General features: G+C 40.8%; 1 long non-coding RNA gene and 10 gene segments (V, D, J or C); all 11 read right to left on the bottom strand.

Annotated features, from left to right (window-relative positions):
* Window positions 1-10205: 10205 nt before the first annotated feature.
* On the bottom strand, window positions 10206-10958 carry LOC117496352. The segment is given in 2 exon segments: window positions 10206-10756; window positions 10874-10958. Coding segments are annotated over 2 exon segments (594 nt in total).
* Window positions 10959-13190: 2232 nt separating this feature from the next.
* On the bottom strand, window positions 13191-14271 carry LOC117496314. The segment is given in 2 exon segments: window positions 13191-13905; window positions 14023-14271. Coding segments are annotated over 2 exon segments (453 nt in total).
* On the bottom strand, window positions 14165-14847 carry LOC117496317. The segment is given in 2 exon segments: window positions 14165-14621; window positions 14712-14847. Coding segments are annotated over 2 exon segments (396 nt in total).
* Window positions 14848-15617: 770 nt separating this feature from the next.
* Window positions 15618-16452, bottom strand: LOC117496354. The segment is given in 2 exon segments: window positions 15618-16018; window positions 16250-16452. Coding segments are annotated over 2 exon segments (441 nt in total).
* Window positions 16453-20124: 3672 nt separating this feature from the next.
* On the bottom strand, window positions 20125-21058 carry LOC117496355. The segment is given in 3 exon segments: window positions 20125-20138; window positions 20566-20895; window positions 20980-21058. Coding segments are annotated over 3 exon segments (399 nt in total).
* Window positions 21059-21871: 813 nt separating this feature from the next.
* LOC117496312 lies at window positions 21872-22719 on the bottom strand. The segment is given in 2 exon segments: window positions 21872-22320; window positions 22491-22719. Coding segments are annotated over 2 exon segments (456 nt in total).
* Window positions 22720-24479: 1760 nt separating this feature from the next.
* On the bottom strand, window positions 24480-29602 carry LOC117496322. Its single transcript, XR_004557275.1, has 2 exons — window positions 29570-29602; window positions 24480-24767 (listed from the first exon to the last, which is right to left on the bottom strand). It is a non-coding gene; the product is annotated as an uncharacterized LOC117496322 (long non-coding RNA).
* Window positions 29603-42310: 12708 nt separating this feature from the next.
* LOC117496319 lies at window positions 42311-43039 on the bottom strand (the record flags this gene model as incomplete). The annotated part of the segment is given in 2 exon segments: window positions 42311-42621; window positions 42739-43039. Coding segments are annotated over 2 exon segments (354 nt in total), but the record flags the coding sequence as incomplete, so codon positions are not given.
* Window positions 43040-56101: 13062 nt separating this feature from the next.
* On the bottom strand, window positions 56102-56770 carry LOC117496318 (the record flags this gene model as incomplete). The annotated part of the segment is given in 2 exon segments: window positions 56102-56421; window positions 56592-56770. Coding segments are annotated over 2 exon segments (363 nt in total), but the record flags the coding sequence as incomplete, so codon positions are not given.
* LOC117496308 lies at window positions 56754-57439 on the bottom strand. The segment is given in 2 exon segments: window positions 56754-57251; window positions 57342-57439. Coding segments are annotated over 2 exon segments (546 nt in total).
* A 51-nt stretch (window positions 57440-57490) lies between these two features.
* Window positions 57491-58866, bottom strand: LOC117496315. The segment is given in 3 exon segments: window positions 57491-57572; window positions 58106-58509; window positions 58741-58866. Coding segments are annotated over 2 exon segments (441 nt in total).
* Between the last annotated feature and the right edge of the window lie 13223 nt (window positions 58867-72089).

Consider the following 72089-nt stretch of genomic DNA (forward strand, 5'->3'; position numbering starts at 1 on the left):
GTAAATGTTGTTCATGAAGCTTTAACCAAGTTAGATCCTAAGAAACCGGCCGGCCCGGACAACATAGAACCTTTCTTTTTAAAGATAGCTGCAGATTTTATTGCTCCACCTCTCACTACTCTTTTTAACCTCTCCCTCAGCACAAACACAATTCCAAAATTGTGGAAGTCAGCGTATGTCCTGCCTTTGCTGAAAGGAGGGGAGGCAACTGTTTTAAATAATTTTAGGCCCATCTCGAAATTATCAGTTCTGGCGAAGGTTCTTGAACGCCTAGTGAGTGAACAGGTAAAGGTGTTTTTATGTACAAATGACATCCTGTCTAAACATCAGTCAGGCTTCAGAAAGCAACATAGCACCATCACTGCCACAATGAAAGTGGTGAATGACATTACGAGTATTTTAGATAATAAGCAGAGCTGTGCAGCTCTATTTATTGACCTTTCCAAAGCGTTTGATACCGTCGATCATCGCATCTTAAAGCAGAGGCTACTCAGTATTGGCATATCCAGCCATGCAGTGGGGTGGTTTGTGAACTACCTCTCTGAAAGGTCCCAATGTGTTCATTTTGATGGGCTGTCTTCTGAGTGGTTAAACATTACTAATGGTGTTCCTCAAGGTTCTGTTTTAGGTCCACTTTTATTCTCCATCTACATCAATAGTTTAGGTGAAAATGTCGATGGAGCAACCTTACATTTTTATGCGGACGATACCGTTATGTACTGTGCACGTCCCTCCATTAACGAGGCTGTTGTTGAATTGCAAGCTGCTTTTAACATTATTCAGACTCAGCTCTCAGCGCTTAAGCTTCTTTTAAATGTTGATAAAACCAAGGTAATGCTCTTTTCAAAAGCTAAAAAGACACCAGAGCCTGTTTTAGATATTTTAACTACGCAAGGAATAAAACTTGAAGTGGTTGCCTGTTACAAATACCTTGGTATCTGGCTTGATGATTGTCTCACTTTTAAATGTCATGTCAATAACCTGCTTAAAAAACTGAGGGTTAGGCTAGGTTTCTTCTACAGGAACAAGTCCTGTTTCTCGCTCGAGGCCAGAAAAAGGCTAGTCACTGTGACCTTTTTACCTGTGCTGGACTATGGGGATTTGATTTATATGAATGCACCTGCCAATTGCCTGGTCAAGTTAGATGCTGCGTATCACAGTGCACTGAGATTTGTGACAAACTGTAAAGCATTAACCCATCACTGTACCCTGTATGCAAGGGCTGGTCTGCCTTCACTAACTGCACGGAGGCTCAGTCACTGGTACATTTTTATATATAAAGCCATGTTAGGGAAACTTCCATCCTACATCTGCTCCCTGATCTCACGGCGAACTGTAAGTGGCTACTGCCTGAGATCGCATGCTGTGGTTTTATTAAATGTGCCAACTGCTAGGACTGTCTTAGGGAAAATAGCATTTAGATGCGCAGCTCCACTGTCCTGGAACAGTCTGCAATTAAAATGGAAACTGAGCAATCTGGTGCCACTAAATGTTTTTAAAGCTCGGTTGGATGCTACTCAATCGGAAGCTGTTGGTACCTGTGCATGTGGATAGTTATGTAAATTGTAATCCCTGTAATGCTAATGTATGATGTCCTTTTGTTGTTCTGTTTATGTTTTTAATGTTTCATGTGGAACCTACTTGAGCAGGTCTCCCTTGAAAAAGAGGTCAATGATCTCAATGGGATACAACCTGGATAAATAAAGGTTTGAAATTAAATGAAACCTTACCATCATCAAAGGGTAGTTTTCACTATAAGTAAAAAATAATTTTTGGACGGACACTATAATTTACAGTTTTTTACTCTGTAAAATCTGAATTTTCTTTAAAATAAAAAACATCTATATTGATTTTGACTTTTCAACATCCAACTCATAGGTTTATCAATACTTTGAGAAACAAGATTATTAATTTAACCCTTTTAGAAGGGAAGATATGGTCATTTGTTCTGGGAATGTCCTTTTCGAGCCTGAGACCTGAAAAACAGGCTCAGGGCTTAACAGGTTAACTGGACATTAGCTGAGAAAGAAGTTCCCTGACTTCTATGATGATCATGATGCATGAAGTGAACTCCTATTCGCTTGTATTGTCTGACGACACTGACAGGGGAGACATTGAAAGAAAGAGTTCTCTGATTCTATAATCAGAGAACTTAGTTCGTTAGTGTAAACCATATGTATTGCCGTGTGCACAAGGGGAAATATATATGTTGGAGATTAGGCCCCATCATGCTGATGATTTAGGGGAGGAGAAGCCTATTAGGAAGAAAAAAATGAATCATTACGATAATATCCGTGAGGTGTTTACAATAGTAGAGCTGCACTGAACGTGATATACCTTACCTTGTATGATGCGGCGAGTCTATGGAAAACATGACGAGGGTTAGACGGGAATTATGCAGTGAGAGAGAAGGGAAACCGTTCGAATGAAAGTGAGCTGCGGCCAGTATCCCTTATGAAACAAAAATATATTGTAATATATTGGTAAATATAATACAATATACTGGATCATACATTTCCATATATGGGAAAGTAGTCCTTATATTTTTAAATATATTCCAATATATGCATGGACCATGTATGGCTATATATTGATACATATAAAAAAAATATATTGCAATGAAAACAAAAACTGCACTTTACATTTATATGTAATAGTTTTATTGAAACACTCATTTATCTTTCATGAGTTACACAAGTTTACATAAAATTGAACAGATATTCATAAACAGTTATCTCACTTCGTTTTGTATAGTTACCCACTTTATATATGAACATATGTTTGATGGTATATATTAAAAAAGTACAAATTGTCCATTGAATGATGGAAAATAATATACAGTTTATAAATATATACAGACACACACATATATGCACGCATATATATATGCATATATGCACGCATATATATATATATATATATATATGCATATATGCACGCATATATATATATGCATATATATATAAATATGCATATATACACATATATATAAATATGCATATATATATATACATATATATATATATATATGCATATATGCACGCATATATATATGCATATATGCACGCATATATATATGCATATATGCACGCATATATATATGCATATATGCACGCATATATATGCATATATTACGGCCGACCGGCTATTTGGAGTGGAATGCAGCCCTCCACGGCTGACAGTGGCTGACCTCCGTCTTCGCTAAACATAACTCTCTAAAACGTGTTAACGTTCTCATTGGACACATTACGTGCCAGTGATCATCACCAATCAATCTCACAGATTTCGGGGAGGCCCCCCCCCCTCTCCAGCAATAGATTGATCTGATTGGCAGATTCAAATCTGCGTTCAAATCTCTGTCTGTTGATTCTGTCGCTGAGTGTCAAAGAGAAAGCATTCATCAGGTGCTTCGAAACGGAAAATTAAAAAGAAACGAGAGGAAAATACAGCACGAGAGTCAGGTATGTGTGTGAGCATTTAAAACTATTTTAAATTGAAATAATTCTGCATGTACACTACAAGTCGTCTAGTTGCTTAATCCGTATGTCCCGTCTCTCGGCACTACAACAGCTACATTAGCTAATGTTAGTTAAATTAGCTATGTTAGTTCCCTCGTGTATAAGTGTATAACCGGTCCGCAGCTTTGTGAACATTCAATTTCGAAGATTTTCGATGTTACAGTCAACTGAAGTCGACCCAAAACAGCCAAAAATAGCGGACCTTTAGATCGCTAACATTTTAGCATAAGTCGATGGAGTTTAACATAGCGGAAACTAGCCCCGCGGCTAACGGACATTTTCTGACTGGTGAAGATGATGAGCTAGTTAAGTAATGTAACCACAGTTAGTCTATGTGTTCTGATGTTAGTAACTATGTAGGCTAACATTAGTTAGGCTATGTGTTGTGGACTAATGCATTCAAGTTAGTTCACATTTTAGTTGTTATTGCCCCTGCTGACAATTGTGTGGATAATATGTAGCCTACAGTCAATGGCATTTCACATTTTGCTCTCCAGTGTATGTTATTTTAATGTTGACCCATAATACTATATATCTATATATTTTACAGGAGCATTGTTGAAATTCATAGGTCGAACTAAGCCTGCAGAACCACAGGTCAAGAGGACAGAGGAGCCAGATAGCAGTGGTGACTGAGGCAGAATAAATAAGGAGAGAGGGCCCATGCAGAGAGGCAGACATCAGTAGTGAGGAATCAGACCCAAAAGACACGAGGACAGAGGAGCCAGATCGCAGTGGTGAGGAACGCACTGTCATTTAATTTCACTGTAATTTTACTTTTCACATATCACTTTATTCACTATTCAGCTTAGTTATCCTTGCCATGAAGGAATGAATGATTGAATGGATGAATGTTCTATATTATTTTAATGACAGATTGAACCACAGCAATATTGTTTTAGAGATGTTATATGTTTAACTGCTATGCCTGTCATCTCTGCTCTGTGTCATTGTGTTGTCTCCTGGGTTCTGTAGTGCCCGGAGTCTGTCTTTTTATTTTTTTCCTCCAAACCCCATCCCCTCAGGACGCCTTTTGCCTCCTGTCAGGTCATCATTGTAATAAGAATTTGTTCTTAATTGATTTTCCTGGCTAAATAAAGGTTCTACTACTATTTATTCAGTTATTTTATTACTGGTACTGCTAATTGCACTATGCGTATTGTTGTATATTGTATATACGTATGTATTTACTACTACTACTTACAAAATCGAGGGTTGTAGCTTTGTGTCAGTACATATTTCAGGGTTTTTTTATGCCTTTGTTCATCTAAATTCTAATACTCATAGGCGACTACAACTCCTGCCGATGCCGAGGCCCAGTTCTCCCTTCACACCACCCCAGGCTCATTGTGCTAGGTAAAACTCTCATTCAATAAAAGTAGTCTTTTAAAGGTGGGGTAGGTAATTTTGGAGAAACCAGCTCGAGTGCGCTAGAATTTGAAAATACACAGCCGGAAAAAATCTGCCACTTCCTTACAGAGCCCCTCCTCCAACACACACAAACGCGCACATGACCAATGAGGGCACGAGATAAGTTTGTGCACAGATGGAAGGCTGACAGGCAGGTAGGCCATCCAGTCATTTCAGCCGGGCCGGCTAAAATGATTGGTCGTGTTTATTACAGTACTACGGCTTCCACAGATGACATTTTTTTATGGATTTTTTGTCAAAGCACTGAAGATATTCATTGCTATCGGGATGTTAAGAGCATTCCATGGAATATAACAAAAAGTGTATCTCGAGCCGGTTTCTCAAACTTACCTACCCCACCTTTAAAGATGAATGCAATTAAATTTTAAAAAGTTTTAAACAGAACTGTTACAGATGCAGATGCTTGGTCCAAATTCCATAAAATATACCAACCAGTAGCGCCACACTCAGACGAAAATGTACAAAGCCTATTCTTCCACTATTTGTATTCCCACATTATTCACCAAGCCAGCCCATGCTTTAATATAGATATTATGGATATTGTTATAATTCCTGCTGTCTTTTGTGAACTTCTAATTATTTGTAATTGTTCTGTTCCACAGATGCTGTAGTAAACCACCATCCAGGGACCAAGACATCAGATATAAGAACATCCATTAACACAAGAATGTGTGAGTTAAGGCACGAAAAAAACAAGATTGACGATCAAATAGGGTACAAGACTGTTTTTTTGGCCCTGTTCCGGACCTTGTTTTAATGAGTGATCAGCTCATGTTTAAAGTTGTCACCAGGTGAAACAAAAAACAAGATTGTTAAATAAGATAACAGACTGCTCTTTTTGGCCCTGTATGAAATAACAATGCATCATTTATTAACTATACCTATACAAAATGTAATACATTTTCCCTTCATCATGTAATAACACCTCCTTTTGTAATAATTTGCCCATTATGTAGTAAACAAGTTCCATGCAAATATGTAATACATGTCACCACATTTTGAAATATATTATTACATATTGCTGTGGTTATTACAAAAGGAGTTGCAAACAATAACATTACAACTGTTTATTTATTTATTCAACCATGAATCATCCTTACTCATAATTTAAAAATATTTCAGTAGAATATCTTTCATTGGCCAAAACTAGATCAAGTGTTACCATATTCATTAGCCAACATGTATATCAACATCAATTTTGGGATATATTTACAGTTTGGTTATGGTTACATAATGAATATTACAGTTTTTTAAAAGGGCAACTCACGCATTTTGTAATAACCATTGCAAAATGTAATAATTTATTACAAAATGCAGGGAAATGTGTTTTATATTGCGTTCAGGCTGTTACAGAATGCAGCAGATTATTACAAAATGTGGGTTTTATTACATAATTACATGAAAATGTTCTTGAGTCATTACATAATGTGTTGTTTATAGGCCTTTTCTTTTATTCTTTCCTTGTCCTTCTTTTAATGAGTATTTTGATAACTGTTACACATTGATAGAAAAAAACAAATTAAGCTTCTCATTATTCAGACTCAGCTCTCAGCGCTTAAGCTTCTTTTAAATGTTGATAAAACCAAGGTAATGCTCTTTTCAAAAGTGTTGAGATCTTCATATTAGGTTGAATAATTAAAACAAAAGTTAGTTATAATCAAATATAGTCAATTATATTCTTGTATAACCCACAATGAAAATGTTTCATATGTTATGATTTTCTCATTCTTTAAATGTGTTGGAATTCTTATACCTACCATTCTTTAAATGTGTTGGAATTATTATACCTACCATTCTTTAAATGTGTTGGAATTCTTACCCCTACCATTCTTTAAATGTGTTGGAATTCTTACCCCTACCATTCTTTAAATGTGTTGGAATTCTTATACCTACCATTCTTTAAATGTGTTGGAATTCTTTAATGGGTGAACTATGAATTAAGGTTTTAGATTAGAAAAGAACCCCAGCATGATATGTTTAGTATGATTATAATGTTGTAACGAGAGAAGGTAAAAACCCTGTATTAGTTTGGACCTATTTTTCTTCAAATAAACTGATCCCACCTTTTGGATTGGGACAACTTAAAAGACATCTGCGCTCTCCTCTCCTGCTTGAAAGGTAAGATCGCACACTGCCACACTCACACTTAGGTAGGGCCACACCTCATTTACTGATATCAAAATCCTTCGGGATCGCTTAAACAGATTTAGGGGGTCGTCTGAATTGAAACAGCAGTTAATTGAACCTGGTTCTTCGGGGAGTTAATAGAGGTGAGATCTTGCTGATCGTTGGTGGATCTGAGCCAAGCAGTAAACTTACATAGACTCAATAACTTCGGTTAGGTCAATTAGGAGGTCTGAGTAATTTAAGTTCGGAATAAATTATCGGATGACTCCCGACTCTTACAAAAGCTAAAAAGACACCAGAGCCTGTTTTAGATATTGTAACTACGCAAGGAATAAAACTTGAAGTGGTTACCTGTTACAAATACCTTGGAATCTGGCTTGATGATCGTCTCACTTTTAAACTTCATGTCAATAACCTGCTTAAAAAACTGAGGGTTAGGCTAGGTTTCTTTTACAGGAACAAGTCCTGTTTCTCGCTTGAGGCCAGAAAAAGTCTAGTCTCTGTGACCTTTTTACCTGTACTGGACTATGGTGATCTGATCTATATGAATGCACCTGCCCATTACCTGATCAAGTTAGATGCCGCCTATCACAGTGCACTGAGATTTGTGACAAACTGTAAAGTATTAACCCATCACTGTACCCTGTATGCAAGGGCAGGTTTGCCTTCACTAACTGTACGGAGGCTCAGTCACTGGTACATTTTTATATACAAAGCCATGTTAGGGAAACTTCCATCCTACATCTGCTCCCTGATCTCACGGCGAATTGTAAGTGGCTACTGCCTGAGATCGAATGCTGTGGTTTTATTAAATGTGCCAACTGCTAGGACTGTCTTAGGGAAGATAACTTTTAGATGCGCAGCTCCGCTAACTTGGAACAGTCTGAGCAATTTGGTTCCACTAAATGTTTTTAAAGCAAGGATAGATGCTATCCAATCGGAAACTGTTGGAACCTGTAAATGTTACTAGCTATGTAAACTGTAGTCACTGTAAATATGCTGTATGATGTCCTTTTTTGTTTTTCTGTTATGTTTATATGTATTCATGTGGAACCTACTTGCAGCAGGTCACCCTTGAAAAAGAGATCAATGATCTCAATGGGATTCACCTGCATAAATAAAGGTTTGAAATTAAATGAAAGATTTTTTTTATCAGAACATGCATTTCTCCTCATTGTGAACATATATTGCACTCATGTTCAGAATATATGGTACGTACATGGTCTTTTATAAATCTGAATATATAGTGCATACATGTCCCCATATAATTGTGAATATATAGCGCATACATGTCCCCATATAATTGTGAATATATATATAGTACATGTCCCCATATAATTGTGAATATATACTACATACATGTCCCCATATAAATCTGAATATATAGTACATACATGTCCCCATATATTTGTGAATATATATAGTACATGTCCCCATATAATTGTGAATATATAGTACATACATGTCCCCATATAATTGTGAATATATATATAGTACATGTCCCCATATAATTGTGAATATATACTACATACATGTCCCCATATACATCTGAATATAGAGTACATACATGTCCCCATATAAATGTTAATATATATACACAACCAATATATTATATATATTTACATATATTACTCAATATATGGAAAGCGGCAATTACTGATGTATTATCCCATATATTGCAATATATTAACACAATATATTATTCTATATATCTTCAATATATTTTGTAGATATGAATAAATATGTTTTTCATGTTGATTATTAATCAGTATCAGTTGGTGTAGCCAACAGCAAGATTTCCTTTATTAAATCTTTTCAATTAACCAGTAAATCAGAAAACAAAATAATGCAATATATTGACAGTTAATATATGGGGAAATATATTTTCTTTGAGTAAGGGCTACTATCATATCACGCACGTATATAAAAAAAATAAAAAATAAAAATAAAAACCTCTTAAGGACGTGCACTGCACATGTTTTGTTTTGGGGGGAATCTCGCAGTCTCGAGCCCACTCACTTACAGTAGCGACTCTTCCCATGCACGAGATCCGCCATAGCGGCACGCTCAGATTTCCACTATTGCTTACACATTCTTTAGAGGGCTTGCTGATAAGCCAGGTTATGATATTCATGCATCACCGTACTCAAGCTAACAGCTCACGTGCTTTACATTGTCCACATCTCCCTCTTCGCCCGGACATCGGCGTGCTGGCAATCCAAGATTTCTCCAGCTTACCTATGGTATATATGCATATAACTGGTGGTGGTATCTTAATAGCATTTCAGGGCTTTCGTCAGGATAGGTGCAGCCAACCCTGTTGCCAATCAAGGTGTTTCTTCCTCATCCCTGCAACAACTCGGACGGTGGTCCTCCTCTGCCTTCCAGCCTATATTCGCCGGATATCAGTGCCGTGCTGGCTATTCAAAGATCTCTCAAACCCTAACCTCTGGTATTTATGCATATTAGTGGTAGTGTTCATCTGTGTTAATGTTTAACCCTGCATCGTCAGGTCATCGACCATCGTGTCCGTGATGTTTAGCGGTAGTGTTCACGTAAGCCCGGCACTGATTTCGGCCGTCGACCTTCGGGTCAGCATCCTATGATGTACAGTAAGCCCGGCAGTGATTCCGGCCGTTTGTTTAGCGGTAGTGTTCACGTAAGCCCGGCATTGATTTCGGCCGTCGACCTTCGGGTCAGCATCTTATGATGTACAGTAAGCCCGGCAGTGATTCCGGCCGCTTGTTTAATTCACATGTTAATCTCTCATTTCATCCATAGATCACTGCAGTCAGCCCGCAAGGTAAGAAACTCATTACATCTCAGTATGTCATACTTCACTCTTTTGGGGATTTCTTCGAAGCGGTTCTTCCCCTCCTGAAAGATAATCCTGCAAACCGGGGCCTAATCGCGAAACACCATTCCATTCTCCTGTTTTAATTCCGGCAATCATTATCACATTCATATTACGTGTCCCGGTAATAAATATGTATTTCATACATCAACGTTTCTCCTGATTGAACTCTCCTTTAGTAGCAGTCTTTTCTGCTTCAGGTTGCAGCATGTTGTCTCTTTGGGCTCTGCATTCTGTAAAACAGCAACAAACAGTATCAGGGACATGTTAAAGAATCATCTCAATGTTGGACTGATATCAAAGAGTTCATACCAAGACTCATAGCAGCCAGCAACACTGAGATAATCAGATGCATCATATCTGCAGGTTGAGAAACTCTGAGCTACAGCGAGTATAAAGAGGACTGATAAACTCTGCTGAAGTCTGACAGAGAGAGACTCCCTCTGGTGGATGCTGTGCAGTACTGTGTTGTCTTTGCTCCAAAGGTTTTTGTACAGAGTGTTGGTGTTTCCTGTCACTGTGGGCCTCAGAGCACAGTAGTACACAGCAGAGTCTGTCACTGCAGCAGAGGAGATCTGCAGAGGAACTGATTTATTGTTGAGTGTAGCCTCAAATCTGTCTTTCTTGAACTCTTCAGCATTCTCTCCAGTTCCTGTCCAACGCATCAACGTGTACTTTGGGTAACCATTGACTTCTTGTTTGTACCAGAACAAATATACATTCGAGCCAACACTGATCTGAAATGTGCAGCCAAGTGTAACTGTGTCTCCTTCAGTAGCGCTGACTTCTCCTGCTGGCTGGGTCACTGTGTCTTGTCCTTTACACTCTGGGGAAGAAGAGACCATGCAGAGGAAGAGATGAATCAATAAAGATGATGGATTAAAGGAGAACAATCAGTAGCTTTAAACAGTTACCTAGAAACATGTTGTAGTTTCTATCTTACCAAAGGAGAGAGCAGCAAGAATAATCCACAGCCAATGTTCCATCTCTACAACAAGGTTTAAATCAGCAGCAGGAAGTAGCTGATGTTCAGAATTCAGTGTGAGGATGGTTCTCTTCACAGCAGCACTTATTATTGACTGGATGGTTGAACACAGTGCAGAAGACGTGCACCGCCTACTTGATAATGTGGCCCTCTAGTGGAGGTGAACAGCTCAGTACAACAGTGTGGAGAAAAGGCTTCCAGCAGCTTGTCAGTGTGTCAGCTGGTGTTTGTGTACAGAGTGTTGGTGTTTCCTGTCACTGTGGGCCTCACAGCACAGTAGAACACAGCAGAGTCTGTCACTGCAGCAGAGGAGATGCTCATATTGATTTGGTTTGACTCCACTGTAATATTAAGTCCAGGGATTGGATTATTCATAATGTGTCCAGTTCCTAAATGAGAGAAGATGAACTCTGGTGGTTTTCCTGGATATTGTCGATACCAGAAAAACTCATCACCAGCTGCTTGTTTGGAGTATCTGTAGGACAGAGTAACAGTGCTGCCTTCTGGTCTGAACTCTTCTTTCTGTAATGCAGTGAGATCTTCACAGCTGACCCCTGAAGAGAGGAGTAATTCAAAAGACTCAGTTAATAGATCACATTTGATCAACATTAGAAATTAATGTTTTCATTTAAATGTCACGTACCTCTTAAAATGGAAAGTAACAGTAGGGAATGTAAATAATAGTCTAATGACAGCATGTTGAATGAAGGTGATGATGATGGTCTGTGTTGAACTCTGGTGAATATGGAAGTTCCTCTCTCTTCTATAGTTCAGGAACATCTTAGCTCCTACCTGAATCTCTCTGTCTCCTCTTAGATCTGTATTTCACTTCTCTCAGTTACACTTCCTGCTGGGTAACAGATCCAAAGGCAGTCTGTAAATAAAAAGTCAGAGGACCTAGGATTGAACCCTGTGGTACACCACAATAAATTACAGACCACCAGAGTAACTTATTTTATAAAGATAAGAACAAAAGCAATCAAAACTTGAGTCTCTGATGTGTACCAGTTTATTGAGAGAGGTGATTTAAAGTGTTTGATCAGTCAGTAAAAAAAACGTAACAATGACGGGCGTTAACGTGAAGTCAGATTAGTGAGAGGTGTTTCATCGAGAGAGAAATCTGTTTAAAATGATCTTAATCTAATGCGATTTTTTCTTCATACCCAACATTTAAAAGGTCTTGAACACCACAACACAAGCTGCTGTTACAATAAAACCTATGATCACATTGTGCTTAGTGATAAACCGAATCCAATGAGAAAGTGAGAGGACATATGATTGAACCCTGTGGTACACCACATGAAATCACAGACTGACAGAAAAACTGAAAAACTTATATTTGTTGTTCTTGTGGAGACTACTTACTTGTATTTGTACCTGTGATAACAGGCCAGATTCACTGATTGAGTTACACGTTGGAACCTTTGGATGTGAATCAAAGGCAGTACATGTGTTTGTATGGTAGTATAGCAGCCAGCAACACTGTATGTTTAACAGAGAGAGGCTCCCCCTGGTGGATGCTGTGCAGTATTGTGTTGTCTTTGCTCCAGAGGTTTTTGTACAGAGTTGTGGTGTTTCCTGTCACTGTGGGCTGCAGAGCACAGTAGTACACAGCAGAGTCTGTCACTGCAGCAGAGGAGATCTGCAGAGGAACTGATTTGTCATTGAGTGTAGCATCAAATCTGTCTTTCTTGAACTCTGCAGCATTATCTTCTGTTCCATAAGTATCACGTCGCAAAATAAACAAAAGCAGATCATTTGCTTCTTGTTTATACCAGAACAAATATGCACTCGAGCTAACACTGATATGAAATGTGCAGCCAAGTGTAACTGTGTCTCCTTCAGTAGCGCTGACATCTCCTGCTGGCTGGGTCACTGTGTCTTGTCCTTTACACTCTGGGGAAGAAGAGACCATGCAGAGGAAGAGATGAATCAATAAAGATGATGGATTAAAGGAGAACAATCAGTAGCTTTAAACAGTTACCTAGAAACATGTTGTAGTTTCTATCTTACCAAAGGAGAGAGTATCAATTAGATCACTTTTTCATGTTAACGTGTTCATGCAGAATGTTACGTACCTCTTAGAATGGAAACGAAGAGTAGGGAATGTAAATAATAGTCTAATGACAGCATGTTGAATGAAGGTGATGATGATGATGGTCTGGGTTGAACTCTGGTGAATATGGAAGTTCCTCTCTCTTCTATAGTTCAGGAACATCTTAGCTCCTCCCTGAATCTCTCTGTCTCCTCTTAGATCTGTATTTCAATTCTCTCAGTTACACTTCCTCCTGGGTAACATATCCAAACGCAGTCTGTAAATAAAAAGTGAGAGGACCTAGGATTGAACCCTGTGGTACACCACATGAAATCACAGACTGACAGAAAAATAGAAACACTTATTTTAAGTTCTTGGAGACTACATTATATTTAAACCTGTGAGAAAAAGGTCAGATTCACTGATTGATTTAAACATTTGAACCTGTGGATGTGACTCAAAGGCAGTACATGTATGGTAGTGAACAATAGTTCATACATTTCAAATGATCAAGCAGGTAAATGACATTACTGTATGATCACAAACTATTGAGTTTGAACAGAGAGAGACTCCCTCTGGTGGATGTTGTGCAGTATTGTGTTGTCTTTGCTCCAAAGGTTTTTGTACAGAGTTGTGGTGTTTCCTGTCACTGTGGGCTGCAGAGCACAGTAGTACACAGCAGAGTCTGTCACTGTAGCAGAGGAGATCTGCAGAGGAACTGATGGCTTGTTGAGTGTAGCATCAAATCTGTCTTTCTGGAACTCTTCAGCATTATCTCCAGTTCCCGAGAAACGCTTCAGCATGTACTTTGGGTAACCATTGACTTCTTGTTTGTACCAGAACAGACGGGGAACTGTGTCAGAGGTCTGAAATGTGCAGCCAAGTGTAACTGTGTCTCCTTCAGTAGCGCTGACATCTCCTGCTGGCTGGGTCACTGTGTCTTGTCCTTTACACTCTGGGGAAGAAGAGACCATGCAGAGGAAGAGATGAATCAATAAAGACGATGGATTAAAGGAGAACAATCAGTAGCTTTAAACAGTTACCTAGAAACATGTTGTAGTTTCTATCTTACCAAAGGAGAGAGCAGCAAGAATAATCCACAGCCAATGTTCCATCTCTACAACAAGGTTTAAATCAGCAGCAGGAAGTAGCTGATGTTCAGCATTCAGTGTGAGGATGGTTCTCTTCACAGCAGCACTTCTTATTGACTGGATGGTTGAACACAGTGCAGAAGACGTGCACCGCCTACTTGATAATGTGGCCCTCTAGTGGAGGTGAACAGCTCAGTACAACAGTGTGGAGAAAAGGCTTCCAGCAGCTTGTCAGTGTGTCAGCTGGTGTTTGTGTACAGAGTGTTGGTGTTTCCTGTCACTGTGGGCCTCACAGCACAGTAGAACACAGCAGAGTCTGTCACTGCAGCAGAGGAGATGCTCAGATTGATTTGGTTTGACTCCACTGTAATATTCAGTCCAGGGATTGGATTTTTAAGTATTCCTCCAGTTCCTAAATGAGAGATGATGAACTCTGGTGGTTTTCCTGGATATTGTCGATACCAGAAGAAATAATCATCACCCGCTGCTTGTTTGGAGTATCTGTAGGACAGAGTAACAGAGCTGCCTTCTGGACTGAACTCTTCTTTCTGTAATGCAGTGAGATCTTCACAGCTGACCCCTGAAGAGAGGAGTAATTCAAAAGACTCAGTTAATAGATCACATTTGATCAACATTAGAAGTTAACGTTTTCATGCAGAATGTTACGTACCTCTTAGAATGGAAACTAACAGTAGGGAATGTAAATAATAGTCTAATGACAGCATGTTGAATGAAGGTGATGATGATGGTCTGTGTTGAACTCTGGTGAATATGGAAGTTCCTCTCTCTTCTATAGTTCAGGAACATCTTAGCTCCTCCCTGAATCTCTCTGTCTCCTCTTAAATCTGTATTTCACTTCTCTCAGTTACACTTCCTCCTGGGTAACAGATCCAAAGGTCTGTAAATAAAAAGTCAGAGGACCTAGGATTGAACCCTGTGGTACACCACAATAAATTACAGACTACCAGAGTAACTTATTTTATAAAGATAAGAACAAAAGCAATCAAAACTTGAGTGTGTGATGTGTACCAGTTTATTGAGAGAGGTGATTTAAAGTGTTTGATCAGTCAGTAAATAAAAACGTAATAATAACAATGACGGGCGTTAACGTGAAGTCATATTAGTGAGAGGTGCTTCATCGAGAGAGAAATCTGTTTAAAATTATCTTAATCTATTACAAATATTTCTTCAGATCCAACATTTAAAAGGTCTTGAACACCACAACACAAGCTGCTGTTCCAATAGAACCTTTCATCAAATTGGGCTTGGAGATAAACTGAATCCAATGACAAAGTGAGAGGACCTAGGATTGAACCCTGTGGTACACCACATGAAATCACAGACTGACAGAAAATTAGAGACACTTATTTTAAATTCATGGAGACTACATTTTATGTTTAATCTGTGATAACAGGTCAAATTAAATGATTGAGTTAAACATGTTAACTTGTTGATGTGAATCAAAGGCAGTACATGTGTTTGTATGGTAGTGCACAATTGTTCATACATTTATATACCTGACATAAACCTTTAGAAATGATCAAGCAGGTAAACTAAATGATTGTATCATCACAAACTATTGATGTTTAACAGAGAGAGGCTCCCTCTGGTGGATGTAGTGCAGTATTGTGTTGTCTGTGCTCCAAAGGTTTTTGTACAGAGTGTTGGTGTTTCCTGTCACTGTGGGCCTCAGAGCACAGTAGTACACAGCAGAGTCTGTCACTTTAGCTGAGATGATCTCCAGATCAACTCGTTTCTCTGTGTTGTCAATGTGAGCAGAGAAATCAGATTCAGTGGGATGGATCCCTCCTGCCTCTGTGATGGAGAGCAGGAACTCTGGTCTGGATCTCTGGTATTGTCGGTACCACTGGATATTGTAGATAGCCCCCTCATATTTACATGTCAGGCTGATGTTTCTGCCCTCTGCAACATGTTCTTCACTTCTTTCTGGCTTTATGCTGTTCATGGAGCCCAGGGCTGCAAAATGAGAATTATTCATGTCAGTTAGTCTGCAGGAGATTTTAACATTAAGAGACTCAACGGAGGGTCTTCAATTTCCTGTCATCTTTGATCAGTTTGAGATAAACCATGATAAAATGTCTTCATAGATCACAACGGTTGCTGCCTTACACAATAAAACCTCCAGTTATGAAATCTCTGGCTAATACAGCGGGTTAAATGAGACTTTATCTCTGTTCCAACACTCACCTATGAAGAGAGAGAAGAGTAACCAGAGGTAAAGCAACATGTCTTTGGAGATGGTAAAGTCGAACAGTCAGCAGATGAGTTCTCCTCCTGCAGAAGTGAAGCAGGAAACAGCCTCTCTGCTGCTCAGCCCTTCTCCTCAACATCAGATGATTGTGCTTTTAGTTCCTCAAACATCTCACAAATCATCTCATTGGTTGATATAAACGTCAGTGGGCGGGGCCAGAGAATCATGTTTTACTCGTTTTAAACCATCAAAATACTTTTCTCATATTAAAAACAGTTAGTTCTCTTTGTGTTTCTCTCTGACTCATACATTGAAATGTACAAAAACGTAGCAATAACAATGACAGGCGTTAACGTGAAGTCAGATTAGTGAGAGGTGTTTCATAAAGAGAGAAATCTGTTTAAAATGATCTTAATCTAATAAGAATATTGATTCACAGGTGTCATTTAAAAGGTCTTGAACACCACAACACAAGCTGCTGTTCCAATAGAAGCTATTATCACATTGTGCTTAGAGATAAACTGAATCCAATGACAAAATGAGAGGACCTCACATTGAACCCTGTGGTACACCATATGATCAAAGACTGACAAAAAAATAGAGACACTTATTTTAATTACTAATTAAGCACTTACATACTAGTGATGGGAATTATGGCTCTTTGAAGGGAGCCGGATCTTATGGCTCCGTTCCTTTCAAAGAGCCGTTCAAAAGAGCCGTTCAAAAGAGCCGTTTTTTTAAGGTTACTAGGTTTATCTGCAAAATAATCACCAGGATAATGATTGACTGTATTGCCAGACCTAATGTCAATAATCGGCATTGTAAACATGACACAAGGTGGCGCCATATCCATGTCATCATGTCAGTGAATGTACTTTGAATTTACCCTCTGTATGTGTTAAGTAAATAAAGTTGCCTTGCCTTGAATGAAATTCATGCAACTCTTAATATTAGATACTGTGTTTTTAAGTGGCGATGGAGATTATTTGTTGATCCTGCTTTAAAGGATATTTTGCCTTTACAAATGGTGCGCTTTATCACTGCCTGGGTTTTGGTTGAAGTGAATCCAAATGCTGCTGCGTTTTCGCGTTTGGCTCATTTTCCATCCGAAAAACACGTTGTCTACCTGTCCTGTACCACTTGTTATGACTTCTCTCTCGCGTATTCCGTTAAGACCCACCCCATCTCACTCCTCGTGCTGAAACCTACCAAACAGAGTAGGGGCGGGTCTTCACAGAATACGTTTGGGGAACAAAATCAAGCTTTTTAAAAGGAGAGTGGATTTTGGCAGGCAGTGAGTGCGGACCAACGATTGAACGATAACAAGAACGGCTCTCACCAAGTAGGACTCGGTTCCCCTCGTTCGTACCAAAGAGCCGTTCAAAAGAATCGGCTCGTTCGCGACCGACACATCACTATTACATACTAACAAAGCACTTATATACTAATAAAGGACTGGCTTATCTAAAGCCAGTTGAGTAGCACATGAAATGTTTTGGCTCTATGAAACCTGAGGCCTGCACTACGAAGCCGGATTGTCGCTTAGCCGGCTGACTTCAGGGAAAACTCGGGCTTTCCGGTCCTACGACGCTGGTTCTCTTTTTAGAGGGCTAGATCTCCATGGTAACTTATGCTGAGCGGCTAACCTCCTCGGGAGGAGGTTAGGTTGCAGGCTAAGAGATCAACTCAGTGAAAGCACCGCCTGCTGACCAATCAGAGCTCTGTGTGCGGAGTTTAAAGCTATCAAGTCATATTACAGGATCGAGGAAATACAGAAAAACTGTCGTTGCAGGAAAGACGGCTGGCAAAAATCACAGACTGTGTGAACGTGAACATTAATAGAATATCCCCTCCCATCTTCAGAGCAATCTGACTATTATAACATTAGCGTTAAGAAAGCTTACTTAAATATCTGCCACAACATGAGTAACCGGATCAGAGTAACATTAAGTACAGTCCGCGGCACTGTGAGTGCAGACGTCGATGTGTCCCATTATCATTCATCATATCACATCATAATGTATCATATATTTCCTTATCTGAGTCAGCTGAGCCGTATCTGGCCGTGCAACACTCACAGTGTCACATACTGTATGCAGAAGTATTATTTTAAGCAACACATTAAGTTGACGAAACACTCGAGTCAAATGTAATTAAAGTCAGATCGTGTCTTGGACGGGGCAGTGATTTCATAAACCTGTTAATGTACGCATTCAAACACTTTTTCTTTTACCAGCTGTATTCACCTTGCAGGTGATGTGGCTTTGATCCTGGATAAAGTGTTTAAGTCATGGATGTTTAAAGTTTAACTTCTTCATATTTGACTAATATTAAAGTTCACTTTTCATTCAGGAAGTATGACGCTGCGCTGTCAGTACGCTTGTCCATGTTTGTGATTGGTCGAATGCTCCAGATACCACCCCTTTCATGTGAACAAGGTTCAAGGTTCAAGGTTCAAGGTTCTTTATTGTCAATCTGACATAGCTACAGAGTAATTATGTAGTTGAAAATCTTATGTCACAGGCTTCTCCAACAATGCAACATAATAACATAATAACAATAAGAGCAAGAGCAATACAAAAAGAAAAATAGTTATAAAATAGTGATGTGTCGGTCGCGAACGAGCCGATTCTTTTGAACGGCTCTTTGGTACGAACGAGGGGAACCGAGTCCTACTTGGTGAGAGCCGTTCTTGTTATCGTTCAATCGTTGGTCCGCACTCACTGCCTGCCAACATCCACTGCCTTTAAAAAGCTTGATTTTGTTCCCCAAACGTATTCTGTGAAGATCCGCCCCTACTCTGATTGGTAGGTTTCAGCACGAGGAGTGAGATGGGGTGGGTCTTAACGGAATACGCGAGAGAGAGAATTCATACCAAGTGGTACAGGACAGGTAGACGACGTGTTTTTCGGATGGAAAATGAGCCAAACGTGAAAACGGAGCAGCATTTGGATGCACTTCAACCAAAACCCAGGCAGTGATAAAGCGCACCATTTGTAAAGGCAAATGTAAAGGTCAACAAATAATCTCCATCGCCACTTAAAAACACACTATCTAATATTAAGAGTTGCGTGAATTTCATTCAAGGCAAGGCAACTTTATTTACTTAACACATACAGAGGGTAAATTCAAAGTAGTATATTCACTGACATGATGACATGGATATGGCGCCACCTTGTGTCATGTTTACAATGCAGATTATTTACATTAGGTCTGGCAATACAGTCAATCATTATCCTGGTGATTATTTCGCAGATAAACCTAGTAACCCCGCCCCCTTTAAAACAACGGCTCTTTTGAACGGCTCTTTTGAACGGCTCTTTGAAAGGAACGGAGCCATAAGATCCGGCTCCCTTCAAAGAGCCATAATTCCCATCACTATTATAAAATAAAGTGATGATGTGGAATAGTGCAGTACGAGTCTATATACAAGTTATTGGAATGATATATATATATATTAGGTATTAGATACATAATACTGAGTAGCAGATGAATGTTTTGAAGTTGTTTCAACAGTTCAATTTTTTGAACGCGCACCTAACTAGATAGGACACGGCTGGCTTGAGCGATCCACTTGATAACCAGCGGCGTAGTACAGTTTAGTGAGAGTGCGTATGTTTTGGATTGGGCCAACCGGCTAACTCAAACATATCCAGGTTAGGAAAATCCGGCTTCGTAGTACAGGCTTCTGATGTACTTATATGATTCTGTTTTCTTCAAGTTTGTATCTTCTTGGTCGAATGCACTTATTGTAAGTCGCTTTGGATAAAAGCGTCAGCTAAATGCAATCTAATGTAATGTAATGTTAAGTTCATTAAGACTACTTAATTGTATTTTAACCTGTGATGAAAGGCCAGATTCACTGACTGAGTTAATTATTTGAACCTGTGGATGTGAATCAAAGGCAGTCCATGTGTTTGTATCGTGTGCAGCTGCTCCTCACCTGTGGAATTCTCTCCCAGACCACCTGAGGACTCCACAGACCACTGACGCCTTCAGGAAAGGCCTAAAACCTTTCTTTTTAAAAAACTTTTGATTAAACTTTTGTTTCTTTTGTTTGTTTTTATTATGCCTCCTGTAGCACCTTGGGATTGCTGTTAGCAATGAAAGGTGCTTTACAAATCAAATGTATTATTATTATTATTATTATTAGTAGGGAACAATTGTTCATAAATTTCAAATCATCAAGCAGGTAAATGACATGACTGTATCATCACAAACTATGTATGTTTATCACAGAGAGGCTCCCTCTGGTGGATGCTGTGCAGTACTGTGTTGTCTTTGCTCCAAAGGTTTTTGTACAGAGTGTTGGTGTTTCCTGTCACTGTGGGCTCCACAGCACAGTAGTACACAGCAGAGTCTGTCACTGCAGCAGAGGAGATCTGCAGATCCACTCGTTTCTTTCCTTCAGACAGGTCAGTGAAGAACCTGGTGTCCGATTTAAGTGATTCTGCTTTTTTTGTGAAATTAACCCCTGAGATAGACAGGAGCAACTCTGGTGGTTCTCCTGGATATTGTCGATACCAGAAGAAATAATCATCACCCGCTGCTTGTTTGGAGTATCTGTAGGACAGAGTAACAGTGCTGCCTTCTGGACTGAACTCTTCTGTTTTGACTGGAGTCAGATCTTCACAGCTGACGCCTAAGGGAAAGATTAACTCTGTTATTTCATGTTATAAAAGTCATTTTAGCAAAACCACACTCAGAAAGCAAGAGTGCAACAAACCTGATAAGATTGCAAAACATATCAGAGAAAAAGCTGAGTTCTGCAGGGAGAGCATGTTGAATGAAGATGATGATGATGGTCTGTGTTGAACTCTGGTGAATATGGAAGTTCCTCTCTCTTCTATAGTTCAGGAACATCTTAGCTCCTCCCTGAATCTCTCTGTCTTCTCTTAGATCTGTATTTCACTTCTCTCAATTTCTTTTTTCATGTTATCACGTGTGTGTCGTCTGCATAGCTATGGTAACTTATTTCATTGTTATCCATTAACTAATCTAGTGGAAGCATGTAGATGTTAAAGAGAAGAGTCCCCAGGATGGAGCCTTGAGGAACACCACATGTCATATTTGTCAACTCAGTTGTTTAGTTACCTATAGAAACAACGTTTTTCCTGTCTGTTAAGTAGCATTCAGACCAATACAAACAGTGCCAGAGTCCCACCCAGTTTTCCAGTCGGTCTAGTAATATGTTGTGTTCAACAGTTTAAAATGCAGCGCTGAGAACTAATAATACTGCCACTGAGATTCTGCCACTGTCTGTGTTTAAGCGGATTAAAACGTTAATTAGAGCAGTCTCAGTGCTGTGTGACTGGAACACATCAAAACAGTTATTTAGTGCCAAAACAGCTTTTTAGCTGTTGAACTTTTTTATTATTTTACCCGGCCTATAAATGTTCATCAGTGAAGCGCCTAGGTAGTTCTTTAAGAGTGGTTTAAAGACTGCAGTGTTGAGGGCCTGTGGGAATAAATATGAATAACAGGAAGTGTTGGTGAAGGTCCATCAGGAGTCTGGCACATGGTGGAATGTTCTCATTAAAAAGTATTAGGATAAATGTGAGAGATAAATTAAAGTAACGTGGTGTTGAAGCATCAAATTAAAGATGCCTCTCTGCTGGGGGTTGAGTTGTTTGAACATTAGTTGTGTTGTTTCCCTAAAGTCTAACAGAGAGAGACTCCCTCTGGTGGATGCTGTGCAGGATTGTGTTGTCTTTGCTCCAAAGGTTTTTGTACAGAGTGTTGGTGTTTCCTGTCACTGTGGGCCTCAGAGCACAGTAGTACACAGCAGAGTCTGTCACTGCAGCAGAGGAGATCTGCAGATCCACTTGATTTCTCTCCAAGTTCAGTGTGGCATTCAGTCGAGGGATTGGAGGTTTTGCTTCCACCACGTAAGGCTGTGTTGTGTCAGTGATCAGGAGGAGGAACTGAGGAGCTGATCCAGGATCCTGTCTGTACCACTGGAGATTTTCAGCTTTAACTGAATATGTACAGGACAGAGTAACACTACGGCCCTCTGAGGAACACACTTCAGCACTGATGGCAGTAATATCATCTTCCAAGCTGTTACCTAGTGAGGAAAACATCATGCTATCATTACAGCTCCAAAGTCACAAACCCATCAATTCCTTAGTGAAAAAACAACACTCCTGTAAAGCGTTTATCCAAAATCCAAAGTGGATGTGTAATGCTTTGAAAAAGTCTTCATATTTCCCCTTCTCCTGTCAGAAACATACGTACCTATGAGAGCTGAACAGAGCAGAATTGCAGCCAGTTTCTCCATGTTCACAGAGGGGAAAGCTGTGGTTGTTCAGTATGGAAACGTTTAGTGAGTTGTGTTTGGTCTGATGTTCACAGCTGGAATCAGAGAGGTGTCAGTCATGAAGCTCTGCAGTCAGCAGGAGGAGACTCAGATGTCCAATGAGTTTCTGGAGCTCTTCATCACAGCTGTGAGTCTGAGAGAATCTAATCTAGACAAGGGGTGTTTCTCAATGTCGAGTACGCTTGCTTGGTAGCACATGTCTGCCGAGCATCTTGCTTCAGAAGCGAGTCAAGAATACTTCCTGACATTTGGAAAACAATGAGTGGAACAGGCTAGCAAGTGTGCAGGTGTGCGTCATATGAGAGGCCCCGCCTCTTACATCTTCCGCCACAGATTTGGGGAAATTGGTCCGTGCGCAAAGCATTGTGGGGATTTTAAGACCGCGAAGTCTACTCATGTGCAGCCTCGATATTTCTCCAAACGGAGTACGCCGGGCTCGGTAGATTTCCAAGTATGCTGGAGATTGGAACAGTACTTCGGCGGCACTCGATGACGTAGTATGCTTGAAATAGTGGCTCTGAAGCAGCTTTACTCGAGATTGAGAAACACCCTGTATCATCACATCCTGCTGAAGGTGAACAGAGACAGACTCCCTCTGGTGGATGTTGTGCAGTATTGTGTTGTCTTTGCTCCAAAGGTTTTTGTACAGAGTGTTGGTGTTTCCTGTCACTGTGGGCTTCACAGCACAGTAGTACACAGCAGAGTCTGTCACTGCAGCAGAGGAGATGCTCAGATAGACCTGGGTTTTATCCTCACTCGGTTTAACGGACAGTCGAGAGTTTGATGCAGGTGTTGTTCCCAAGTGAAGGATGAGGAACTCTGGTGGTTTTCCTGGATATTGTCGATACCAGTAGAAATAATCATTAGCTGCTATAGTTTTGGAGTATCTGTAGGACAGAGTAACAGTGCTGCCTTCTGGACTGAACTCTTCTTGCTTTGATGCAGTGAGATCTTCACAGCTGACTGGAGAGAGGAGTAATTCAAAGTATTCATTTAATAAATCGCATTAAATTAATCTGTAATTCAAATTTTTGCGCAGAATGTTACATACCTCTTAGAACGGACACTAAAAATAAAAAAATGAAACAATTATCTAATGACAGCATGTTGAATGAAGGTGATGATGATGATGGTCTGTGTTGAACTCTGGTGAATATGGAAGTTCCTCTCTCTTCTATAGTTCAGGAACATCTTAGCTCCTCCCTGAATCTCTCTGTCTCCTCTTAGATCTGTATTTCACTTCTCTCAGTTACACTTCCTCCTGGGTAACAGATCCAAAGGCAGTCTGTAAATAAAAAGGGAGAGGACCTAGGATTGAACCCTGTGGTACACCACGATAAATCACAGACCAACAGAGAATTGTATTTTATAAAGATAGGAAAAAAAGTAATTAACACTGAAGTCCTTGATGTGTACCAGTTTATTGAGAGAGGTGATTTCAAGTGTTTGATCAGTCAGTAAATAAAAACGTACTAATAACAATGACTTGCGTTAACATGAAGTCAGATTAGTGAGAGGTGTTTCATCTAGAGAGAAATCTGTTTAAAATGATCTTAATCTAAGAAGAATTGTACTTCATACCCAACATTTAAAAGGTCTTGAACACCACAACACAAGCTGCTGTTCCAATAGAACCTACGATCACATTGTGCTTAGAGATAAACTGAATCAAATGACAAAGTGAGAGGACCTTGGGTTGAACCCTGTGGTACACCACATGAAATCACAGACTGACAGAAAAACTTATTTTAAGTTCATGGAGACTACTTACTTTTATTTCAACCTGTGATAAAAGGCCAGATTCAATGGTTGAGTTAAACATTTGAACCTGTCGATGTGAATCAAAAGCAGTACATGTTTTTGTATAATAGTGAAATGTGCATAGGTGTTTCCTGTCACTGTGGGCGTCAGAGCACAGTAGTACACAGCAGAGTCTGTCTCTTTAGCTGAGATGATCTCCAGATCAACTCGTTTCTCTGTTTTGTCAATGTGAGCAGAGAAATCAGATTCAGTGGGATGGATCCCTCCTGCCTCTGTGATGGAGAGCAGGAACTCTGGTCTGGATCTCTGGTATTGTCGGTACCACTGGATATTGTAGATAGCCCCCTCATATTTACATGTCAGGCTGATGTTTCTGCCCTCTGCAACATGTTCTTCACTTCTTTCTGGCTTTATGCTGTTCATGGAGCCCAGGGCTGCAAAATGAGAATTATTCATGTCAGTTAGTCTGCAGGAGATTTTAACATTAAGAGACTCAACGGAGGGTCTTCAATTTCCTGTCATCTTTGATCAGTTTGAGATCAAACATGACCAAATGTCTTCATACAGATGTAGCACTCCATACAGGACTCCAGTTTACAGCTTCCTGCCTAAGACCTGCCTAAGACCAGCATCTGGGAATGTTAAGCCCTCCCACTATTTTCCAAGAGGGCGTTGCCAGATTTTCAATTTCAGGATTCAACCAGGAGATGGCGCTTCATTCACAAATACAGAAAGACAACTTTTCATGGACTTTCAGTTGTGTTTAGAAGAGCATTTGAACACATCAATATTTTAGATCAAATAAAGTATATCTAATCTTGTAATTGTATATAGTCTTTATATATTAAATAATCATAATAATAATGTAAATGTTTACATTACACTTCTTTATTTGTCATGCGGTCTACCTACGCTGTAAAATGTATTATCTCTTCGATTTACACACGGCATCTATTGCACTTCTGTCCGTCCTGGGAGAGGGATCCCTCCTCTGTTGCTCTCCCCGAGGTTTCTCCAATTTTTCCCTTTGAAATGTGGGTTTTTCTCTGGAAGTTTTTCCTTGTACGATGTGAGGGTCTAAGGACAGAGGGTGTCGTTTTCTCATACTGATATTCTGAACAAACTGTGCTGTTGTATTTGCTGTAAAGTGTCTTTACTGTAGGGTATTTTTATTATATGTACAGCACTTTGGCTCGACCAAAAATCGTTTAAAAATGTGCTATATAAATAAAACTTGATTTGATTTGATTTGATGCTCATACTTTTACCTTTACAATCGTTTGCTTTAAAGTGGACCTATCATGCTTTATTTAAATGATATATTGTAGGGCCATACCTATATAAGGTATATTTATACGTTTCTGTTTTCAAAATACCAAACAGATCATGCATTTTAGCCATGCCTCATTTCGCTCTATGTGCTGTTTGCTGTCTACGGGTCTGATTCTGCTGACCACGCCCCCCTGCAGGAGAGGGGAGACGTGCTCTGATCAGCTGCTGGGCTGTCAGAAGAGGGGGAGAAAAAGAGATCTCCGTCCTCCGTGTTTTATTATATAGAGTCGTTATTCATTTGTTTTAAAGCTCAATAAATAACAAAGAAGACCTTTGACCGGCACTTTTCTAATTTTGTCCGGAAGATTTAAACTTTAACGGACATCTTGACCGGCGAAAGAAACTGAAACTGAAACTCTGCCGCACGGTCCCCTCGTTCCTTAGAAGAGGCGGAGAGGTGGGTGTTTGTCATCTGCTGGTGGACTAACCGGAGAGAATTACAGTGCTTGCCTCGACGGGGAGGGATTGCATTGAATTAAAGCAGCGGGAGCAAACGCTTGCCTCGGGGAGGGAGAAAAAAAGCCACAGCGGAGAATAAACAGAAGGGTAACCATGGTAACTATGGGCGGGAAGTCTTCTTCGCTGCTTTTGTGGCAGACTACAGCGCCACTTACAGGCCTGGCATATGTACTACAGCGTCTCCAGCGCTTTCGAGCGGCAATGGCCGGCCGTGGCCCAACCCCACATTTCCCTGATTGGTGGAGTTGGCCCAATAGCCGTAGCGCCACCGTCCTGGTGTCAGGACAGTGTTCAAATCTGGATCAGTTTTTATCAGATCCGTTGCAGCCCCTTTTTTAGAGATTTGGGTATGGAGGAAAATAGAGAGGGTTGTGTTTTCTGACACTTGGTGAGTTCCCTGGAACACCGGGGACACATATTCATGTAGAAAAGACGTACACAAGTGCATTTTGCATGATAGGTCCCCTTTAATATGCAGTATATTTTTTGTATATTTTTGTGTTTGCTTCCTCCTGCTCCCTTTCGGACACATACTGTATGATTTATTATTATTATTAATATGAAGATATTATTAAGATAAGATAAGATAAGATGTTACTTTATTGATTGAACATTTTAGTTTAGAATGTGCTATCCCACGGTAATTCAGAAGGCTCACAGGTCACATTCCGACCATTATTTAAAACAATAGGTGCTTTCATAATAATGATGAGAAACTATGAAATAAGAAATGACAAAATTAAAATGTAATTATCATATCATATATTATATAGTGTATTGTATTATTAAGTAATATCATACATTAACCCCATTATAGCAGATGCCACATTGAATGGATGAACACATTTATGCATCAATAATTACAACAGAGTATTTCTAAATACAAGTTGTAAAAATACTTATATGTATTTAATACTAATAACATAATGATTAATTTCAGATGATAATACTTTTCAGTGTCTGTCTCATGCAGCAGCTGATCCAGTAATGAGTGACCCGGCCGACAGTAAAAATAAACATTTATAACTAGTTTAGGTAGTTTGAGAGGTAATTAAAATAGCTAAGGGTGATGATCTGACTTTAAGTATGTGTTTTGCTCCTCCCGCTACGTCACAGCATATACTGTGTATATCACCATTCTTTAATTCAATGTTTGATAAGTGCATGCAGATCACAGTACAGTAAAACATGTACACAGATACACTATTTTGTATTTGTATTAAATTTGACAATGTCAATTTCACTTTCCACTATGTACAGGTATCTTGGGTCAGTCTTGTCTTCCAAAAATCAGGAAGTAAAGTCCCCTGGTTTGTGACAAGATGTGAAGTCAACAGATAGTCACTCAGAGGGGGGTACTATTTATTTTCAAATGCATATAGGCTATGCCACCATTTACATGTAGGCTACACTGCTCTTCCAGTCAAGAATTTGAATTTGAATGGGATGGGGAGACGTGTGTGATTAAAAATGAGTGACCAAACTAAGACTTAGTTTTTCAAAAGAGAAAATGCAGATATTACACTCAGAAAATAAATGGTAGACATATCAGTACTCTTAGTGCCAAGTTGAAAGAGAATTCACTGCTCTAAACAAAGTCAAAAATCAACATACAGTAGGGGGGTGGGGGATGGTGAACGGTATGGTCAATGTTTGTAAACACAATCCCCAGGATGTGTTCTAATCAAAGCATGGTCGTCATGGTTGCCCTTCTGTTTATTCACCGTGGTGGGGGCCGAGGGAACCGGGCAGAGTTTTTCGCCGGTCAACGTGTGTTAAAGTTTAAATCTTCCGGACAAAATTATAAAAGTGCCGGTCAAAGGTCTTCTTTGTTATTTATTGAGCTTTAAAACAAATGAATAACGACTATATAATAATAAAATACACGGAGCCTGGCCTCTCTTTTTCCTCCCTCTCTTCTGACAGCGTCAGTGTCTGTCTCATGCAGCAGCTGATCCAGTAATGAGTGACCCGGCCGACAGTAAAAATAAACATTTATAACTAGTTTAGGTAGTTTGAGAGGTAATTAAAATAGCTAAGGGTGATGATCTGACTTGAAGTGTGTGTTTTGCTCCTCCCGCTGCATCACAGCATATACTGTGTATATCACCATTCTTTAATTCAATGTTTGATAAGTGCATGCAGATCACAGTACAGTAAAACACGTACACAGATACATTATTATTGTCTGAGACAACTTGGCACTAAGAGTACTGATATGTCTACCATTTCTTTTATGAGTGTAATATCTGCATTTTCTCTTTTGGTTTGATTAGGACACATCCTGGGGATTTCAGAATGGTACTGGGTGTTGATTTATTCTATTGGCTTCATATCGCAATATATTCCAGAAGTCTGAAATGCAAAAAAATGTCCCACATTAGGGCAATTCACCCTACTTAACCCCAAATAAAAGAACCCAATAAAAAGAGTTGTTAAATAATAGTGAAGTCACGTTGTAATAACAATAACTCATCTCTCGGTTTGAGTGTTCTTTTTCTGCTTTGCCAAAAGCCACTGTGTCAAGTGTCTCGTGACTATTTTTCTCAGCGGATGCATGTCAATTTAAATCAATACATACAACTATTTTTAAATCAATAAAAACATTTTCTAAATCCATAAAAGCATTTCAATTAATATTGGGAGTCATGTCGTTACTTTGTTGAGAATGTGGCCATGTAATAAGCGGGATAATTTGCAGCGACTTGGTCATTGTGGGGAAAAATAACACCCAGGGATCAAGATCTGCCTGACGAGGCTCCATTCAAATATAAATATTTTCAGTGAATTACTGAGTTTAGGCACGTTAATAACGTTTTAATGAAGTTGAATACAGAATATTCATATTTGTCAGTGCTTTCATGATAATTCGGCGAACATAAACATAAATGATCGTGGTGAAGATGATGATTAAATTAGGATTAAAAATCGAGTGCCGGGCTGCATTTCCTGTCGTTCGTTTTTTTCGACTAAACAACATTATTTTGTTAAATAACAACATGGTGATGTTTTGTAAATGATTACATGTCTCTTATTTAGCACAGAGTATGATCCTATCCGTGACATATGGATCTTAACAAAGATCCGCTATACAGTAGTACCAGACATACTGTACATCCAGCGTACTGTATCAAAGTTGATTTCACATGAGCTCCAGTGTGGAACCCCACTGCACCCCTGGTGGATCAATGATCCATTGCAGCTGGCTTCATTATAATTAAATGTATTTATCACGGGGGCGGTCTCAAGTCAAGCTGGAGGTTGTCTCTTGATCGAGGGTAGACCCCGTGCCGACCACGGCCCTCGCGTTTCAAACTGTCCTAAATTAGGTGCTACATCTGTAGATCACAACGGTTGCTGCCTTACACAATCAAACCTCCAGTTATGAAATCTCTGGCTAATACAGCGGGGTTAAATGAGACTTTATCTCTGTTCCAACACTCACCTATGAAGAGAGAGAAGAGTAACCAGAGGTAAAAGCAACATGTCTTTGGAGATGGTAAAGTCGAACAGTCAGCAGATGAGTTCTCCTCCTGCAGAAGTGAAGCAGGAAACAGCCTCTCTGCTGCTCAGCCCTTCTCCTCAACATCAGATGATTGTGCTTTTAGTTCCTCAAACATCTCACAAATCATCTCATTGGTTGATATAAACGTCAGTGGGCGGGGCCAGAGAATCATGTTTTACTGGTTTTATAAAACGAAGTACCATCAAAGTACTTTTCTCATATTTAAAACATTTAGTTCTCTTTGTCTTTCTCACTGGGGGGGGAATTCAACTGATGAGAGAAGATGTAAAAGAATTCAAAGGTCAAATTACTCCTTTACAGCTAATAGGACCGTTACAGTGTATGACCCTGCACTTGACATTTTCAGTTTAATTAGAAGGCCCTGCAATGACAGCAAGGACTAAAGGTAGACCTATATTGGATAGTATAACTGTAGTTAGTTACAACATTAAGGGATTGCGAAATCCTATTAAGAGGAAAAAAAATACTTTCTCAGTTTAAGGCTTTGAAATGTTCAATTGCAATGTTACAAGAGACCCATATGTCTGAAGTTGAGCATTTAAAGTTGAGGAGAGACTGGGTGGAACGGCTTTACAGTGCATCGTATAAGGGTGGGAGGAAGAGGGGGGGGTTGCGATCTTATTCAGTAGGTCTGTGTTCTTTACCAGTGAAAGAGTCATTCAGGACGAGGAAAGGCAGATATGTCATGGTGATAGGCCCGATTGGGGAAGATAAATTCACATTTCTATATGTATATGCCCTGAATGAGGACTGTCCTTATTTTTTCAAGAAAATAGCTTCCAAATTGGCAGATGGGGGGGGAGGGAACTATTGTGATAGGGAGGGACTTCAACTGTGTATTACATTTGAGCATGGACAGATTGCCTGCTAAGAAGGGACTCAGATCTAGGAAAACAACCACTGCCCTGGGGATGTTAGATGACTGTTAGGATGGACTGGGTTTGGTAGATGGACTGGGTTTGGTAGATGGACTGGGTTTGGTAGATGGACTGGGTTTGGTAGATGGACTGGGTTTGGTAGATGGACTGGGTTTGGTAGATGGACTGGGTTTGGGTAGATGGACTGGGTTTGGTAGATGGACTGGGTTTGGTAGATGGACTGGGTTTGGTAGATGGACTGGGTTGGTATGTTGGTAGATGGACTGGGTTGGTAGATGGACTGGGTTTGGTAGGACTGGGTTTGGTAGATGGACTGGGTTTGGTAGATGGACTGGGTTTGGTAGATGGACTGGGTTTGGTAGATGGACTGGGTTTGGTAGATGGACTGGGTTTGGTAGATGTCTGGGTTTGGTAGATGGACTGGGTTTGGTAGATGGACTGGGTTTGGTAGATGGACTGGGTTTGGTAGATGGACTGGGTTTGGTAGATGTCTGGCGATGTCTCCATCCCAAAGATAAAGATTATACATACAGATCTCTAGTTCATGGGAGTTACTCTAGAATAGACATGTTTTGCCTATCTAAGGTTGACATGCATAGAGTAACAGAATGTAAGATAGAACCAATCACACTATCTGACCATGGCCCCATCACAATGAAAATGAACCTAGGTCAGGATAAGACAATTCAGATATTGGGAGGCTTAATGTCTCAATACTAATGATCCCCTGATCCAACAGGAATTACGTGACGGCCTAAAGGAATATATTGATATAAATGAATAATGGTGAGGTTACTCCTTCTATTTTATGGGATGGATCTAAAGCTGTAATGAGGGGAAAGATCATTCAAATTTCCTCTAGATTAAAAAAAACAAGAGAGGCGAGGAGACTTAAATTAGAGACTGAAATAACTAGACTTGAAAGGGAACACAAAGTATCGAGGGACAGGGTCACACTGGATTTGCTAAAACATAAAAACAAAAATGAGATGATCTACTTACCTATAAGGCAGAGGGAGCGCTTAGATTTGTAAAAAGAAAATATTATGAAATGGGTAATAGAGCGAGCAGGTTATTGGCCTTTCAACTACGCAAGGCTCAATCTAGCCGAGTGTTTCTAAAATTAAACATCCAGACACAAAGAAAGTTACATCTCAGTCTAAAGAAATAGCAGAGGCATTTGCGGTGTATTACAAAAAGCTATATGAGGGCCAGGAGGTACAAGGGAAAGAGGATAAGATATCACGTCTCCTTGACTCGGTAGAATTAGACAAATTGTCACAGGAGGAGGCTGACATGATGTGCTCACCCATTACAGTAGAGGAAATAGTAGATAGTATTGGTAAGCTCAAGAATAACAGATCTCCCGGTATCGATGGGTTACTCGGGGGAGTACTATAACGTTTTTGTGAATGAGTTGGCACCAGTCCTATGTCGGGTATATAATTATGCATTGGATGAAGGAGACCCACCGAAAATCCTGGTCAGAGGGCAATCATTACGGTTATTCATAAAGAAGGGAAGGACCCCACACAAAGTATGGGTTATCGGCCCATAAGCCTTCTCTGTCAGGATTTTAAAATCCTGACCTCCATTCTGGCTAGTAGAATACAGAGGTGCATTAGGAAGCTAGTACACCCAGACCAAATGGGATTCATTGCTGGGCGCCATGGTACTAATAATGTTAGAAGAGCTCTCAATTTACAATCACTAATATCATTCCAATAACTTGTATATAGACTCGTACCGCACTATTCCACATACTCACTTTATTTTATAACTATTTTTCTTTTTGTATTACTCCTACTATCTGTATTATTATTATGTTGCATTGTTGGAGAAGCCTGTGGACATAAGATTTCAACAACATAATTACTCCTGTAGCTATGTCAGTTTGACAATAAAGAACCTTGAACCTTGAACCTTGAACTTGCAGCCGGGAGGAAAACCCCATCAATGCTTCTCAGTCTAGACGCGGAGAAGGCATTTGATAGATTACATTGGACATTTCTGCAGAGGACACATATGGGCTTTGGTCAGACCTTTATTAACTGGGTCAAAGTGTTTTATAATAACCCAAGATCGAGAGTTAGAGTCAATGGCCACTGCTCGGATTTCTTTGCGTTGGGAAGGGGGACGAGGCAGGGAGATGCGTTATCCCCAGCCCTGTTTGCCCTTAGTATTGAACCTCTCGCAGAACTAATCAGGAGTAATCCTCATATACAGGGAATAAAAGATGAGGATGGGAATCAACATAAGGTGGGTCTATACGCGGACGACATAATATTGTTTCTGGAAAATCCAGAGTCCTCTGTCCGGGCCCTCCTACAAAATCTGGAAGAATATGGCCTGGTATCTGGATATAAAATGAATCCCACTAAGTCAGAGGCAATGAAGATCTCTGGGACGTGGCCAAGTCAACTTGATAGTACAGTGTCCTTTCACAGGTCTGGTCAGGGATTTCGATACTGAGGGATTGCACTCACCCCCAAAATAACACAGTTGTTCCAAGCTAATTATAAAAAGATATTTGAGGTGTTTAAAACTGACGTAACTAGATGGGATGTGCTGCCGTTGTCACTTTTGGGTAGAATAGAGGCTGTAAAAATGAATTTATTACCCAGACTTTTGTTTTTGTTCCAATCTCTGCCTATATGGGGGGTAGCCATCTGCCTTCAATATGTTGGATAAGCTTATATCTAAATGTATATGGCAGAATAAGAGGCCGAGGGTGAGATATAAAACACTTACTCTTGGGAAGGACCAGGGCGGGCTCAACCTTCCCAACATAAAGCACTACTTTTGGGCGGCGCAATTAACAGCAGTGGTAGCCTGGATTCGCAATGACACAGAGACAGGATGGGTTAGTATAGAGCAGAGCTCATTACCAGGGATACCTTTGCTACTCTGGGTTTCATGAGCCAACAGTCTCAAAAGAAAGTCAGAGTCCAAAACATATATGTGAAACACACCTTAAAAGTGTGGTCTGCGGTACAAAAGAGATTTAGGGGGACAGTTGCCCTCTCTCGAGCTATGCAAATTGCTGGAAATCTAGAATTCCTCCCCTCAATAGCGGACAGTACCTTTAAGAAGTGGGCAGACAGAGGTCTAAAGATTATTGACCAATTATTTTATGATCATATTTTGCAGCCATTTTCCTATCTCCAGGAGACGTTTCAGTTACCATCGTGTGACATGTTTAGGTATTTACAGATTAGCATTACATTACAAAACATAGAGATTGGAACATAATCAAGAATTCCCCAACCAACATTGAAACATATTTTATCAATATAATTAGGCACAATAAACCGACGAAGAATCATGTTTCCCATATTTATAGGAACCTATTAATGGATTTACCGGATAACACCTTCCACATAAAAAATAAATGGGAGTTAGAGTTGAATATTATAATTGAAGATGGGGATTGGGAAACATTGTGTAAGGGCTGTCACAAAGGTATAAACAGTAATACGTGGAAGGAGTTTGACTGGAAGACAAAGACACGGTTCTTTAGGACACCCTTGATAATTTCCAAATGTGTAGACACCCCCACAGCAAAGTACTGCTGGAGGGAGTGCGGCCTGATTGGTGACCACTCACACATATTCTGGGACTTGCCCAAAGATGGTCTCCTTCTGGCATGGGGTAAAGGAGGAGGTAGACAGAATGATGGGAATGTATCTACCGCTCAAGCCTAGTCACTTTATACTTGATCTGGTTGCAGAGGATGTATGTAATAGAAACCAGAAGTACCTGTTGCATATACTCCTGATGACTGCTAGGAAAATGGTAACATTGAATTGGAGGAAACCACAACCACTACACTGGCACAATGGAAACTAAAATGAAAGGAGGTATATGGGATGGAGGCTCTGACTGCCCAATTACAATTAATGACAGACCTGTTTCAACAGAGGTGGTCTCCCCTAACCAGTTATTTCTCTGCCTGAGAAAAATCCCAGATCCTGTGATGTATGTGTGGTATTATTTTCAATATAACTACTACTCTATTGTCGTTTCTTATTTGTATTTTCCTTTCCCTGTTTTGATTTTCAAATGGATGTAATTTGATCTTTTCCATCATTTGCTGATATGTACTGTCTTTGGTATATATTGATACTGATGTGCTGTAAAGCAGAGGTGGGGACTCGAGTCACATGACTTGACTCGAGTCAGACTCGAGTCGCATATTTTTGGACTTGAGACTTGCTTGACTAACATTGATAAAAGACTTGACTTGACTTTGACTTGGTATTCATGACTTGAGACTTGACTTAAGCTTGAGACAGATGACTTGAAAGGACTTGACTTTTAAAATTAAATATTTGCGTTTGTTTTTGTAGTGAGATATTACGTTTAGTTTTTTCGAAAAACGTGATTGGGTGATTATAGCGCCGTGCGCGCAAACCTAGCAACCCACTAGACGGCAGGAGCGTCAGTTAACATGGCAGCGGCTAGCGTTACTCCACAAATAGTGAAGTTTGGATTCAAGGATTATGTTGTCGATGACGCTAATAAGAAGAGAACAGCGGTATGCAGGGTCTGCAGCATAAAGATCAGTGACACGACCACCATAACATCCAACTTCATTCGTCACTACAAAAAACCCACAGAGAAAGGTGCGTGAATGTGTTGTGTTAGCTAGGAAGCTAACGTTACGTTTAAGCTACGTTAGACTTGGTTTCAAATCGATTAAGCAAAGAGAAGACAAAACGGTAAATGAACACTAGAACCGCCAAGGGATTCATTTTGACTAGGGGGGAGAGAGAGAGAGAAGAGAGAGAGAGAGAGAGAGAGAGCGATAGATAGCATCGATAGACGTATAGAGACTCTATGAGAGGGGAGATGGGATACGAGTGAGATATAGATCGAGCTATTCTCTCTCTATATGTCTCCTAGTCGCTTACTTCGAGTTCTCTCTCTCTCTCTCCGCTCTCCTCTCTCTGCTATCTGCGTTTCTCTCTCTCTCTCTCTCTCTCTCTCTTCTCTCTCTCCTTCTCTCTCTACTCTGCTCTCTCCTTCTTTCGCTTTTCTCTCTCGCGCCTCTCGCTCTCTTTCTCATCCTCTCTCTCTCTCTCTCTTCTGCTCTTTCTCTTCTCTCTTACTCTCTCTCTTCTCCTCTCTCTTCTCTCCTCTCTCTCTCTCTTCTCTCTCGCTTCCTCTCTCTTTCTCTCTCTCTCTCTCTTCTCTCGCTCTCCTTTCCTCTTATTCATTTCCCCTGTGTTATCAGAAGTTACTGTAAACTGTTGAATCATGTAGTTCATCTACTTTTAGTAGTTTGTTTAAATGTTTTAATGATGTTGTGTTTTGTTTGTAGAAGTGCATCATTTCTTGATTTATTGTAAAAATGAATCTGAACTTTTTGATCTGTTACGATGATAAACTGAAGCCATTTCTAAATGAACCCAATTAAGTGAGTTTTAAATCGTCCTATTTAGTTTATAAGGAAATGATGAAGAGGAACAAATTAAATGATTTCAAAATGATATCTCTGTAGGTGCTGACGCTGTTGGCGGTTCTACTGTTAACAGACATTTAAATTAAATATGTGTAATGGCAAATTCCATATATGATTTTCTTACCTGGAATTCTGCCTTTTTGAACAGACTGATTGAGTCCTAGCTATATTGTCTGCAGTTCTAGGGTTAATATGAATCTAATATGATTGTCATCGGTCTAAATTAGATTTCAAATGATTAACTGTGTATGAAGATCATAGTGTGGGTTGAATCCATTTTCATAACCACTGTCTTTTAACTGATTTAAATGTGTTAAACAGTGGTTTAACTGGTTTAAACAGTGACAGGTTCCAAAATCCGAGGTGGAAGAAGTATTCAGATTATTTACCTAGGTAAAAATACGTGTTAGAAGTAAATGTCCTGCATTCAAAATGGTCAATTGCCCAAGTGAAAAGCATTATCATCTGAAAGTAACATTAATCATAATGTTATTAGTATTAAATACATATAAGTATTTGTACAACTTATATTTAGAAATAAATAATACATTTGTAATAAATAATACAACACATTATAATACGTGATAATGTATGAGTTGATTTACTTCGATCTACTGTACTGTGTACACCACAACAATATTACAAAAAATATACTGCATATTAAAGCAAACTATTGTGTTGGAGAAATACTGTTTTCTCCACTCTTTGGGTTTGTTTTAATGCACTGATATCATGTGTGGCTCTGAACTGTGTACGACCTTGCAGCTGCCTCTTTATGATAGGAGGATTTCAGGTTGTTGATCTTTATGAGGAGACAGGCACATACTTGTTGTCTCCTACATTATCTCACAACTGCTGGAAGTCCAGAAGACGTCGCAGATGACCCATCGCAGATGACCCGACTTTCCGACACCCGCGGCTGATATTAGCGCCACCTCAATTACGACTTTGTTGTTATCTCCTGTGTTTTGGACTATATAAGCCTGATGTTTTTTCCTGCTCCGTGGAGCAACATACCCCATGTGTGGGAGTTAAACCATATCCTTTGTATGTGATTTAACTCTGCTCCTTCTTGCAAGAATAAACTAGAACCTGATTGTTGATTCTCAACCGGAGGCCTGTACTACGAAGCCGGATGTTCTCTTAGCGAGCTAACTTCAGGGAAAACTCTGGCTTTCCGGTCCTACGACGCTGGTTCTCTTTTTAGCGGGCTAGATCTCCATGGTAACTTATGCTGAGCGGCTAACCTCCTCGGGAGGAGGTTAGGTTACAGGCTAAGAGATCAACTCAGTGAAAGCACCGCCTGCTGACCAATCAGAGCTCCGTGTGCGGAGTTTAAAGCTATCAAGTCATATTACAGGATAGAGGAAATACAGAAAAACTGCCGTTGCAGGAAAGACGGCCGGCAAAAGTCAACTGACTGTGTGAACGTGAACATTAATAGAATATCCCCTCCCATCTTCAGAGCAATCTGACTATTACAACATTAGCGTTAAGAAAGCTTACTTAAATATCTGCCACAACATAAGTAACCGGATCAGAGTAACATTAAGTACAGTCCGCGGCACTGTGAGTGCAGACGTCGATGTGTCCCATTATCATTCATATCATATCACATCATAATGTATCATATATTTCCTTATCTGAGTCAGCTGAGCCGTATCTGGCCGTGCAACACTCACAGTGTCACATAATGTATGCAGAAGTATTATTTTAAGCAACACATTAAGTTGACGAAACACTCGAGTCAAATGTAATTAAAGTCAGATTGTGTCTTAGACGGGGCAGTGATATCATAAACCTGTTAATGTACGCATTCAAACGCTTTTTCTGTTACCAGCTGTATTCACCTTGCAGGTGTAGCTATGTGACTTTGATCCTGGATAAAGTGTTTAAGTCATGGATGTTTAAAGTTTAACTTCTTCATATTTGACTAATATTAAAGTTCACTTTTCATTCAGGAAGTATGACGCTGCGCTGTCAGTACGCTTGTCCATGTTTGTGATTGGTCGAATGCTCCAAATACCACCCCTTTCATGTGAACGCGCAACTAACTAGATAGGACACGGCTGGCTTGAGCGATCCACTTGATAACCAACGTCGTAGTACAGCTTAGCGAGAGCGCGTATGTTTTGGATTGGGCCAACCGGCTAACTCAGACATATCCAGGTTAGGTTGAACCAGCTTCGTAGTACAGGCCTCTGGTGTCGAGTGATATTTTCCTAACATAATTGGTCCTTCGAGCCGGATCCTCCTTTTTTCTCCGGGCAAACGAGCCTGACACTGTGCACAGGAAGTCAAGAGACTCTTAGTGCCAAGTAGCTAAGCTGGGAAAACCTCAGTAAACATGCAAATGCTTGCCTTTTTTACAAGATTGTCAACGGCCTTACCTCACCTCCTCTTAGACAGTTTATTAACATACGCACAACTGCATTAATGTGATATGTTAACAAAGGTGGAACGTTTTGCCTGCAACATTCTAAGGATGTGTTTTGGACGTTGTTGGGTAACACATTAAAGATGATCTTTATAAAACGTTCCCTCAATGTTACATGATAACAAATGAAGAACATTCTCCAAGCAACATTCTGAAAATGTTTTCAGGATGTTATTGAGGCCTGAGATGACAGAAAGTGTTTTATAAAGCGTTCCTTTAATGTGATATGTTAACAAAGGTGGAACGTTTTGCCTGCAACATTCTAAGGATGTGTTTTGGACGTTGTTGGGTAACACATTAACGATGTTCTTTATTAAATGTTCCCTCAATGTTACATGATAACCAAAGAAGAACATTTTGAAAGCAACATTTGGATAATGTTTTCAGGAGGTTATTCGTTTTTTATAAAATGTTCCTGTGATGCGAAATATTAACACGGTCATGGTCAACGTGAGATTTATTTGTAGTGCGCTTTAAAAAACAAACTTGTTGCATTTGTTTGAAAAGGATGTTTTAAAAAAATCTGATGTCACCACAATTTCCTTTTTTTTTAAAAAACAAGCACGTTATTCATGATAAGCTGTAAGCAGATATTGCATGTTTGAGTTCCCAGCTAGACATTGTTGGTTCTAAAAACATTCTGAGAATGTTACCATTCATTGTTCTAGGAATGGTTTCATCGAGAAGTTTTATTTTGGTTCCTAGAATGTACTTCTGAAAGGTAGGATAACGTTCTCTAAAAACATTCTTAAAATGTTTGGTAATAACATTGTTTCAACATTATACCCCAAGTGTTTTTGTTGTTTATGTACATATCTCTATTGTCATATGGATCGAATAACACTTAGAAAACTAAAGACAGACATATAGAAGAACGGACTGACTGTCGCTGCCCGTCCCTTAAACCCCTGTTAGTGTTTGTATGTGTTTGTTTCTACTGTGTGTGTCTCCCCCCTCCACCTGCCTGCTGGTCTGCTCTACACGGCTGGGAGCAATCTCCAATCAACCACACCTGCAACCTGCTCATCAGCCACACTATGAAAGCCTGCAGCCTGCACTCATTCCGTGCCGGATTGTTGCCGTGAAAGGTTTGTTGCGTGCCGCTCTAGCTTTTTGCCAGCAGATCTATTGACAACTTTACCTGCTTTTGCCTCACACTCATTGTTATGTCTCTCCCAGGAGGAATCCAAGGCCTTCCACACTCTCAAGACCAGCCAGGCCTCTCCACCCTGGAACAACTGTTTCCCACTGCTGCCATAACCAACCTCCACTCCCAGCTCCCCTTTTCTAATAAACAAATGTTACTTTCACCAGCTGATTCCGAGTCATCCTTTTACATGTGTTAATAGTCAAATTCCAATAGTTACAGTGGTCAGTCCACTTACCCAGGAATTTTGAGTTGAACAATTACAGGAATATTATGTCTTTATGTTCTAATAATGTAAACATATTTTAGTAAATTGTTACCTCAGAACATTTGCATAATGTTTTAAACATAAAGCATGTTATCCTTCTCTAAAATAATAACATTCTGGCAACATAAACAAATCTAACTTGCAGCTGAAAACGTTTTAAGAACAGTAGAGCATAATGTTCTAACAATGTTGTCAAAAACATTTTAGGAAGGTTATCACCAAACATTTTAAGAATGTTTTCAGAGAACGTTATCCTACCTTTCAGAAGAACATTCTGGGAACCAAACAAAAACTTCCTGCTGAAAACGTTTTAAGAATAGGAGGGCATAAGTTCTAACAATGTTATCACCAAACATTTTAAGAATGTTTTCAGAGAACGTTATCCTACCTTTCAGAAGAACGTTCTGGGAACCAAAAGAAAACTTCCTGCTGAAAACATTCCTAGAACAATGAATGTAACATTCTCAGAATGTTTTTAGAACCAAACATTTCTAGCTGGGCGGTCCCCTCGGGGTTTTGAGCCTGGTATTGGGCATTGTCAGCAGCAGCTGGTCAGCCGACCTCAAAGCTCTGGCTGGGGTGTGGCGATGGAGGAGTTCGGCTATATAAACCGGAACCACCCCATTTAGTGCTTTGAAAACAAATAAAAGGAGTTTAAAATCAATTCGGAACCGAACGCGCAGCTGCGTTCTGAACTAGCTGCAGGCGTTTAATTAAGACCTGGTCCATTCCCACATACAGAGCGTTGCAATAGTCCAGTCTCGAGGTGACGAAGGCATTAATAACCCTTTCTAGGTCGTTAAAAGATAAAAACGACTTGATCTTGGCCAATAGTCTTATTTAAAAAAAGCAGGTTTGACTACGGAGCTGACCTGCTTGTCGAATTTAAAAGCGCTATCGAAGGTCACTCCAAGGTTCATGACAGAGGGGATGATGTTTCCATTGAGAGAGCCCAGAATATCAACCGGAGAGGCTGGAGGCTGGGGTCCAAAGAAGATTACCTCTGTCTTGCTCTCGTTGAGGTTAAGGACATTTTTGCTCATCCAGGATTTGATCTTTGTCAAGCAGTCGATCAACGGCTGTAGTGAGTTATTGACGTTTGCTTTGAGAGGCAGATAGATCTGTACATCGTCGGTGTAGCAGTGAAAGGGAATGTTGTGTTGAGTGATAATTTAACCTTGGGGCAGCACATACAGTAGGAAGAGGATGGGGCCCAGAATAAAGCCTTGGGGAACCCCACAGGTAAGAGGGGCTTCAGCAGAGGAGAAGGCACCTAGCTGAACTGAGAAGCTACGGTCTGTCAGGTAGGACCTGAACCATGCAAGGGCAGAGCCTGTGATGCCAGCGGACTGTTCAAGCCGTGACAACAGGATGCTATGGTCCACAGTGTCAAACGCAGCTGTCAGGTCTAACAGCACCAGGACAGCTGGGCTACCTGAGTCGGCGGCTAGGAGCAGATCATTAAAAACTCTTCAAAGGGCTGTTTCAGTGCTGTGCATGGGTTTGAAGCCAGACTGAAACTTTTCGTGAATGCCATGCATGGTTAAAAACGACTATAGCTGGGCGTAGACTACTCGCTCCAGGACCTTAGATAAAAAGGTAGCTGGGAGATGGGCCTAAAATTTGCCAGAATGGAGGGGTCAAGATTTTTCTTTTAAGTAAGGGCTGCACCACAGCATGTTTAAAGGCAGCTGGGACACATCCTGAGCTAAGAGAGGTGTTCATTAATAATAAAATACTTGCTCCAACTGATTCAAAAACATTTCTGAATAGAGGCGAGGGAATGCTGTTTAGTTACCTAGAGAAACAAAGTGTTTCCTGTCTGTTAAGTAGGATTCAGACCAATAAAAACTATGCAAGAGAGTCCCACCCAGGTTTCCAGTCGGTCTAGTAATATGTTGTGGTCAACAGTTTAAATGCAGCGCTGAGATCTAATAATACTGACAGTGAGATTCTGCCACTGTCTGTGTTTAAGTAGATGTCATTAAAGACGTTAATTAGAGCAGTCTCAGTGCTGTGTGACTGGAACACATCAAAACAGTTATTTAGTTCCAATACAGTTTTTTAGCTGTTGAAAACCAATTTTCCAATTATTTTAACCGGCCTATAAACTTTAATCAGTGAAGCGCCTAGGTTGTTCTTTAAGAGTGTTTTGATGACTGCAGATTTCAAGGCCTGTGGGAATAAATATGGAAAAGGAGACGTGTTGGTGAAGGTCCATCAGGAGTCTGGCACATGGTGGAATGCACTCATTTAACATTATTAGGATAAATGTGAGAGATAAGTTAAAGTAACGTGGTGTTGAAGCATTAAATAAAGGAGGCCTCTCTGCTGGTGGCTGAGTTGTTTGAATGTTAGTTGTCTTATCTCCTAAAGTCTAACAGAGAGAGACTCCCCCTGGTGGATGTCGTGCAGTATTGTGTTGTCTTTGCTCCAAAGGTTTTTGTACAGAGTTGTGGTGTTTCCTGTCACTGTGGGCCTCAGAGCACAGTAGTACACAGCAGAGTCTGTCACTGCAGCAGAGGAGATCTGCAGAGGAACTGATGTCTTGTTGAGTGTAGCCTCGAATCTGTCTTTCTTGAACTCTGCAGCATTCTCTATGGTTGCTGAGTAAAGCTTCAGCATGTACTTTGGGTAACCATTGACTTCTTGTTTGTACCAGAACAGATAGGGATATGTGTCAGTTGTCTTATATGTGCAGCCAAGTGTAACTGTGTCTCCTTCAGTAGCGCTGACATCTCCTGCTGGCTGGGTCACTGTGTCTTGTCCTTTACACTCTGGGGAAGAAGAGACCATGCAGAGGAAGAGATGAATCAATAAAGATGATTGATTAAAGGAGAACAATCAGTAGCTTTAAACAGTTACCTAGAAACATGTTGTAGTTTCTATCTTACCAAAGGAGAGAGCAGCAAGAATAATCCACAGCCAATGTTCCATCTCTACAACAAGGTTTAAATCAGCAGCAGGAAGTAGCTGATGTTCAGCATTCAGTGTGAGGATGGTTCTCTTCACAGCAGCACTTATTATTGACTGGATGGTTGAACACAGTGCAGAAGACGTGCACCGCCTACTTGATAATGTGGCCCTCTAGTGGAGGTGAACAGCTCAGTACAACAGTGTGGAGAAAAGGCTTCCAGCAGCTTGTCAGTGTGTCAGCTGGTGTTTGTGTACAGAGTGTTGGTGTTTCCTGTCACTGTGGGCTTCACAGCACAGTAGAACACAGCAGAGTCTGTCACTGCAGCAGAGGAGATGCTCAGATTGATTTGGTTTGACTCCACTGTAATATTAAGTCCAGGGATCAGATTATTCATAATGTGTCCAGTTCCTAAATGAGAGATGATGAACTCTGGTGGTTTTCCTGGATATTGTCGATACCAGAAGAAATAATCATCCAATTCAGCAACCTTGGAGTATCTGTAGGACAGAGTAACAGAGCTGCCTTCTGGACTGAACTCTTCTTTCTGTAATGCAGTGAGATCTTCACAGCTGACCCCTGAAGAGAGGAGTAATTCAAAAGACTCAGTTAATAGATCACATTTGATCAACATTAGAAGTTAACGTTTTCATGCAGAATGTTACGTACCTCTTAGAATGGAAACTAACAGTAGGGAATGTAAATAATAGTCTAATGGCAGCATGTTGAATGAAGGTGATGATGATGATGGTCTGTGTTGAACTCTGGTGAATATGGAAGTTCCTCTCTCTTCTATAGTTCAGGAACATCTTAGCTCCTCCCTGAATCTCTCTGTCTCCTCTTAGATCTGTATTTCACTTCTCTCACTTACACTTCCTCCTGGGTAACAGATCCAAAGGCAGTCTGTAAATAAAAAGTCAGAGGACCTATGATTTATCCCTGTGGTACACCACAAGAAATATCAGACCAACAGAGTAACGTATTTTATAAAGATAAGAACAAAAGCAATCAAAACTTGAGTGTGTGATGTGTACCAGTTTATTGAGAGAGGTGATTTAAAGTGTTTGATCAGTCAGTAAATAAAAACGTAATAATAACAATGACGGGCGTTAACGTGAAGTCAGATTAGTGAGAGGTGCTTCATCGAGAGAGAAATCTTTTAAAATTATCTTAATCTATTAAAAATATTTCTTCAGATCCGACATTTAAAAGGTCTTGAACACCACAACACAAGCTGCTGTTCCAATAGAACCTATAATCAAATTGTGCTTAGAGATACATTGAATCAAATGACAAAATGAGAGGACCTAGGATTGAACCCTGTGGTACACCACATGAAATCACAGACTGACAGAAAAACAGAAACACTTATTTTAAATTCATGGAGACTACATATTACGTTTAATCTGTGATAACAGGTCAGATTAGCTGATTGAGTTACACATTTTAACCTGCAGATGTGAATCAAAGGCAGTAAATGTGTTTGTATGGTCGTGCACAATTGTTAATAGATTCCAAATGATCAAGCATGTAAACTACATTACTGTATCATCACAAACTATTGATGTTTAACAGAGAGAGACTCCCTCAGGTGGATGTTGTGCAGTATTGTGTTGTCTTTGCTCCAAAGGTTTTTGTACAGAGTTGTGGTGTTTCCTGTCACTGTGGGCTTCACAGCACAGTAGTACACAGCAGAGTCTGTCACTGCAGCAGAGGAGATGCTCAGATAGATCTGGGTTTTATCCTCACTCACTTCAGCAGACAGTCCTGAAACTGGATTCAACATAACGGCTCCAGTTCCTAAATGAGAGAAGATGAACTCTGGTGGTTTTCCTGGATATTGTCGATACCAGTAGAAATAATCACTACCTGTTATAGTTTTGGAGTATCTGTAGGACAGAGTAACAGAGCTGCCTTCTGGACTGAACTCTTCTTGCTTTGATGGAGTGAGATCTTCACAGCTGACTGGAGAGAGGAGTAATTCAAAGTATTCATTTAATAAATCGCATTAAATTAATCTGTAATTCAACTTTTTCGCGCAGAATGTTACATACCTCTTAGAAAGGACACTAAAAATAAAAAAATGAAACAATTATCTGACAGCATGTTGAATGAAGGTGATGATGATGGTCTGTGTTGAACTCTGGTGAATATGGAAGTTCCTCTCTCTTCTATAGTTCAGGAACATCGTAGCTCCTCCCTGAATCTCTCTGTCTCCTCTTAGATCTGTATTTCACTTCTCTCAGTTACACTTCCTCCTGGGTAACAGATCCAAAGGCAGTCTGTAAATAAAAAGGGAGAGGACCTAGGATTGAACCCTGTGGTACACCACAATAAATCACAGACCAACAGAGAATTGTATTTTATAAAGATAAGAAAAAAAGTAATTAACACTGAAGTCCTTGATGTGTACCAGTTTATTGAGAGATGTGATTTAAAGTGTTTGATCAGTCAGTAAATAAAAACGTACTAATAACAATGACTTGCGTTAACATGAAGTCAGATTAGTGAGAGGTGTTTCATCTAGAGAGAAATCTGTTTAAAATGATCTTAATCTAAGAAGAATTGTACTTCATACCCGACATTTAAAGCGTCTTGAACACCACAACACAAGCTGCTGTTCCAATAGAACCTACGATCACATTGTGCTCAGAGATAAACTTAATCCAATGACAAAGTGAGAGGACCTAGGATTGAACCCTGTGGTACACCACATGAAATCACAGACTGACAGAAAAACTTATTTTAAGTTCATGGAGACTACTTACTTTTATTTCAACCTGTGATAAAAGGCCAGATTCAATGGTTGAGTTAAACATTTGAACCTGTCGATGTGAATCAAAAGCAGTACATGTTTTTGTATAATAGTGAAATGTGCATAGGTGTTTCCTGTCACTGTGGGCGTCAGAGCACAGTAGTACACAGCAGAGTCTGTCTCTTTAGCTGAGATGATCTCCAGATCAACTCGTTTCTCTGTTTTGTCAATGTGAGCAGAGAAATCAGATTCAGTGGGATGGATCCCTCCTCCCTCTGTGATGTAGAGCAGGAACTCTGGTCTGGATCTCTGGTATTGTCGGTACCACTGGATATTGTAGATAGCCCCCTCATATTTACATGTCAGGCTGATGTTTCTGCCCTCTGCAACATGTTCTTCACTTCTTTCTGGCTTTATGCTGTTCATGGAGCCCAGGGCTGCAAAATGAGAATTATTCATGTCAGTTAGTCTGCAGGAGATTTTAACATTAAGAGACTCAACGGAGGGTCTTCAATTTCCTGTCATCTTTGATCAGTTTGAGATCAAACATGACCAAATGTCTTCATACAGATGTAGCACTCCAGATAGGACTCCAGTTTACAGCTTCCTGCCTAAGACCTGCCTAAGACCAGCATCTGGGAATGTTAAGCCCTCCCACTATTTTCCAAGAGGGCGTTGCCAGATTTTCAATTTCAGGATTTAACCAGGAGATGGCGCTTCATTCACAAATACAGAAAGACAACTTTTCATGGACTTTGTGTTTAGAAGAGCATTTGAACACATCAATATTTTAGATCAAATAAAGTATATCTAATCTTGTAATTGTATATAGTCTTTATATATTAAATAATCATAATAATAATGTAAATGTTTACATTACACTTCTTTATTTGTCATGCGGTCTACCTACGCTGTAAAATGTATTATCTCTTCGATTTACACACGGCATCTATTGCACTTCTGTCCATCCTGGGAGAGGGATCCCTCCTCTGTTGCTCTCCCTGAGGTTTCTCCCATTTTTCCCTTTGAAATGTGGGTTTTTCTCTGGAAGTTTTTCCTTGTACGATGTGAGGGTCTAAGGACAGAGGGTGTCGTTTTCTCATACTGATATTCTGAACAAACTGTGCTGTTGTATTTGCTGTAAAGTGTCTTTACTGTAGGGTATTTTTATTATATGTACAGCACTTTGGCTCGACCAAAAATCGTTTAAAAATGTGCTATATAAATAAAACTTGATTTGATTTGATTTGATGCTCATACTTTTACCTTTACAATCGTTTGCTTTAAAGTGGACCTATCATGCTATATTTAAATGATATATTGTAGGGCCATACCTATATAAGGTATATTTATACGTTTCTGTTTTCAAAATACCAAACAGATCATGCATTTTAGCCATGCCTCATTTCGCTCTATGTGCTGTTTGCTGTCTACGGGTCTGATTCTGCTGACCACGCCCCCCTGCAGGAGAGGGGAGACGTGCTCTGATCAGCTGCTGGGCTGTCAGAAGAGGGGGAGAAAAAGAGATCTCCGTCCTCCGTGTTTTATTATATAGAGTCGTTATTCATTTGTTTTAAAGCTCAATAAATAACAAAGAAGACCTTTGACCGGCACTTTTCTAATTTTGTCCGGAAGATTTAAACTTTAACGGACATCTTGACCGGCGAAAGAAACTGAAACTGAAACTCTGCCGCACGGTCCCCTTGTTCCTTGGAAGAGGCGGAGAGGTGGGTGTTTGTCATCTGCTGGTGGACTAACCGGAGAGAATTACAGTGCTTGCCTCGACGGGGAGGGATTGCATTGAATTAAAGCAGCAGGAGCAAACGCTTGCCTCGGGGAGGGAGAAAGAAAGCCACAGCGGAGAATAAACAGAAGGGTAACCATGGTTACCATATGCGCGGGAAGTCTTCTTCGCTGCTTTTGTGGCAGACTACAGCGCCACTTACAGTCCTGGCATATGTACTACAGCGTCTCCAGCGCTTTCGAACGGCAATGGCCGTGGTTGTCTCCTCCTGATTGGTGGAGTTGGCCCAATAGCCGTAGCTCCACCGTCCTGACGTCAGGACAGTGTTCAAATCTGGATCAGTTTTTATCAGATCCGTTGCAGCCCCTTTTTTAGAGATTTGGGTATGGAGAAAATAGAGAGGGTTGTGTTTTCTGACACTTGGTGAGTTCCCTGGAACACCGGGGACACATATTCATGTAGAAAAGACGTACAAAAGTGCATTTTGCATGAGAGGTCCCCTTTAATATGCAGTATATTTTTTGTATATTTTTGTGTTTGCTTCCTCCTGCTCCCTTTCGGACACATACTGTATGATTTATTATTATTATTAATATGAAGATATTATTAAGATAAGATAAGATAAGATGTTACTTTATTGATTGAACATTTTAGTTTAGAATGTGCTATCCCACGGTAATTCAGAAGGCTCACAGGTCACATTCCGACCATTATTTAAAACAATAGGTGCTTTCATAATAATGATGAGAAACTATGAAATAAGAAATGAATCAAATTAAAATGTAATTATCATATCATATATTATATAGTGTATTGTATTATTAAGTAATATCATACATTAACCCCATTATAGCAGATGCCACATTGAATGGATGAACACATTTATGCATCAATAATTACAACAGAGTATTTCTAAATACAAGTTGTAAAAATACTTATATGTATTTAATACTAATAACATAATGATTAATTTCAGATGATAATACTTTTCAGTGTCTGTCTCATGCAGCAGCTGATCCAGTAATGAGTGACCCGGCCGACAGTAAAAATAAACATTTATAACTAGTTTAGGTAGTTTGAGAGGTAATTAAAATAGCTAAGGGTGATGATCTGACTTGAAGTGTGTGTTTTGCTCCTCCCGCTACGTCACAGCATATACTGTGTATATCACCATTCTTTAATTCAATGTTTGATAAGTGCATGCAGATCACAGTACAGTAAAACATGTACACAGATACACTATTTTGTATTTGTATTAAATTTGACAATGTCAATTTCACTTTCCACTATGTACAGGTATCTTGGGTCAGTCTTGTCTTCCAAAAATCAGGAAGTAAAGTCCCCTGGTTTGTGACAAGATGTGAAGTCAACAGATCGTCACTCAGAGGGGGGGTACTATTTATTTTCAAATGCATATAGGCTATGCCACCCATTTACATGTAGGCTACACTGCTCTTCCAGTCAAGAATTTGAATTTGAATGGGATGGGGAGACGTGTGTGATTAAAAATGAGTGACCAAACTAAGACTTAGTTTTTCAAAAGAGAAAATGTAGATATTACACTCAGAAAATAAATGGTAGACATATCAGTACTCTTAGTGCCAAGTTGAAAGAGAATTCACTGCTCTAAACAAAGTCAAAAATCAACATACAGTAGGGGAGTGGTGGATGGTGAACGGTATGGTCAATGTTTGTAAACACAATCCCCAGGATGTGTTCTAATCAAAGCATGGTCGTCATGGTTGCCCTTCTGTTTATTCACCGTGGTGGGGGCCGAGGGAACCGGGCAGAGTTTTTCGCCGGACAACGTGTGTTAAAGTTGAAATCTTCCGGACAAAATTATAAAAGTGCCGGTCAAAGGTCTTCTTTGTTATTTATTGAGCTTTAAAACAAATTAATAACGACTATATCATAATAAAATACACGGAGCCTGGCCTCTCTTTTTCCTCCCTCTCTTCTGACAGGGTCAGTGTCTGTCTCATGCAGCAGCTGATCCAGTAATGAGTGACCCGGCCGACAGTAAAAATAAACATTTATAACTAGTTTAGGTTGTTTGAGAGGTAATTAAAATAGCTAAGGGTGATGATCTGACTTGAAGTGTGTGTTTTGCTCCTCCCGCTGCATCACAGCATATACTGTGTATATCACCATTCTTTAATTCAATGTTTGATAAGTGCATGCAGATCACAGTACAGTAAAACACGTACACAGATACATTATTATTGTCTGAGACAACTTGGCACTAAGAGTACTGATATGTCTACCATTTCTTTTATGAGTGTAATATCTGCATTTTCTCTTTTGGTTTGATTAGGACACATCCTGGGGATTTCAGAATGGTACTGGGTGTTGATTTATTCTATTGGCTTCATATCGCAATATATTCCAGAAGTCTGAAATGCAAAAAATGTCCCACATTAGGGCAATTCACCCTACTTAACCCCAAATAAAAGAACCCAATAAAAAGAGTTGTTAAATAATAGTGAAGTCACGTTGTAATAACAATAACTCATCTCTCTGTTTGAGTGTTCTTTTTCTGCTTTGCCAAAAGCCACTGTGTCTAGTGTCTCGTGACTATTTTTCTTAGCGGATGCATGTCAATTTAAATCAATACATACAACTATTTTTTAAATCAATAAAAACATTTTCTAAATCCATAAAAGCATTTCAATTAAGATTGGGAGTCATGTCGTTACTTTGTTGAGAATGTGGCCATGTAATAAACGGGATAATTTGCAGCGACTTGGTCATTGTGGGGAAAAATAACACCCAGGGATCAAGATCTGCCTGACGAGGCTCCATTCAAATATAAATATTTTTAGTGAATTACTGAGTTTAGGCACGTTAATAACGTTTTAATGAAGTTGAATACAGAATATTCATATTTGTCAGTGCTTTCATGATAATTCGGCGAACATAAACATAAATGATCGTGGTGAAGATGATGATTAAATTAGGATTAAAAATCGAGAGCCGGGCTGCATTTCCTGTCGTTCGTTTTTTTCGACTAAACAACATTATTTTGTTAAATAACAACATGGTGATGTTTTGTAAATGATTACATGTCTCTTATTTAGCACAGAGTATGATCCTATCCGTGACATATGGATCTTAACAAAGATCCGCTATACAGTAGTACCAGACATACTGTACATCCAGCGTACTGTATCAAAGTTGATTTCACATGAGCTCCAGTGTGGAACCCCACTGCACCCCCTGGTGGATCAATGATCCATTGCAGCTGGCTTCATTATAATTAAATGTATTTATCATGGGGGCGGTCTCAAGTCAAGCTGGAGGTTGTCTCTTGATCGAGGGCAGACCCCGTGCCGACCACGGCCCTCGCGTTTCAAACTGTCCTAAATTAGGTGCTACATCTGTAGATCACAACGGTTGCTGCCTTACACAATCAAACCTCCAGTTATGAAATCTCTGGCTAATACAGCGGGTTAAATGAGACTTTATCTCTGTTCCAACACTCACCTATGAAGAGAGAGAAGAGTAACCAGAGGTAAAGCAACATGTCTTTGGAGATGGTAAAGTCGAACAGTCAGCAGATGAGTTCTCCTCCTGCAGAAGTGAAGCAGGAAACAGCCTCTCTGCTGCTCAGCCCTTCTCCTCAACATCAGATGATTGTGCTTTTAGTTCCTCAAACATCTCACAAATCATCTCATTGGTTGATATAAACGTCAGTGGGCGGGGCCAGAGAATTGTAGTGATCACTGATTAATACACTGGGTTACATAATTCAATCCAGGAACTACAGGTTGGGGGTATTGTTTCCGCCCGGACATATATGTTGACGGTACCTCCGGGGTACCTACTGTGTGTGTTCCCCTTTCACTTTCTCTTCTCTTCTGCGGCTTCGACCCGATAGCATGTCAGTTTCTGCTCCCCAATAAAGAGAGATTTGCAGCTCCGATACACCGCCTCCGTCTCCCTTCTCTCGGCACTACAGTGCATAAGTCTCGCGAAGGATCCGGGACTGGACCGAACACGGCAAAAAGCAGACTCTGCTTTTCTCGAAATGCCGGAGATTTTTGGGGACCTCCGTTGCTGCCACGTGCGCACGGACTGAGGCTCGGTGCGCCCCACGGAATAGACGCGGACGACGCTCGCCATTTTCACGGCTTTTCGGCTCTGGGGGACGGCAAGCCTTCCATGGGGCCGGTACGCGACCGTGCCGGGTTGGTTCGGGACGTGCGGCTGCATGTCCGGCCAGCGACTGACGGCCGCCGAGAACGGCTAGCGATGACTGCTAGCATCAGCTAACGCCAACAGCTAACGACGGCTAGCCACAGCAGCTAGCGGCTGACATCCGACTGTTTTTTTATTTTTATTTTTGTTTTTTTGTGGTGCCGGAGAGGAGGTTCGATCAAGTCTGGTCGGCCTCGCGTGGATCCTCTCGCTATTTCGCCCACCTGTTTTTGTTCGTGGACGGGACGACAATTTTTGAGCTTTTTCTGGTGTCTGAGAGGAGGTTCGACCATGTCTGGTCGGCCTCGTGTGGACCCTCTCGCTTTATCACCACCTCGACGGCGGTTTCGGACGTCACACAGTGGCGCGCTTCTGGACCCCGTCTCGCCTCTTCCCTCGCCTCGGCGGTTCCGGACGTCGCCCATGCCTTCATCGGCCCGTGGGTGGCGCGCTTCGGGACCCTGCCTGGCCTGGCCTCTTCCCTCGCCTCGGCGGTTCCGGACGTCGCCCATGCCTTCATCGGCCCGTGGGTGGCGCGCTTCGGGACCCGGCCTGGCCTCACCTCTAACCGCGGCTCACGGTTCGCCTCGACGGCGCCCCGTCTGGCCTCTCCCCTGTCCATGGCTCCTTCCTCCCGGGGACACGGCTCCTTCCTCCCGAGGACTTCGTGCCCGCCGCCGCTGTGCCTTCGCCTGCGGCCGGGCAGCGCTCCTCCCTGCTGGGGACCACCGGGTTTTTCACGCCCGTCCCCTGGTCTCGACACAGCGACCCTGCTTTCTGCGGCCCCCTGACGATGGCCCGTTCCGGCCCGCCACCCGCCCTCCGGTGGGGATGCCCTCGCCTTCGTTGGGGCCCCTGCCCTCTCCTGCGGCCCCCTTCCGACGGCCCGTTCCATGGCCCGCCCTCCTCGGCCCCTGTGGTGCTTCCTCCCGACGTGAGGATTGTGTCCATGGTTGAATTCTGGGGGGGCTTGTGTAGTGATCACTGATTAATACACTGGGTTACATAATTCAATCCAGGAACTACAGGTTGGGGGTATTGTTTCCGCCCGGACATATATGTTGACGGTACCTCCGGGGTACCTACTGTGTGTGTTCCCCTTTCACTTTCTCTTCTCTTCTGCGGCTTCGACCCGATAGCATGTCAGTTTCTGCTCCCCAATAAAGAGAGATTTGCACCTCCGATACACCGCCTCCGTCTCCCTTCTCTCGGCACTACAGAATCATGTTTTACTCGTTTTAAACCATCAAAATACTTTTCTCATATTTAAAACATTTAGTTCTCTTTGTGTTTCTCACTGACACATACAATGAAATGTACAAAAACTTAGCAATTACAATGACGGGCGTTAACGTGAAGTCAGATTAGTGAGAGGTGTTTCATCAAGAGATAAATCTGCTTAAAAATATCTTAATCTAATCAGAATATTGATCACATGTGTCATTTAAAAGGTCTTGAACACCACGACACAAGCTGCTGTTCCAATAGAACCTATTATCACATTGTGCTTAAATATAAACTGAATCCACTGACAAAATGAGAGGACCTAAGATTGAACCCTGTGGTACACCACATCAAATCACAGACTGACAGAAAAATAGAGACACTTATTTTAAGTTCATTAAGACTACTTAATTGTATTTTAACCTGTGATGAAAGGCCAGATTCACTAACTGAGTTAATTATTTGAACCTGTGGATGTGAATCAAAGGCAGTCCATGTGTTTGTATAGTGTGCAGCTGCTCCTCACCTGTGGAATTCCCTCCCAGACCACCTGAGGACTCCACAGACCACTGACGCCTTCAGGAAAGGCCTAAAACCTTTCTTTTAAAAAAAGCTTTTGATTAAACTTTTGTTTCTTTTGTTTGTTTTTATTATGCCTCCTGTAGCACCTTGGGATTGCTGTTAGCAATGAAAGGTGCTTTACAAATCGAATTTATTATTATTATTAGTAGGGAACAATTGTTCATATATTTCAAATCATCAAGCAGGTAAATGACATTACTGTATCATCACAAACTATTGATGTTTATCAGAGAGAGACTCCCTCTGGTGGATGCTGTGCAGTATTGTGTTGTCTTTGCTCCAAAGGTTTTTGTTCAGAGTGTTGGTGTTTCCTGTCACTGTGGGCTTCACAGCACAGTAGTACACAGCAGAGTCTGTCACTGCAGCAGAGGAGATGCTCAGATAGATCTGGGTTTTATCCTCATCCGATTTAACGGAGAGTCGAGAGTTTGATGCAGGTGTTGTTCCCAAGTGAAGGATGAGGAACTCTGGTGGTTTTCCTGGATATTGTCGATACCAGTAGAAATAATCATTAGCTGCTATAGTTTTGGAGTATCTGTAGGACAGAGTAACAGAGCTGCCTTCTGGACTGAACTCTTCTGGCTTTGATGGAGTGAGATCTTCACAGCTGACTGGAGAGAGGAGTAATTCAAAGTATTCATTTAATAAATCGCATTAAATTAATCAGTAATTCAACTTTTTCGCGCAGAATGTTACATACCTCTTAGAAAGGACACTAAAAATAAAAAAATGAAACAATTATCTAATGACAGCATGTTGAATGAAGGTGATGATGATGATGGTCTGTGTTGAACTCTGGTGAATATGGAAGTTCCTCTCTCTTCTATAGTTCAGGAACATCTTAGCTCCTCCCTGAATCTCTCTGTCTCCTCTTAGATCTGTATTTCACTTCTCTCAGTTACCCTTCCTCCTGGGTAACAGATCCAAAGGCAGTCTGTAAATAAAATAAAAAGTCAGAGGACCTAGGAATGAACCCTGTGGTACACCACGATTAATCACAGACCAACAGAGAATTGTATTTTATAAAGATAAGAACAAAAGCAATCAAAACTTAAGTCTGTGATGTGTACCAGTTTATTGATAGAGGTGATTTCAAGTGTTTGATCAGTCAGTAAAAAAAACGTAGCTATAACAATGACGGGCGTTAACGTGAAGTCAGATTAGTGAGAGGTGTTTCATCGAGAGAGAAATGTGTTTTAAATCATCTTAATCTAATAAGAATTGTACTTCATACCCAACATTTAAAGCGTCTTGAACACCACAACACAAGCTGCTGTTCCATTAGAACCTATAATCACATTGTGCTCAGAGATAAACTTAATCCAATGAGAAAGTGAGAGGACCTAGGATTGATCCCTGTGGTACACCACATGAAATCACAGACTGACAGAAAAACTGAAACACTTATTTAAAGTTAATTAAGACCATCAACTGTAGTTAGTCTCATCAGCCACAACGATGAGACTACCTACAGGAAGGAAGTGAACCAGCTGGCCCTGTGGTACCAAATAACAACCTCTTCCTCAACCTGGAGAAAACAAAGGAGATAGTTGTTGACTTCAGGAGAACCCACTACCAACCCCCTCTCCCCCTGACCATCAACGGCGCTGCTGTGGAGCAGGTGACCAGCACCAAATTCCTTGGTGTGACCATCACTGATGACCTCACCTGGGAAAACAACACCACCGCACTAGCGAGGAAAGCCCAGCAGCGCCTGTACTTCATCCGGAAGCTCAAGCGAGCCGGAGCATCACCCCCCATCATGCTGTCTTTTTACCGAGGCGCCACCGAGAGCATCCTCAGCAGCTGTATCACGCTGTGGTTTGGAAGCTGCACCGCCTCCAACCACAAGAGCCTGCAGTGCATTGTGAACTCTGCCCAGAGGATCATCGGTGCCTCACTCCCCTCACTACAGGTCATATACAACACCCGCCTCACCCCGCAAAGCACTCAGCATTGCGGGTGACTCCACCCACCCCTCCAACAGCCTCTTCAGCCTCCTGCCTTCAGGAAGAAGGTTCCTCAGCCTCAGCTCGCGCACCTCCAGGCTGGGGAACAGCTTCCTCCACCAGGCGGTCAGGATGCTGAACTCTCTCCCCTCCCTCCCTCCCTCCCTCTCTCTCCCTCTCCCCCTCTCTGACATCTCTCCCCTGACCTCTCCACCCTGCCCCAAATGGTCCTGGACTTTAACCCCCCCCCCCCACACACACACACACAACCTTCCCTCATCCAGCACCAGTCACTTTTCTACCCATCTCCGCTGCTACTGCACTGAAACTGTACTTTGAAAATGTTTCTATTTTGCACAAAAAATACTTGCATTAATGTCAATTTATGTTCTGTGGACTGTGTTTTTAAATATATTATTAACCAGCACTTATTAAAACTATTGCTTAGTTGTATACCCCATTTATCTCTGCCCTTTTTTTGTTTTATGTATATATGTCACACTGTGGGACTGCGGGAAACGGTATCTCGAGATTTCTGTATGTATAACACATGTAGAAATGTTGACAATAAAGCTGACTTTGACTTTTGACTTTGACTTTGACTTACTTTTATTTTAACCTGTGATGAAAGGCCAGATTCCCTGACTGAGTTCAACATTTGAACTTGTGGATGTGAATCAAAGGCAGTACATGTGTTTGTATAATAGGGAACAATTGTTCATACATTTCAAATTATCAAGCATGTCAGTGACATTACTGTATCATCACATCCTGCTGAAGGTGAACAGATCACAAACTATTGATGTTTAACAGAGAGAGACTCCCTCTGGTGGATGCTGTGCAGGATTGTGTTGTCTTTGCTCCAAAGGTTTTTGTACAGAGTTGTGGTGTTTCCTGTCACTGTGGGCTGCAGAGCACAGTAGTACACAGCAGAGTCTGTCACTGCAGCAGGGGAGATCTGCAGATCCACTTGATTTCTCTCCAAGTTCAGTGTGGCATTCAGTCGAGGGATTGGAGGTTTTGCTTCCACCACGTAAGGCTGTGTTATGTCAGTGATCAGGAGGAGGAACTGAGGAGCTGATCCAGGATCCTGTCTGTACCACTGGAGGTTATCAGCTTTAACTGAATATGTACAGGACAGAGTAACACTACGGCCCTCTGAGGAACACACTTCAGCACTGATGGCAGTAATATCATCTTCCAAGCTGTTACCTAGTGAGGAAAACATCATGCTATCATTACAGCTCCAAAGTCACAAACCCATCAATTCCTTAGTGAAAAAACAACACTCCTGTAAAGCGTTTATCCAAAATCCAAAGTGGATGTGTAATGCTTTGAAAAAGTCTTCATATTTCCCCTTCTCCTGTCAGAAACATACGTACCTATGAGAGCTGAACAGAGCAGAATTGCAGCCAGTTTCTCCATGTTCACAGAGGGGAAAGCTGTGGTTGTTCAGTATGGAAACGTTTAGTGAGTTGTGTTTGGTCTGATGTTCACAGCTGGAATCAGAGAGGTGTCAGTCATGAAGCTCTGCAGTCAGCAGGAGGAGACTCAGATGTCCAATGAGTTTCTGGAGCTCTTCATCACAGCTGTGAGTCTGAGAGAATCTAATCTAGACTGTCTCATCACATCCTGCTGAAGGTGAACAGAGAGAGACTCCCTCTGGTGGATGCTGTGCAGTACTGTGTTGTCTTTGCTCCAAAGGTTTTTGTACAGAGTGTTGGTGTTTCCTGTCACTGTGGGCTTCACAGCACAGTAGTACACAGCAGAGTCTGTCACTGCAGCAGAGGAGATGCTCAGATAGATCTGGGTTTTATCCTCACTCACTTCAGCAGACAGTCCAGGGATCAGATTATTCATAATGTTTCCAGTTCCTAAATGAGAGAAGATGAACTCTGGTGGTTTTCCTGGATATTGTCGATACCAGTAAAACTCATCACCACCAGCTGCTTGTTTGGAGTATCTGTAGGACAGAGTAACAGAGCTGCCTTCTGGTCTGAACTCTTCTTTCTGTAATGCAGTGAGATCTTCACAGCTGACCCCTGAAGAGAGGAGTAATTCAAAAGACTCAGTTAATAGATCACATTTTATCAACATAAGAATTTAACGTTTTCATGCAGAATGTTACGTACCTCTTAGAATGGAAACTAACAGTAGGGAATGTAAACAATAGTCTAATGACAGCATGTTGAATGAAGGTGATGATGATGGTCTGTGTTGAACTCTGGTGAATATGGAAGTTCCTCTCTCTTCTATAGTTCAGGAACATCTTAGCTCCTCCCTGAATCTCTCTGTCTCCTCTTAGATCTGTATTTCACTTCTCTCAGTTACACTTCCTCCTGGGTAACAGATCCAAAGGCAGTCTGTAAATAAAAAGTCAGAGGACCTAGGATTGAACCCTGTGGTACACCACGAGTAATCACAGACCACCAGAGTAACTTATTTTATAAAGATAAGAACAAAAGCTTGAGAGAGAAATCTGTTTAAAATGATCTTAATCTATTGCAAATATTTCTTCAGATCCAACATTTAAAAGGTCTTGAACACCACAACACAAGCTGCTGTTCCAATAGAACCTTTCATCAAATTGGGCTTGGAGATAAACTGAATCCAATGACAAAGTGAGAGGACCTAGGATTGAACCCTGTGGTACACCACATGAAATCACAGACTGACAGAAAATTAGAGACACTTATTTTAAATTCATGGAGACTACATTTTATGTTTAATCTGTGATAACAGGTCAGATTAACTGATTGAGTTAAACATGTTAACCTGTTGATGTGAATCAAAGGCAGTACATGTGTTTGTATGGTAGTGCACAATTGTTCATACATTTATATACCTGACATAAACCTTTAGAAATGATCAAGCAACTAAATGATTGTATCCTCACAAACTATTGATGTTTAACAGAGAGAGACTCCCTCTGGTGGATGTTGTGCAGTATTGTGTTGTCTTTGCTCCAAAGGTTTTTGTACAGAGTGTTGGTGTTTCCTGTCACTGTGGGCCTCAGAGCACAGTAGTACACAGCAGAGTCTGTCTCTTTAGCTGAGATGATCTCCAGATCAACTCGTTTCTCTGTGTTGTCAATGTGAGCAGAGAAATCAGATTCAGTGGGATGGATCCCTCCTGCCTCTGTGATGGAGAGCAGGAACTCTGGTCTGGATCTCTGGTATTGTCGGTACCACTGGATACTGTAGATAGTCCCCTCATATTTACATGTCAGGCTGATGTTTCTGCCCTCTGCAACATGTTCTTCACTTCTTTCTGGCTTTATGCTGTTCATGGAGCCCAGGGCTGCAAAATGAGAATTATTCATGTCAGTTAGTCTGCAGGAGATTTTAACATTAAGAGACTCAACGGAGGGTCTTCAATTTCCTGTCATCTTTGATCAGTTTGAGATCAAACATGACCAAATGTCTTCATAGATCACAACGGTTGCTGCCTTACACAATAAAACCTCCAGTTATGAAATCTCTGGCTAATACAGCGGGTTAAATGAGACTTTATCTCTGTTCCAACACTCACCTATGAAGAGAGAGAAGAGTAACCAGAGGTAAAGCAACATGTCTTTGGAGATGGTAAAGTCGAACAGTCAGCAGATGAGTTCTCCTCCTGCAGAAGTGAAGCAGGAAACAGCCTCTCTGCTGCTCAGTCCTTCTCCTCAACATCAGATGATTGTGCTTTTAGTTCCTCAAACATCTCACAAATCATCTCATTGGTTGATATAAACGTCAGTGGGCGGGGCCAGAGAATCATGTTTTACTCGTTTTAAACCATCAAAATACTTTTCTCATATTTAAAACATTTAGTTCTCTTTGTGTTTCTCACTGACTCATACATTGAAATGTACAAAAACGTAGCAATAACAATGACAGGCGTTAAGGTGAAGTCAGATTAGTGAGAGGTGTTTCATCGAGAGAGAAATCTGTTTAAAATGATCTTAATCTAATGAGAATATTGATTCACAGGTGTCATTTAAAAGGTCTTGAACACCACGACACAAGCTGCTGTTCCAATAGAACCTATTATCACATTGTGCTTAGAGATAAACTGAATCCAATGACAAAATGAGAGGACCTTAGATTGAACCCTGTGGTACACCATATGATCACAGACTGACAAAAAAATAGAGACACTTATTTTAATTACGAATTAAGCACTTACATACTAACAAAGCACTTATATACTAATAAAGGACTGGCTTATCTAAAGCCAGTTGAGTAGCACATGAAATATTTTGGCTCTATGAAACCTGAGGCCTGCACTACGAAGCCGGATTATCGCTTAGCCGGCTGACTTCAGGGAAAACTCTGGTTTTCCGGTCCTACGACACTGGTTCTCTTTTTAGTGGGCTAGATCTCCATGGTAACTTATGCTGAGCGGCTAACCTCCTCGGGAGGAGGTTAGGTTGCAGGCTAAGAGATCAAATCAGTAGCACCGCCTGCTGACCAATCAGAGCTCCGTGTGCGGAGTTTAAAGCGATCAAGTCATATTACAGGATAGAGGAAATACAGAAAAACTGCCGTTGCAGGAAAGACGGCCGGCAAAAATCACAGACTGTGTGAACGTGAAAATTAATAGAATATCACCTCCCATCTTCAGAGCAATCTGACTATTATAACATTAGCGTTAAGAAAGCTTACTTAAATATCTGCCACAACATAAGTAACCGGATCAGAGTAACATTAAGTACAGTCCGCGGCACTGTGAGTGCAGACGTCGATGTGTCCCATTATCATTCATATCATATCACATCATAATGTATCATATATTTCCTTATCTGAGTCAGCTGAGCCGTATCTGGCCGTGCAACACTCACAGTGTCACATACTGTATGCAGAAGTATTATTTTAAGCAACACATTAAGTTGACGAAACACTCGAGTCAAATGTAATTAAAGTCAGATCGTGTCTTGGACGGGGCAGTGATATCATAAACCTGTTAATGTACGCATTCAAACACTTTTTCTGTTACCAGCTGTATTCACCTTGCAGGTGCAGCTATGTGGCTTTGATCCTGGATAAAGTGTTTAAGTCATGGATGTTTAAAGTTTAACTTCTTCATATTTGACTAATATTAAAGTTCACTTTTCATTCAGGAAGTATGACGCTGCGCTGTCAGTACGCTTGTCCATGTTTGTGATTGGTCGAATGCTCCAGATACCACCCCTTTCATGTGAACGCGCACCTAACTAGATAGGACACGGCTGGCTTGAGCGATCCACTTGATAACCAGCGTCGTAGTACAGTTTAGCGAGAGTGCGTATGTTTTGGATTGGGCCAACCGGCTAACTCAAACATATCCAGGTTAGGAAAATCCGGCTTCGTAGTACAGGCCTCTGATGTACTTATATGATTCTGTTTTCTTCAAGTTTGTATCTTCTTGGTCGAATGCACTTATTGTAAGTCGCTTTGGATAAAAGCGTCAGCTAAATGCAATCTAATGTAATGTAATGTTAAGTTCATTAGGACTACTTAATTGTATTTTAACCTGTGATGAAAGGCCAGATTCACTAACTGAGTTAATTATTTGAACCTGTGGATGTGAATCAAAGGCAGTCCATGTGTTTGTATAGTGTGCAGCTGCTCCTCACCTGTGGAATTCCCTCCCAGACCACCTGAGGACTCCACAGACCACTGACGCCTTCAGAAAAGGCCTAAAAACCTTTCTTTTTAAAAAAGCTTTTGATTAAACTTTTGTTTATTTTGTTTGTTTTTATTATGCCTCCTGTAGCACCTTGGGATTGCTGTTAGCAATGAAAGGTGCTTTACAAATCAAATGTATTATTATTATTATTATTATTATTAGTAGGGAACAATTGTTCATACATTTCAAATCATCAAGCAGGTAAATGACATTACTGTATCCTCACAAACTATTGATGTTTAACAGAGAGAGGCTCCCTCTGGTGGATGTAGTGCAGTACTGTGTTGTCTTTGCTCCAAAGGTTTTTGTACAGAGTTGTGGTGTTTCCTGTCACTGTGGGCTTCACAGCACAGTAGTACACAGCAGAGTCTGTCACTGCAGCAGAGGAGATGCTCAGATAGATCTGGGTTTTATCCTCACTCACTTCAGCAGACAGTCCAGAAACTGGATTCAACATAATGTTTCCAGTTCCTAAATGATAGATGATGAACTCTGGTGGTTTTCCTGGATATTGTCGATACCAGAAGAAACCATCACCAGCAGTTGCTTCTTTGGAGTATCTGTAGGACAGAGTAACAGAGCTGCCTTCTGGACTGAACTCTTCTTTCTGTAATGCAGTGAGATCTTCACAGCTGACCCCTGAAGAGAGGAGTAATTCAAAAGACTCAGTCAATAGATCACATTTGATCAACATTAGAAGTTAACGTTTTCAAGCAGAATGTTACGTACCACTTAGAATGGAAACTAACAGTAGGGAATGTAAATAATAGTCTAATGACAGCATGTTGAATGAAGGTGATGATGATGATGGTCTGTGTTGAACTCTGGTGAATATGGAAGTTCCTCTCTCTTCTATAGTTCAGGAACATCTTAGCTCCTCCCTGAATCTCTCTGTCTCCTCTTAGATCTGTATTTCACTTCTCTCAGTTACACTTCCTCCTGGGTAACAGATCCAAAGGCAGTCTGTAAATAAAAAGTCAGAGGACCTAGGATTGAACCCTGTGGTACACCACGATTAATCACAGACCAAAAGATAATTGTAATGTATAAAGATAAGAACAAAAGCAATCAAATCTTGAGTGTGTGATGTGTACCAGTTTATTGAGAGAGGTGATTTAAAGTGTTTGATCAGTCAGTAAAGAAGGAAAACGTGGCGATAACAATGACGGGCGTTAACGTGAAGTCAGATTAGTGAGAGGTGTTTCATCTAGAGAGAAATCTGTTGAAAATGATCTTAATCTAATAAGAATTGTACTTCATACCCAACATTGAAAAGGTCTTGAACACCACAACACAAGCTGCTGTTCCAATAGAACCTACGATCACATTGGGTTTTGAGATAAACTGAAACCAATGACAAAGTGAGAGGACCTTGGATTGAACCCTGTGGTACACCACATCAAATCACAGACTGACAGAAAATTAGAGACACTTATTTTTAGTTCATGGAGACTACTTGAATCAAGGCAGTACATGTGTTTCTATGGTAAAATTGTTCACAGATTTCAAATGATCAAGCAGGTAAACAACATTACTGTATCATCACTAACTGTTGATGTTTATCAACAGTTGAACTGTAATGTAGCATATTATTTTCCATGGCATTATTGTATGATCATATGTCAGATGAACAGATGCCACTGGGCTTACAACTAAAGACACAGCCACGCAAAAACTGCGGCATGTGTACGCTAGGGATGCCAGAAAGTGACCATGATCAAATTCGAAAATCGGACAGCCCTGGCGAATATTAATCGATTATTATAAAAAAAAGTATTTTCGCAGAGCTTGCATTTTACTTCATTTGCACTTGTCAGTTCGAAGTAGTTCCACGAGGAACTCTTCTTTGAACGTGCCGCTTTGTTCATCTTTAGTTGTGTTGTTCTCACTGTTCTGTATATCGCCAATAAATCAATCGCACGTGTGACGGAGAGGGGGGGGGGGGCGGGGTCGGTGTGTAACAGTCTGCACTCTGCGCAGCCTGCACTGCTGGCTTCCTCCAAGTTTACAGTAAAACAAACTGGTGGTGTGACCAATGGCCATTTACAATTATTAATACTATTACTATTATTAGCATTAGTCTATATTTTGGTTGAAACTAAGCGAGGAAAAAAAAGAAAAACATAAATAATAATAAAAAAATATATAAATAAAATCGAATTTTAAAAATAATTTTCGATTATGGAGACTGTAACGAATATTCGAAAAATCGAATAATCGCTGGCATCCCTAGTGTACGCAGGGGCGCCGTAAGGGGATGAAAAGTTAGGATGATTCTGAGGGCCCGTGACTGACAGGGGCCCAAACAATTTGAGAACATTAAGAAAAAAATGTTTAAGCAACCAATGTGATTATCTTTTCATGGGGCTCCTTATGGGTACTGCAATTTTTGAAGTGCCGGAGCCGCGTTCCGGCAGCACTATACCCCGTAATGACATGTTACACTTGTGTTGTGTTCAAGGAACCTGTCCATGGCCAGGAAAAACAGGCAGTCGCTTGTTTAATTCTGTTGCGATCTAGATTTCTTAAATGTTTTGTTTCCTTCTGCGCTGCGTTGCGTGCATGTCTTCCTTCTGCAGGTAACGGGGAGACGCGCTCTGGCGGCGGTCTCGTTCAGGATCCGAAAATACAATTTAAATATTTTGCACACTTATTCTACTTATTCCTAGTGTGCCACTGGTTACGGTACCGCGTGCCACGTGCCTACGGTTACCGACCCCTGCCCTAGCTTGCTCTTCAAGAGTGGTTTGAAGACTGCAGATGTCAGGGCAAGTGGGAATAAATATGAAAAATAAGAAGTGTTGGTGAAGGTCCATCAGGAGTCTGGCACCTGGTGGACTGCACTCATAAAAAGTTATTAGGATAAATGTTTCAGATAAATTAAAGTAGAGTGGTGTTGAAGCATCAAATAAAGGATGGCTCTCTGCTGGGGGTTGAATTGTTTGAGAGTTTCTTGTGTTGTTTCCCTAAAGTCTAACAGAGAGAGACTCCCTCTGGTGGATGTTGTGCAGTATTGTGTTGTCTTTGCTCCAAAGGTTTTTGTACAGAGTGTTGGTGTTTCCTGTCACTGTGGGCTGCAGAGCACAGTAGTACACAGCAGAGTCTGTCACTGCAGCAGAGGAGATCTGCAGATCCACTCGTTTCTTTCCTTCAGACAGGTCAGTGAAGAACCTGGTGTCCGATTCAAGTGATTCTGCTTTTTTTGTGAAATTAACCCCTGAGATAGACAGGAGCAACTCTGGTGGTTCTCCTGGATATTGTCGATACCAGAAGAAATAATCACCACCAGCTGCTTGTTTGGAGTATCTGTAGGACAGAGTAACAGTGCTGCCTTCTGGACTGAACTCTTCTGTTTTGACTGGAGTCAGATCTTCACAGCTGACGCCTGAGGGAAAGATTAACTCTGTTATCTAATGTTATAAAAGTCATTTTAGCAAAACCACACTCAGAAAGCAAGAGTGCAACAAACCTGATAAAATTGCAAACAATATCAGAGAAAAAGCTGAGTTCTGCAGGGGAGAGCATGTTGAATGAAGGTGATGATGATGGTCTGTGTTGAACTCTGGTGAATATGGAAGTTCCTCTCTCTTCTATAGTTCAGGAACATCTTAGCTCCTCCCTGAATCTCTCTGTCTCCTCTTAGATCTGTATTTCACTTCTCTCAGTTACACTTCCTCCTGGGTAACACATCCAAAGGCAGTCTGTACATTAAAAAGTCAGAGGACCTATTGAACCCTGTGGTACACCACGATTAATCACAGACCAACAGATAATTGTGTTTTATAAAGATAAGAACAAAAGCAATCAAAACTTGAGTGTGTGATGTGTACCAGTTTATTGAGAGAGGTGATTTAAAGTATTTGATCAGTCAGTAAATAAAAACGTAATAATAACAATGACGGGCGTTAACGTGAAGTCAGATTAGTGAGAGGTGTTTCATCGAGAGAGAAATCTGTTTAAAATGATCTTAATCTATTACAAATATTTCTTCAGATCCAACATTTAAAAGGTCTTGAACACCACAACACAAGCTGCTGTTCCAATAGAACCTTTCATCAAATTGGGCTTGGAGATAAACTGAATCCAATGACAAAGTGAAAGGACCTAGGATTGAACCCTGTGGTACACCACATGAAATCACAGACTGACAGAAAATTAGAGACACTTATTTTAAATTCATGCAGACTACATTTTACGTTTAATCTGTGATAACAGGTCAGATTAACTGATTGAGTTAAACATGTTAACCTGTTGATGTGAATCAAAGGCAGTACATGTGTTTCTATGGTAGTGCACAATTGTTCATACATTTATATACCTGACATAAACCTTTAGAAATGATCAAGCAGGTAAACTAAATGATTGTATCCTCACAAACTATTGATGTTGAACAGAGAGAGGCTCCCTCTGGTGGATGCTGTGCAGGATTGTGTTGTCTGTGCTCCAAAGGTTTTTGTACAGTGTTGAGATCTCCAAATCAGGTTGAATATTTAAAACGAAAGTTAATTAGAATCAAATATAATCAATCATATTCTTGTATAACCCACAATGAAAATGCTTCATGTTTTATGATTTTCTATCAAATCAAATCAAATCAGGTTTTATTTATAAAGCACATTTAAAAGCGATTTTTGGTCGAGCCAAAGTGCTGTACATGTAATAAAAAAAAACACATTATTACAAAACACAATAAATTACAACAGATATAACTATAACAGATATAAAACACAAGGAAAAGTCAGGAGTCGTGCTCCGCTCTAATTAGAAGGCCAGAGAGAAGAAATGTGTTTTTAATGTGGATTTAAAAACCCCTAGGGTCTGGGCCGACCTCACATGGAGGGGCAGAGTGTTCCAGAGCCTAGGGCCAGCTGCTGCGAAGGCTCGGTGCCCTCTGGTTTTGAGCCTGGTCTTGGGCACTACCAGCAGCAGCTGGTCAGCAGACCTTAAAGCTCTGGCTGGGGTGTAGCGCTGGAGCAGTTCAGCTATATAGGCCGGAGCCAGCCCATTTAGGGCTTTAAAAACAAATAAAAGGACTTTAAAATCAATTCTGAGCCGAACTGGAAGCCAATGTAATGAGGCCAGAATAGGGGTGATGTGGTCGCGCTTTTTGTAACCAGTCAGTAAACGTGCAGCCGCGTTTTGGACTAGCTGTAAGCGTTTGATTGAGGCCTGGTCCATACCCACATACAGAGCGTTGCAATAGTCCAGTCTCGAGGTTACAAAGGCGTTAATAACCCTTTCCAAGTCTTTAAAAGATAAATACGACTTGGTTTTAGCCAATAGTCTTATTTTAAAAAAGCAGGATTTTACTACGGTGCTAACCTGCTTGTCAAATTTAAAAGTGCTGGTGAATGTCACTCCAAGGTTCATGACCGAGGGGAGGATGTTTTTATTGAGAGAGCCCAGATTTACAGTATAAATAAAACACAACTGGTTTGTTAGGTTGAGTGTGTAAGGCCTATAATGGTTTATGGGTGTCACTGATAAGAGGAGAGACAGTTTCTTCTCTCTCCCCTCACAGCAGTACACAGGGAGGGGGGCTCCTGACTTAAGGAGAAATACATTGAGGCCCTAAAAAGGTGGTTATGTCATAGCCGAGAATAATATTTTGCAAGTCCTGCAGAGTAGGGGTCATGTCCTTTTTACACAAACATGGGAAGGTGTGTCTTATGCCAGAGCCATAGAATATGTCTGGTCATGTCCAGTTCTTTACATCAGAGGCCATGCCCAGTTTCCACAAATATGGGTATGGAGGAGGTGTCTTTAGGTTTTTCTATCCTGTTTTCGAGCATAAAGACACTGGCAGATGAGGAGGAACTTTCTTTTTGGAGAGAGGGAGAGAGGGCGGGGGATCCCCTGGTATATTGGCTCTCGGTAACGCTCTCTCCCTCAGAGCTGGGTTTTTGCTCTCGGTAAGGTTCTCTCGAACTTGGTAACTATTGCGTAAATCTATGTGTGTGTGAATGTTAGTACCCACCATCTGTGTTGGGAAATAGGTATGTGTTTGTGAATGGTAGTACCCGCCATCTGTGCGGAAAATAGGTTAAAATACCCGCCATCTGTGCGGAAAAAAGGTAAAATACCCCCAGCATGATTGGGAAATAGGTATGTGTTTGTGAATGTTAGTACCCGCCATCTGTGTCGGAAAAAAGGTATGGAATTGATGTGAACTGATTTGGTGAAAGAAAGTTTGAATGTGCTTTTTATTATCAACGGTCTTTTATGAGGAAATGCCTCTAAATTCTATCGGGAGATTTTAAATGTCACAACTGAATTGGGCAGTTGAAGTTACAAATTTGGTAATAAATGTAAAACTGTGAATTAAAGTTTCATATTAGAACATGATCACAGCATGATAGGTTTAGTACGATGATAATGTTGTAACGAGAGAAGGTAAAAACCCTGTATTAGTTTGGACCTATTTTTCTTCAAATAAACTGATCCCACCTTTTGGATTGGGACAACTTAAAAGACATCTGCGCTCTCCTCTCCTGCTTGAAAGGTAAGATCGCACCCTGCCACACTCACACTTAGGTAGGGCCACACCTCATTTACTGATATCAAAGTCCTTCGGGATTGCTTAAACAGATTTAGGGGGTTGTCTGAATTGAAACAGCAGTTAATTGAACCTGGTTCTTCGGGGAGTTAATAGAGGTGAGATCTTGCTGATCGTTGGTGGATCTGAGCCAAGCAGTAAACTTACATAGACTCAATAACTTCGGTTAGGTCAATTAGGAGGTCTGAGTAATTTAAGTTCGGAATAAATTATCGGATGACTCCCGACTCTTACAAGAGTGTTGGTGTTTCCTGTCACTGTGGGCGTCAGAGCACAGTAGTACACAGCAGAGTCTGTCTCTTTAGCTGAGATGATCTCCAGATCAACTCGTTTCTCTGTGTTGTCAATGTGAGCAGAGAAATCAGATTCAGTGGGATGGATCCCTCCTGCCTCTGTGATGTAGAGCAGGAACTCTGGTCTGGATCTCTGGTATTGTCGGTACCACTGGATATTGTAGATAGTCCCCTCATATTTACATGTCAGGCTGATGTTTCTGCCCTCTGCAACATGTTCTTCACTTCTTTCTGGCTTTATGCTGTTCATGGAGCCCAGGGCTGCAAAATGAGAATTATTCATGTCAGTTAGTCTGCAGGAGATTTTAACATTAAGAGACTCAACGGAGGGTCTTCAATTTCCTGTCATCTTTGATCAGTTTGAGATAAAACATGATCAAATGTCTTCATAGATCACAACGGTTGCTGCCTTACACAATCAAACCTCCAGTTATGAAATCTCTGGCTAATACAGCGGGTTAAATGAGACTTTATCTCTGTTCCAACACTCACCTATGAAGAGAGAGAAGAGTAACCAGAGGTAAAGCAACATGTCTTTGGAGATGGTAAAGTCGAACAGTCAGCAGATGAGTTCTCCTCCTGCAGAAGTGAAGCAGGAAACAGCCTCTCTGCTGCTCAGCCCTTCTCCTCAACATCAGATGATTGTGCTTTTAGTTCCTCAAACATCTCACAAATCATCTCATTGGTTGATATAAACGTCAGTGGGCGGGGCCAGAGAATCATGTTTTACTGGTTTTATAAACCTTTACTTTTCTCATATTTAAAACATTTAGTTCTCTTTGTCTTTCTCACTGGGGGGGGGGGAATTCAACTGATGAGAGAAGATGTAAAAGAATTCAAAGGTCAAATTACTCCTTTACAGCTGATAGGACCGTTACAGTGTATGACCCTGCACTTGACATTTTCAGTTTAATTAGAAGGCCCTGCAATGACAGCAAGGACTAAAGGTAGACCTATATTGGATAGTATAACTGTAGTTAGTTACAACATTAAGGGATTGAGAAATCCTATTAAGAGGAAAAAAATACTTTCTCAGTTTAAGGCTTTGAAATGTTCAATTGCAATGTTACAAGAGACCCATATGTCTGAAGTTGAGCATTTAAAGTTGAGGAGAGACTGGGTGGAACGGCTTTACAGTGCATCGTATAAGGGTGGGAGGAAGAGGGGGGTTGCGATCTTATTCAGTAGGTCTGTGTTCTTTACCAGTGAAAGAGTCATTCAGGACGAGGAAGGCAGATATGTCATGGTGATAGGCACGATTGGGGAAGATAAATTCACATTTCTATATGTATATGCCCTGAATGAGGACTGTCCTTATTTTTTCAAGAAAATAGCTTCCAAATTGGCAGATGGGGGGGAGGGAACTATTGTGATAGGGAGGGACTTCAACTGTGTATTACATTTGAGCATGGACAGATTGCCTGCTAAGAAGGGACTCAGATCTAGGAAAACAACCACTGCCCTGGGTTTGGTAGATGGACTGGGTTTGGTAGATGGACTGGGTTTGGTAGATGGACTGGGTTTGGGAGATGGACTGGGTTTGGTAGATGGACTGGGTTTGGTAGATGGACTGGGTTTGGTAGATGGACTGGGTTTGGTAGATGGACTGGGTTTGGGAGATGGACTGGGTTTGGTAGATGGACTGGGTTTGGGAGATGGACTGGGTTTGGTAGATGTCTGGGTTTGGTAGATGGACTGGGTTTGGTAGATGGACTGGGTTTGGTAGATGGACTTGGTTTGGTAGATGGACTGGGTTTGGTAGATGGACTGGGGATGGTAAATGGACTGGGTTTGGTAGATGGACTGGGTTTGGTAGATGGACTGGGTTTGGTAGATGGACTGGGTTTGGTAGATGGACTTGGTTTGGTAAATGGACTGGGTTTGGTAGATGGACTGGGTTTGGTAAATGGACTGGGTTTGGTAGATGGACTGGGTTTGGTAGATGGACTGGGTTTGGTAGATGGACTGGGGATGGTAGATGGACTGGGTTTGGTAGATGGACTGGGTTTGGTAGATGGACTGGGTTTGGTAGATGGACTGGGTTTGGTAGATGGACTGGGGATGGTAGATGGACTGGGTTTGGTAGATGGACTGGGTTTGGTAGATGGACTGAGTTTGGTAGATGGACTGGGTTTGGTAGATGGACTGGGTTTGGTAGATGGACTGGGTTTGGTAGATGGACTGGGTTTGGTAGATGGACTGGGTTTGGTAGATGGACTTGGTTTGGTAGATGGACTGGGTTTGGTAGATGGACTGGGGATGGTAGATGGACTGGGTTTGGTAGATGGACTGGGGATGTTAGATGGACTGGGTTTGGTAGATGGACTGGGTTTGGTAGATGGACTGGGTTTGGTAGATGTCTGGCGATGTCTCCATCCCAAAGATAAAGATTATACATACAGATCTCTAGTTCATGGGAGTTACTCTAGAATAGACATGTTTTGCCTATCTAAGGTTGACATGCATAGAGTAACAGAATGTAAGATAGAACCAATCACACTATCTGACCATGGCCCCATCACAATGAAAATGAACCTAGGTCAGGATAGACAATTCAGATATTGGAGGCTTAATGTCTCAATACTAAATGATCCCCTGATCCAACAGGAATTACGTGACGGCCTAAAGGAATATATTGATATAAATGATAATGGTGAGGTTACTCCTTCTATTTTATGGGATGGATCTAAAGCTGTAATGAGGGGAAAGATCATTCAAATTTCCTCTAGATTAAAAAAACAAAGAGAGGCGAGAAGACTTAAATTAGAGACTGAAATAACTAGACTTGAAAGGGAACACAAAGTATCGAGGGACAGGGTCACACTGGATTTGCTAAAACATAAAAAACAAAAATGAGATGATCTACTTACCTATAAGGCAGAGGGAGCGCTTAGATTTGTAAAAAGAAAATATTATGAAATGGGTAATAGAGCGAGCAGGTTATTGGCCTTTCAACTACGCAAGGCTCAATCTAGCCGAGTGGTTTCTAAAATTAAACATCCAGACACAAAGAAAGTTACATCTCAGTCTAAAGAAATAGCAGAGGCATTTGCGGTGTATTACAAAAAGCTATATGAGGGCCAGGAGGTACAAGGGAAAGAGGATAAGATATCACGTCTCCTTGACTCGGTAGAATTAGACAAATTGTCACAGGAGGAGGCTGACATGATGTGCTCACCCATTACAGTAGAGGAAATAGTAGATAGTATTGGTAAGCTCAAGAATAACAGATCTCCCGGTATCGATGGGTACTCGGGGGAGTACTATAACGTTTTTGTGAATGAGTTGGCACCAGTCCTATGTCGGGTATATAATTATGCATTGGATGAAGGAGACCCACCGAAATCCTGGTCAGAGGCAATCATTACGGTTATTCATAAAGAAGGGAAGGACCCCACACAATGTATGGGTTATCGGCCCATAAGCCTTCTCTGTCAGGATTTTAAAATCCTGACCTCCATTCTGGCTAGTAGAATACAGAGGTGCATTAGGAAGCTAGTACACCCAGACCAAATGGGATTCATTACTGGGCGCCATGGTACTAATAATGTTAGAAGAGCTCTCAATTTACAATCACTAATATCATTCCAATAACTTGTATATAGACTCGTACTGCACTATTCCACATACTCACTTTATTTTATAACTATTTTTCTTTTTGTATTACTCCTACTATCTGTATTATTATTATGTTGCATTGTTGGAGAAGCCTGTGACATAAGATTTTCAACAACATAATTACTCTGTAGCTATGTCAGTTTGACAATAAAGAACCTTGAACCTTGAACCTTGAACTTGCAGCCGGGAGGAAAACCCCATCAATGCTTCTCAGTCTAGACGCGGAGAAGGCATTTGATAGATTACATTGGACATTTCTGCAGAGGACACATATGGGCTTTGGTCAGACCTTTATTAACTGGGTCAAAGTGTTTTATAATAACCCAAGATCGAGAGTTAGAGTCAATGGCCACTGCTCGGATTTCTTTGCGTTGGGAAGGGGGGATTGCACTCACCCCCAAAATAACACAGTTGTTCCAAGCTAATTATAAAAAGATATTTGAGGTGTTTAAAACTGACGTAACTAGATGGGATGTGCTGCCGTTGTCACTTTTGGGTAGAATAGAGGCTGTAAAAATGAATTTATTACCCAGACTTTTGTTTTTGTTCCAATCTCTGCCTATATGGGGGGTAGCCATCTGCCTTCAATATGTTGGATAAGCTTATATCTAAATGTATATGGCAGAATAAGAGGCCGAGGGTGAGATATAAAACACTTACTCTTGGGAAGGACCAGGGCGGGCTCAACCTTCCCAACATAAAGCACTACTTTTGGGCGGCGCAATTAACAGCAGTGGTAGCCTGGATTCGCAATGACACAG

Source organism: Trematomus bernacchii, unplaced genomic scaffold (genome assembly GCF_902827165.1).
Source record: "Trematomus bernacchii unplaced genomic scaffold, fTreBer1.1, whole genome shotgun sequence".
NCBI classification, from domain to species: domain Eukaryota; kingdom Metazoa; phylum Chordata; class Actinopteri; order Perciformes; family Nototheniidae; genus Trematomus; species Trematomus bernacchii.